The sequence below is a fragment of the Sapajus apella genome, unplaced genomic scaffold (assembly GCF_009761245.1).
Source record: "Sapajus apella isolate SASKATOON/1434 unplaced genomic scaffold, GSC_monkey_1.0 scaffold64, whole genome shotgun sequence".
Lineage (NCBI taxonomy): Eukaryota > Metazoa > Chordata > Mammalia > Primates > Cebidae > Sapajus > Sapajus apella.
The window spans coordinates 2,091,836-2,161,155 of NW_022437004.1; the positions used below are offsets into that span (position 1 = coordinate 2,091,836).

General features: G+C 38.6%; 2 protein-coding genes and 1 pseudogene across 9 annotated transcripts in view; 2 read left to right on the forward strand and 1 right to left on the reverse strand.

Annotated features, from left to right (window-relative positions):
• PKN2 (protein kinase N2) overlaps positions 1-13,660 on the forward strand; it is a 155,971-nt gene extending 142,311 nt beyond the window's left edge. For all 5 annotated transcript variants that reach the window (XM_032247792.1, XM_032247796.1, XM_032247795.1 and 2 more), the window contains 6 exons: positions 616-678; positions 2,876-2,952; positions 6,022-6,164; positions 10,608-10,715; positions 10,937-11,017; positions 11,105-13,660. In XM_032247792.1, the coding sequence (XP_032103683.1) occupies positions 616-678; positions 2,876-2,952; positions 6,022-6,164; positions 10,608-10,715; positions 10,937-11,017; positions 11,105-11,308 (676 nt within the window). In that variant the 3' untranslated portion in view covers positions 11,309-13,660. The remainder of the gene's footprint in view (positions 1-615; positions 679-2,875; positions 2,953-6,021; positions 6,165-10,607; positions 10,716-10,936; positions 11,018-11,104) is intronic.
• LOC116529891 lies at positions 6,179-9,370 on the forward strand (annotated as a pseudogene).
• Positions 13,661-25,001: 11,341 nt separating the features above from the next.
• On the reverse strand, positions 25,002-58,689 carry GTF2B (general transcription factor IIB). Of its 4 annotated transcripts, none has more exons than XM_032247797.1 (7): positions 58,546-58,689; positions 54,100-54,206; positions 34,754-34,887; positions 30,669-30,815; positions 30,411-30,540; positions 28,621-28,902; positions 25,002-25,499 (listed from the first exon to the last, which is right to left on the reverse strand). In XM_032247797.1, exons 1-7 carry the CDS (start codon positions 58,560-58,562, stop codon positions 25,366-25,368), a joined length of 951 nt encoding a protein of 316 aa, XP_032103688.1. In that variant the 5' UTR covers positions 58,563-58,689; the 3' UTR covers positions 25,002-25,365. The 4 variants fall into 4 exon arrangements, with proteins under 4 accessions (XP_032103688.1, XP_032103691.1, XP_032103690.1 ...); XM_032247800.1 differs by lacking the exon at positions 58,546-58,689 and adding an exon at positions 58,324-58,523 and having other exon boundaries at positions 25,096-25,499; XM_032247799.1 differs by lacking the exon at positions 58,546-58,689 and adding an exon at positions 58,091-58,283 and having other exon boundaries at positions 25,096-25,499.
• Positions 58,690-69,320: the final 10,631 nt, after the last annotated feature.

Genomic DNA, 69,320 nt, shown 5'->3' on the forward strand with positions numbered 1-69,320 from the left:
GGATCTCTACCTACTTCTCCAGCCTTCACATTGCTACCAGAAAACTCTAATATAAATGTCATTATTCTCCTCTGATAAAAATAGTTTGATTCTCTGTCACAAGGAGAAAAAAATTTCAGTATTCATAAAGGACATTCAAGGTCCTTCACCCAGGCTGTCTTTTCAGGCTAATCTCCAGCTTCTTCCCCATTTACACCCAACCTTCAGCCACAGCAAACTTACTTGTTATCAAACATGTTATGCCTTTGCACCTCTGTTTCTTTTTTCTCCCAGGTAAGTACCCTGTATTTCACCCACAAAACTTCTGCCTGTCACACTGTCCTTTGTCCTTATGGTACATTGTAATTCCTCCTACAAAACCAGATCAAATGTCCCCTCTGAGGTTCTCAGTGACTCCACTAGGCAAAGTTAATGGCTTGCATTGTCAAGACTGTACTTTTCTAATTTTTAAATTTTACCCCTAATGTCTAGTACAATGTGTAATTCATAGTAGGGACTAAATAAATATTTGTGAAATACATTAATGACAGGTCTGCTTTAAAGTACAAACGTGTAAGCTGGGATTCAAGAATAGTGAAATTTATTAAACTCCTGTTGATTTAATTCTTCAAACAGATTTTATGCTGCTTGTGTAGTTCTTGGGTTGCAGTATTTACATGAACACAAAATTGTTTATAGGTAAGTAAATTTTTAATTTTTTTCTAATGCCCTGCTTTGGTGTGATTTAGAATTAAAGATAGTGTTTTGTTTTTTCTTAAAAAGGACATTTTATGTTTATCCAGCTTCTTAATTTTCTACTTCATCTGATAAATCAAACACCAATTTTGAAAGTCAGCACAATGATTATGTCATGAACTTTGTTTCCTAATCCATAGCACATTTTCTAATTAAAATCGTCAAATTATGAGTTGGTCTATGATAGTGTATTTCTCAACAATATTCATCCTAGTGAATATTTTGCATTCAAACGACCCATTGCAAAAGACTTCTATAGACCAATACTACTAAAAATGTGTCCATGATAACACAAGTCGCTTGTGAGAGTGTAAAACATTATACTGCTTCCCTCATTAAGAAGCCTTGCTGTCAACTAAACTAAATAGTATGTTGGTGGCTGGGCATGGTGGCTAACGCCTGTAATCCAAGCACTTTGTAGGCCAAGGCAGGCGGATCACCTGAGGCCGGGAGTTCAAGACCAGCCTGACCAACATGGTGACACACTGTCTTTAAAAAAAATAGTATGTTGGTGACGTAGCTGATCTCTGTATTGGCAAAAGCTCCTTATCAAATTGCAGACTAGTAACAGGCAATTTGTGACCCAGCAGCTAGTCTGTGAACCACACTTTACTAGCACTCACTGCCCAAGACCAGGCAGATTATGAGAAGTCTAGTCAGAAGCAGAAGACTATAAACATTGGATTATTTAAGGTTCTTCCTTTTTTTTTTTTTTTTCTGAGGTGGAGTTTTGCTTTTGTTCGCCCAGGCTGGAGTACAGTGCGTGATCTTGGCTCTCAGCAATCTCCGCCTCTGGGTTCAAGCAATTCTCCTGCCTCAGCCTCCTGAGTACCTGGAGTTATAGGTGTCTGCCACCACACCCAGCTAATTTTGTATTTTTAGTATAGACGGGTTTTCACCATGTTGGCCAGGCTGGTCTTGAACTCCTGACCTCAGGTGATCTACCCGCCTCAGCCTCCCAAAGTGCTGGGATTATAGGTATGAGCCACCATGCCTAGTTGGTTTATTTAAGCTTCTAATGATGTTTTCATGATAAGGTCCTATTTTACCTAAAGGATAAACTATTTCCTGGGCACAGTGGCTCATGCCTGTAACCCCAGCATTTGGGGAGGCCAAGATGGGAGGATTGCTTCAGCCCAGGAGTTTGAGACTAGCCTGGGTAACATAGTGATATCCTGTTACCACAAAAAATTTAAAAATCATCCAGGAGTGGTGGCATCTGCCTATACTCTTAGCTACTCAGGCAGCTGAGGTGGGAGAATTGCTTGAGCCTGGGAGGTTGAGGCTGCAGTGAGCCATTACTATACCACTGCACTCCACTTGGACAACAGAGTGAGACCTTGTGTCACAAAAATAAAAAATAAATTTATAAAAATGGATAAAATATTGTCAATTTGCCTAATTTGTAATCTATTAGTATGGATGGACAGCTTTCTCTTATTCTTTTAGATGATTAAACCTGCCCTCTGATGTTTTATTAATACTGTCAGCCTTACAGTTCTTTCTATGGATGGTATATAAGCAGACTTTAAAATTGGATTAAGTTGGCCAGCCACAGTGGCTCATGCCTGTAGTCCAGCACTTTTGAGGTCAAGGCAGATGGATCACTTGAGGTCAAGAGTTCGAGACCAGCCTGCCAACATGGTGAAACCCATCTCTACTACAAATACAGAAAAATTAGCTGGACTTGGTGGTGGGCACCTGTAGTCCCAGCTACTTGGGAGGCTGAGGCATGAGAATTGCTTTAACCAGGAAAGTGAAGGTTGCAGTGAGCCAAGATCACAGCACTGCATTACAGCCTGAGTGACAGAACAAGACTCTCTTAAAAAAAATTTGAATTAAATTAGATAAACACAAATAACAAATTAAATACATTTTCCCTTTTTTATGTAACAGGAGAAGAATTTCTCATAAGCTATCTGATATAAAAGTAAGTTTACTTACTTTTGGTAAGTAAACTTACCAAAAGGAAGAAAACTGAATGCTTGTGATAATAGTATTTAAATCTCAAATCATAACTTGGAAAACCCATTTTTAGTAAAGAAAAAATACAGTTCCAGTTGAAATTATTTTTTTAACTCTATAACCTACTGATTTCTTTAATTTTTTTTTCCATGCTGTATCTTTTTATCCTGAACAGAGATTTGAAATTGGATAACTTATTGCTAGATACAGAGGGCTTTGTGAAAATTGCTGATTTTGGTCTTTGCAAAGAAGGTAATTGAATGTTTTAAAGTTTGTTTTCTGATAAAATACTGTTCCTTTGTACATCAGTAATTTTCAAGTTTGTCTATGGAAAACAAACTGTTTTTAATTTATTCTTCAGTTGGACATTGTAGATATAATAAAGAAATTGTTCATATAACCTATTTATCATATTAAGAATTTGTTCTGTGACTACAAATAAGGTTAGATGTATAGAAATCATAATAAGCTTCTCTGCACGATTAATAATTCTGTCACTATTTTAAGAAATTATTGATTAAGCACCAAAATCGTTTATTCTGGTGAGACTATACACAGTGAATTTCATAGGCCTGATAATTTACTTCAGCTTCTTAAAACTGGAAACATTTAAAAATAGAAAATAAATAGAGATAGATATGTCAAGTATGTTTTTTGTATATTCAAAAATAAGTTGGGGAAATTTGAATTGGAGGTAACATAAGAAAGGATAAAGATCATGGGCTTAGGCACCAAACAGTCCTAGGTTTGAATTGTGGCTTTGCCAGTATTTGCTGTTTTTTGTTGGAAAACTTAATTTCAACCTCTTTGAGTCTATTTCCTCAACTGTAAAAAACGGACATAGTTCTGTTTACTAGTACTAACATTGTCTCCCTCTACGCTGGTGGCTTCTTGTTTCTTATTTAGCTTTGTTTCCATAGTATATAACACAGTCCATAGTACATCTTAAGTATTCAATAAGCGTTTGATTAATAAGTAGTTGGATGAATAAATAAATGAACTCTGTAGAAATATGTCCATCACATATCCACTGATCTAATTGCTGAGTCAAGTAAGTCTTTTCTCTAACTGGGCTTCTTTTTATTGGACACGGTTGATCTAAATGCTTTTGTTTCTCAGCATCTCTCCTTAGCCGGCTGCTCTTCACTGCCATTTTTTGACTAGCAGCTATATCCTAATGACCCCCAAATCTATTATTTCCTTTCCTATGGATATATATTCAACTATCTACTAGACAGCTCTACCTGAATAGTCAATAGACACCTCAAACACTACCCAAACAAAAATCATTTATTTGCCCCAGGAAGTCTGGTTGCTAGTTGATAATTTACATGAATAGATTGTGTAGTGATGAAATCACGGCTTTTAAGATATACATTGTATACAGATAATATACATTGTACCCATTAAGTAATTTCTCACCATCCATCCCTTTCCCACCTCCTCACCCATCTGGGTCTTCCTTGTCTTATCATTCCATACTGGTTGATGGTATTATTAACCCTCATAATACAGATGAGGAAACCTAGGCTTTGTTGTTAGACAACTTTCCCAAGCTCTCACAGTTAACAAGTGACAGAACTGGAACTTAAACCAGGTGTTAGTCTAGAGCCTAATATTAACCACTTCCATGGACGCTTACCAGTCTATAAGAAACATAATTTCTATTTCTTTGTAATTAACTTTTTCCTAATTTTGGCCAAGTCACTAAAAGGCTGGTCAGAACTTAAATAGATATTAATACTATATCACTGTTTTTTTAAATAATATTTTATCGAAGAAAATAAAAAACATTATGATAGTGTTAAAAAAAATTTTGCCAAAAAAATTTCTTCACCCCTATATGCTACTGTATCTAATTGTGCCCTTCAAGTCTTGGTTCATAGACATACAAATTCATTTCTGTTTTACAGTCACTATATATGCATACCTAATTGTTCTTAATTTAGAATTGAGAGATTTTCTTTAAAATTCCTAATAAGATGACACTAATGACAAGTTTTTAACGCTTTGGAATACATAGAGACAGCATCTTCAGTATGTAGACTATATTTGATTAACATATTAATAAACATGAGGAACATATACCTAAAATCTAGCTAGCTAAAATATTAATAAAGGCTGAGTATCACTTATCCAAAATGCTTAGAATGAGAAGTATTTTGAATTTCAGATATATTTGGATTTTGAAATATTTGCATATATACATAATGAGATATCTTGGGGCCAAGACCCAAGTCTTCACACGAAATTTAAATGTTTCATATATACCTTATACATAGCCTGAAGGTAAATTTATATATTTTTAATAATTTTGTGCACGGAACTAAGCATCTGTTAAATACTTATGAAATTCTCTATTTATGGCATTATGTTGATACCCAAAATGTTTCCGATTTTGGAGGTAAAATCTTAGATTTTGGATTTTTGAATTAAGGATGTTCAACCCATACTATTTTGCCCTCATGCGCGTGCTCTCTCTCTCTTTCTCTCTCTCTCTCTCCCACCCCGCCCCCTCTCCCCTCTGTCCCCCACCTCTCTACATACACACACACATATTTTTTATTTTTTTTAATTACTTTATTTTTTTTGAGACAGAATTTTGCTCTTGTCACCCAGGCTGGAGTGCAATGGCAGGATCTCAGCTCACTGCAACTCTCCTGCCTCAGCCTCCTGAGGGGCTGGGATTACAGGTGTAATGGTGGGCGCCATCACATTCAGCTAATTTTTGTTCTTTTGTATCTTTTGTTTTTTGTAGACATGGCTTTCACCATGTTGGCCAGGCTGGTTTTGAATTCTTGACCTCAGGTGATCCACCCGCCTTGGCCTCCCAAACTGCTGGGATTACAGGTGTGAGCCACTGTTCACGGCCCTATCTCTCAGTATTATATGACACATTTGGTCAGCTTCTGATTATCCAAGGGCTTGCTTTTTGGTATTTTTGAAACTTATTTTTTTATAATGTTGTTTTTATAATGAAGTAAATAAGTTTATTTAAGATTCAATTAGAAAGATGATAGAACTTCACAATCAGTTCATTTTGTTGTGATTTCTTAGCTCCCTTGTAATTTCAAGAAAAAATAGTAACCGAAAAGAAACATGGATATTCTGCTTATTTTTACCCATTAATTAGTAGCATTGCTATTGCAGTTTTTGCTATACTAGATTTTACTGTTTTCTTTAAATGTATTTAATATGTCTGAATTTGTTTACCATGCACAAATGTGCAACTTTAATTTTGCCTCCCAAAGATATCTTTGATTATTTTTATGCTAGATTTGTTTCATTTGCTAACAAATGTTTAAATCGTATCTTTTCCAGGAATGGGATATGGAGACAGAACAAGCACATTTTGTGGCACTCCTGAATTTCTTGCCCCAGAAGTATTAACAGAAACTTCTTACACAAGGGCTGTAGATTGGTGGGGCCTTGGTGTGCTTATATATGAAATGCTTGTTGGTGAGGTAAGCAGTGTGAAATAGGTAAGAGAACAGGGGAAGGATGATTGAAATAATAAAGCAATGTGATTTATAAAACCACCTAATACTATCTTGAGTATGAGTGGAATGGAATTTATGTTTTATAAATATTTATAGTATACTAGTAGTCAGCTATCTTTCTTTAATACCTTCAATAAAGTTTTTATGTAGTTTGTGGAATGCATTGCCAGTGCTTTGAAAATAGTTCCTTGCATTTCAGTATTGTGCTTTGGTTATGTTTTCTGATTTTAAGACATAGTCTTTATAGGGAATAGAATAATAGAAGACTAATAAAAAGAGTGTACTCTGTACCTGTAAAGAAAAGCCCACTATAGATTGGTCAGAAATAAATGTTACCTTTGACTTCCTCCAGATGGAAGTGAGTGACACACTGTGCGTCCTTGCCTCACCAGGAAACTATTAAAGTTCCTGAGGAAGCAAAGTAGAATTTCATAAGAACAAAATGAATGGAGAGGAGAAAACCTATGGTGGCTGTGAAGGCCCTGATGATGCCATGGATTTTTGGCATGGCATTTTTCAAATTGATATCATCCAATGGCCATGAATTTATTATAAAAACAGAATGTGCATTAACATCAGGCACGATAAAAGCCATGTTGAGGGGCTCAGGTCAGTTTGCTGAGAATGAAACCAATTAGGTCAATTTTAGAGAGATACCTTCACGTGTGCTCTCAAAAGTATGCATGTATTTTACATTAACAGCCCCACCGAGATTCCTGAATATCCAATTGCACCTGAAATTGCACTAGAACTGCTTATGGCTACAAACTTCCTAGATTGTTAAATAAAATAAATTATAATTTAGAAAAAGAAAGAAATGTTGCCTTCAAAAACGGTAGAGTTAAAAAGATTAGCATTTTTCTCCTACTGTTTTCTGTAGATTAACTTAAATTTCTGAGGATAATTGAGTTGTACATAGAAATTATTACCATTAGGAAATAGTTACGTTAAATAAAGCAATAATAACAGGCTAATAATGTATTATGTTATAAATTGTTGGGAATGTTGAATTGTGGTGAAATTGGGAAAGAGTAAATCTTTTAATAATTGAAGACTACTTGAAGGGGCATCAACTGGAGATGCAAGAAAAATTACTTTAAGGGATTGGTTCATTATTCTGCAGTTTCCCCATGCCAACAATCTTTGTTACACACTTAAAAGTTTAAAGAAGTTAGAACTGAATGAACAAATCATCAAATTGAATATCAGAAATTTCTAAAGTTTGTTCTGTGTTTCATTAATTGGCACTTACCCCAAACAAATAAATCGTTTTAGTTTATCCAAATGGATAGCCCCTTTTGGTATGTCAAATTGAAGTCGATTCTTTGTAAAAGGAGAAGTATGGCTAATTAAAATAAAATTTATCATGTGCTAAGCACTGTTCTGTGTGCTTTAAATATTCATTTAATTTTGTAACAGCCTTTAGTAAGCTAAATAGTGATCTTATGCCCATTTTCCAAGATGTAAATAGAGACACAAAGAGATTAATAACTTACTTAACGTCACACAGCTCTCATGTGGTAGAGCTGGAATTTTAGCCTTGTCACTCTGGCTCCAGAATATATCTCTAAAGCATTGTGCTTTGCTGCTCCAGGATAGGATATTCAATTCATCCAGCCTTGTTTCTGTTCTTAAGACCAGTGGTTCAGATCTGAATTTTCACCTCTATTTAGAAAAGCTGTTGTGCAGTGTTTAGGTTGGAAAGATTTATTTTAGTCCCAGTCCACAGTGGCTTTTACTTTCTGAGAGTGCCAAAATTTCTCATAAAATAATCCTCTGTAAACTCTGGCATACTTGAACTCCTCCCCACCCCTTTCTTTATTTTAAAAGTAACATTATGGGGTTTTTTGTTTTGTTTTGTTTAATATTCAAGTAAGTATGATATTATGAGATTCAATTATTTGCTTGCTTAAAACTTGTTCTCCGTGTTATAGATGACATGTAAAATATATGAGTTTATTATAAAATACTGTAGAATTAATAGCCAGTTGATTCTACTCCCTCCTATTATAAAGCCACTGGAGGGTTTGGCAGAAAACAAGGAAGCTTCTGTTTCATATTTTTTAAAAGAGCTGGTTGATTGAGCTCTTAATTACCTAGAAGATAAAAGACAATGAATCTGGCTATTTCTTCACAGTTGTTTCTTGCATTTTCTTCTTAGTATCTCCACAAGCAGGTAGCTGGTAAAAGAACTAAACTTAAAATTCATCAGTCTACTTCATAATTTTATAGCATTAGTGAAACACTAGTGATAGCTTCTTTTTAACTATGATGAAAGTAAGGTTTGGCTCAAGTTTATGTCAGATTTCTCTGTTATTACAAATAATTATAAACTCACTGGATATGTTATACATCTTCAAATTTGTATACTTCTGCTAGTCTTGAGGACTGGAAAGACTCCAGGAATAAACAAACATCCCAAGTCCCTTTTTTCCTGTCTCAGATGAGAGTGAAGATGCCAGAGAGCTTGAACGTAATGCTGGACATGGTTTTAGATGCTATCAGTGTTGACATCTGAACAGACTATTGGTTTATTTTAAATGTGCTTACTACACATTTTAACAAATGTATAGATATTTCTTTGCTATTCAGATACTTGTAGTGACAGTTTTCAGGTACAAAATTGTTCAAGCAGAAGACACAAGTGCTCTCTTTGTATTATTCATTGAAATTCCCATTGATAATTGTAAAATAAAAATTTCCCCTGACTTGCTGTTTCAGTCCCCCCAAAAATTAGATTGTCCCATGTACTACATTTGATTTAAGTATTTTGAGTGTACTGCATGTCCTAGGTAGTATATTTGATTTATATATTTTGAGTGAGTAAATGAACAAACCTAAGGTTTTGGTAATTGAAATCTTTGAAATTTTTTTAGCTACGTGCAGTCAGATTAGAAGATTAGAAGGCTCAGCCTTAAGAAGTTGGATTCTGAATTTATTTTCACAGATTCCTTAAAGATTGCTCCCATTCCCTGGATATTGCTTTCTGCTTATTATTCTTTAAAACTTAATTGTAAGCAAGCAGCCAAATCAAATCTAATGAGAATAAGTAGGCCTATATTTCTTCAACAGCCAGTGATAAAATAAGGTTCAAGATACTGATTCATTTTAGTGATTTTGAGGAATTAAATGATACTTAATGATACTTAAATGACACTTGCTTTCTGATTTTAAAAATAATTGAGTAGGCTGGGCGCAGTGGCTCAAGCCTGTAATCCCAGCACTTTGGGAGGCCGAGGCGGGTGGATCACGAGGTCAAGAGATCGAGACCATCCTGGTCAACATGGTGAAACCCCGTCTCTACTAAAAATACAAAAAATCAGCTGGGCATGGTGGCGCGTGTCTGTAGTCCCAGCTACTCAGGAGGCTGAGGCAGGAGAATTGCCTGAACCCAGGAGGCGGAGGTTGCGGTGAGCCGAGATCGCGCCATTGCACTCCAGACTGGGTAACAAGAGTGAAACTCCGTCTCAAAAAAAAAAAAACAATTGAGTGATTTTTAAGCCATCTGAAATTCTGTGACAGGCAGTCACATTTGATAGACACGTTTTCAGCCTAGGTGAAAGCTTATCTCTTTGTGAATCAAATTGTCATACTGAATATAATGTAACTACTTTTTTGTGACTCAGGGCCATTATGAAAAATTATTTTAACATTCTGCTTACTGAAATGCCCTAAGACTTTTTGTATTTAGCACATTAAAAAATGCCTGGCAGTGTGTGCTTTTTGGGTTCTTTTCAGTCCAATTTTGTTAGTAGCTGCTGCTTAGTACAGTCATTATGCCTGCTAATTTCTAATTGTGTTTTACCACCGTTAATTTACTACTGACTTTAAAATCCAAAGCACATTCATATATGATGTATTTCCACAGACTGCTTTCCTTTATTACATAACACTTATTACCATATTAACCTTATCCATTTTCTTCTGTCTTTCCACAAGATTAAGGTTCTTCAGGATTGTATCTATGAACTAAATATTCCCCACTGTCTTTTAGACACTCTAAAAATTGACTATCTGGCCAAATAGGTGATTGAGTGAATAAAATAAAATGGAATGGAGTGGAATGAAATGGAATAGAATGAAATTAATTGAAAGGTCATGTCATAATAAGATAAGACAAAATTTTAATGATATGATGGACGTACATGAGATAGACAAACTTTCATAAATTTCTATAAAATTTAAAGATTTCAGAAAGAGTATATGGTATATTCCCTCTGTAATAGATACATATCTATTGTCACTTCCTATAGTGTTTTTTGTTGTTGTTGTTCTTGTTTTGGTAGGTATGGATTTTTTTTTTTTTTTTCTTTTTCACTGCCTGGATCTTGGTTGTACTTTGAATAGGCGATAAGATTTTACCGTCTTAAAACTTGCTTTAACTTAACTCAAAGGTATTTCTTCTAGTCTCCCTTTCCTGGTGATGATGAAGAGGAAGTTTTTGACAGTATTGTAAATGATGAAGTAAGGTATCCAAGGTTCTTATCTACAGAAGCCATTTCCATAATGAGAAGGGTAAGAATTAAGAATAAGAATTTTTTTTTGACTACTTATTATTTTTTTTATACTAAAGAAAATTTTCGGTAGAACTTCAGAAGTTGTTTTTCAATTCATAAGTGTTGCATGGCTTAGACAAAAACAGACAAAATACATCTGAGTTTTTAAAGTAATAATTCTTATCAGTCAATTTTAGTCTGTTGGTTTTATTTTAACTTTTTAATCTTACATTGTGCTAGTTGTTAAGAAGAAATCCTGAACGGCGCCTTGGGGCTGGTGAGAAAGATGCAGAAGATGTAAAAAAGCACCCATTTTTCCGGGTAAGTGCGACTATTTTAAATTTTTTATGAAACTAATGTGATTAAATGTAGAAAACTAAACTAGTAATTTTCTATTTTATAATCCAGCTAATTGATTGGAGTGCTCTGATGGACAAAAAAGTAAAGCCACCATTTGTACCTACCATAAGAGGACGAGAAGATGTTAGTAATTTTGATGATGAATTTACCTCAGAAGCACCTATTCTCACTCCACCTCGAGAACCAAGGATACTTTCGGATGAGGAACAGGAAATGTTCAGAGATTTTGACTACATTGCTGATTGGTGTTAAGTTACTAGATACTGCAAAACCAAGCAGACTGACTCACAAGAAGACCTCTTAAAAAATAGCAGCCCTTCATTTGCTCTCTGTGCCACCAATAGCTTCTGAGTTTTTTTTTTTTTTAACTGAAACATGAAGATTTGTTTAAAAAGTACCATTCTAATATTTCTTGAAAAGTGGCTTCTCAATGTACTTCAGCATAAATATGAGCACTGGAAACAGTTTCATGGAGTTTAAGTTGAGTAAACATCGGCCATGAAAATCCATCACAAATACTTTTGGATCAATGCTCTATTTTAAAAAAGAAAGAAAAAAAAACCACTCTTTTATAGTCCCTACCTTTGCCATATGCCTGCCTTAAGTGGGAGGAAAATTAATCACTTAACTATGTTTTACAAAAAGAAAAAAAGGGCTTGGAATGCTATTACTGTTCACACAAAGTGATTCTGTTTGAATAAGGCAAATGCTCTTTTTTTAAAAAAAAAAAAAAAAAAAAAAGAAAGAAATTACTGTAATATCAAAAAACGTAGTTTGTACACAATTTGGGGTTTGATTTTTTTTTTTAAATTGATGTCTTATTTTATAAATGTTCTATATTTATTAGGAGAAAACTTTATATTGCCTTATTTTATCAACCATGTAACAGAGGCTTATAGCTTTCCAACAGAGCTGCTTGCCAAACAATTTATTTTGTTTATTAAACAGTGCTGAAACAAACAAGATCAGCATTTACTTAAGATGTTAAGAATGAGAACTTCTAATCAGCTGAACCAAGATATTGTTACCTGTATGCATTCCCAAAGTCTAGACACTCAGTATGTTCAGTCATATCTTCTTCCAGAATCAGTGAACTGATTACTCCTTTTTTGATAGTCACTCTAATCTACCAACCTATTTGACCTTGTTTTTGTGTCTGCTGTAGAAGGGAACTATAAGTTGGTTAAACCATAGGGATTATCATTGTATACATGCTGTGAACATGTATATGTGCAAGTCGTAATGTATTCTGTGTTGTAGGCTTGTTATTTAATTTCACCACTTCATCACTTTTGTACAGTGGCCAAGCAGACACCTCAAACTCCAGCATTTACATTAAGTGCATTTGTATATTTTAGGCCACTGGATCCAGATTTTATATTGGCAGTTACCGAGGGCAAAAGCAATATATTGTAACAGAATGTATAAATATTTTTGATAAAACAGTCTATATTTTATAAAAAAAATTATAACACTAAAGCTGTACCTCAAAAGTCTCAAAAATAATTTGATCAAATATTTTATACAACTCTTCAGAGGATCCGTCTGTGGCTTTTTATACTCTTATAGGGTTGTCTTTTTGTAAACCATGACTTTCCACTTGCCTGTACTTTTTTATTTTGGTTTGGTTTGATTTTACATTTTTTTCCTCCTAGTCTATAACTTTATTGTTTTTTCTTAGTTTAGTAATGGCATCTTTGATCCTGTGCTTAGCATGTTAGGGTCATTATACCTCAGGAATAGCAAGCTATTAAGTAACCTTACTGAATTAACTATTTAATCACAGTGAGCTCATCTCTTAAAAATTGTTTAGGTGTAAATCTTATGAGGAACATGAAAAAGCACACTGATTTATGGAGAGTTGAGCTAAAAACATTTATAAATATTTCAGCTTTGCTGGGATGTTTTAGCATCTTTTCATTGTACTCTGAGAACAATTAAAATTGTCCAGAGATCATTTACATTATCTTCCAAATTGTTTATTACTCAAGATCCTTTGGGAGAAAATATTATAGAAAGAGGGAAGAATATGTGGTTTAAAGTTATTTTAAAATGCCAGTTAACTTCCTTGGCACAGGACAATAGAGGAACTTAGCTTAATTGTCTGGCTTTAATTTAAACAGTGTTAATACAACATTAAAACACTAAATACTTTTGAGGTACAGTCTGCTCACCTTTTTTGGTTCTCAAATATGCAAAGAAAGTAATGTCTAAAATAGGCTTTTAGCATTAAAAACTGACATAGCATTTTATAGCTACACAGTGTACAGAACTTTTTTTTAATTGAAGTCAATCACTAAAAAAATTAGAGGGCAGGGTCTATTTACACAATTAAGCTGAAGAAAGCACTAATTTTTTTCTGTAGTTTATATATATTTTAGATTTAAATTTTTAAGCTTTATAGAGTGTAAATATATTTTGCTATTACTGTATGTGTATGACTGCTCAAGCACTTTGTAAAGAAATTAGGATATTTTAGAATGGTACACTATGCATTCAAATGAAATGTGCCTTTCACTATGTCATTCTAGGAAAACAAGTGTTTTGCAGTCATAAATTATCACAAATGCACAAATTAAAGTCTAAATAGATTGAAATTTGTAACTTTGGTTTTAAGTATTCTTTCTTTTTAGAAATTTCCTAATGACTAAAATATTCTTTAACTTTTCTGTGTTCAAAATCTCAAAGACTAATTAACTTTAGTAAGCCTTCTTGTAAGTACTTTTTGCCCTAGGGAAGGCAAAAACCATGAACATTCAGAGCAAATTGTCTACTTCGCTGGGAATAATGGGAAAAGTTTGTATTCTGCTCCTGTAAGGTCAGTATCATCTTTTATTTGAAGCATATTTATGGACTGCTTACTGTGTATAGATACTGAGGTTAGGAAGATTTTTTTTTAAGCAACAAAATGTTGATGAATGGAAAACAGCCTGCTTTAATATTAAGATGAAAGCACCAGTATCGTATGTACTTTTCTCTTGTTTGAGGTTAACTTATTTTAATTTAGGACCTGACTTCTTAAAAAGGCAAATGAATGAAACAGAATACTAGTCATTTTATACTAATCTTATTTAGAAATTACAAATGGAATATTTTAGAAATATAAAATGAACCATGTTCCCCTGTAACACAAATTGAGGACATAATGGAAATTGCTATCATATATTGACTTGGTAAATCTGCCATATAGATTCAAATCTAACGAGATTTTTGCAGATACTGCCAGTATTCCCAAAGCAACTGAAGAAGTAAATAGGAAAAATCCAAAGAAGCAAATACTAATCCACAGATCATAATCTTAATTTAAATTTAGAATTCTTATTTACCTTCTAGCTGTCTTTTGAGGTCTAGAGTTTCTCTGAGATAACTGGCTCTATACATTAGTATGATGGGTAGAGACTTAAAAGTTATTAAAAATAATTAATATGTATACACACACATATAAAATTAGTGGAAGACCATCAATAAGATATGTAATTTGAGGTATTGCTGATTTCATTAAAGGTAAGAGTGGTCTCTGGCAACCCTTTACCCTAAAACAAGCAAACAAACTTGAGCAAAGTCTGGACAAGTTAGGGCTTCAGAACCTAAGAGTTAGAGTGGGAGTGCTCAAGCACAAAAGTAGGAATACTGAGAGAACCGGAAGCCGAGTCTACAGAGTATGGCAGAGCAGCAGAAGTTGGAGAAGATAGGCATCACGTGACAAGGAGCTGGTTTTGAAAATGCAGGCATCCAGGAGAAGTGGAGTTACCAAGGATAGATTTCTCTAGCAACATAATTGTGAGGATAAGAAACCTTGCAATAGCATCAGGACTTAACGTTCTGTGCTTAAATCCTCTAGAAGAGTTCAAATTTTAGTTTGCATGTCACTATTTTCCTGACAGTAAAAGGAAATATTCTCTGGATGGAAGCTTCTCCAGGATGGGACCATCAGATTTCCACAGATTAAGATCAAGTAATACACTGTCAGAAATCCTTAAACATATGAGAGAGACAGCAAGTTACCTCGAATAAGAACTAACAAAAATATTAAATTTAGATATCCCTGTTAGAGATTTCATACCTTAGAATTATCAGCCAGGCACAATGGCTCATGCCTATAATTCCAACATTTTGGGAAGCCAAGGCAGGAGGATTGCTTGAGGTTAGGAGTTTGAGGCTAACCTGGGTAACACAGTGAGACCCCATCTCTACCAAAAAAGCCAAAAATTAGCCAGACATGGTGGCATGCGTCTGTAGTCTCAGCTACTTTGGAGGCTGAAGTCAGAAGATTGCTTGAGCCCAGAGGTCAAGGCTACAGTGAGCTGTTACCATACTACTGCATTGTAGTTAGCCTGGGTAACAGAGCAAGACCCCATCTTTAAAAAAAAAAAAAAAAAAAAAAGATATAGAATAGCTATATATAAAGTATTTATATATCTAAAATTATCAGTATAAATACGTGAAATGAAAATGTTAACAAAATTAAACATTTGTAAAATCCAAAAATGAAAAATTGTTCAAATATGAAATTCAGTGGAAAGATTAAACAGCAGATTAGACAGCTGAAGAAAATTGGAGATTGGAAACTCTGAAAAATTATTCCCAAATAAAGGAAGATGGAAAATATAAAAGGGAGATTAAGAGATATGGAAGATGGAATGGAGACTCGAGGAAAGAATGAGATGCAATAAAGACATAATGGCTGCGAGTTTCTCAGAGATGAAAAATCACCAAGCAGTACAATATTTCCCAAACAGAATAAATGTAAATGTATGTGTAGAACCATTGTGAAATGGAAGATCACCAAAGAAAACATATTGAAACTCTCCAGAGAGAAGGGACTAAATGTCTATAAAGGCAAGACTAACAGCTGACTTCTGAATTGCAACAATGGAAGTAGTAGAATATTATCTTAAGAGTGTTGGGGAAAAAAAGGTTAACCTAGAATTACATAAAAATAAAATTATTCTTGTAAGAATTAGGGCAGTTGATATTTTTTTAAAGGGGAGTGCTTGCTGTTCTAATGGGTGTTCTAAAGAATGTGCTTCAAGAAGAAGGAAAATGATCCCAGAAGGGTGACACAGATACCAAAAAGGTTTTTGAACAAGCAAAATGGCAAACACTTGGGTATATCTAAATCAAAGAGAAAAGAAGGGATTATTGAATTTTGAGTTTTCTTGTTTTTTTCCTAAGCACACATTCTAGATAGCAGTAGCAGGAAATTCAGAATAGTGAAGACTGGAGCTATAGTATTCTGTAGTCTTTTTATTGTTGGAATGTTAAGTTATTGATTAACTTTAGATTTTAGGTTCACTGTAAAATGCCAAGGCTATTCACTGTATAGTGAGTATAAATTCTAAACCAAAGACAAGATAGTAGAAATGAATCCAAAGCATAATTAATGTAAATGGAGCAAACTCACTAGTTAAAACCAGGATTTTTAAGGTTCGATTTTAAAAAGGGAAATCTGGCTGTATAATATTTGCAAAAAGATACATCTGAAATAGAAGTATATGGAGAAGCCAAAAGTAAAAGTATGAGGAAAACTGTGTAATGCAAAATCCACTCAAGCTAAAGCTATGGGAGCGTCACCTAATATCAAAGTAGATTTTAGACACACTGTGAAAAACTAAATGTCAAGAGTAGAGAGGGTTTCCGTATCATGTCCACCTATACTCATAACCTGAAGGTACATATAAAATATTTTAAATTTCTATATGAAACAAAGTTTGTGTACATTGACCCATCAGAAGGCAAAGCTGTCATTATCACAGCCACTCATACAGACAGCCTGTGGTGTTTTACCATCATTGTCATTTCTGACTTTGAATTTATGTGCTGCTGATAAGCAATCATTGTTTTATGTTTATTTACACATAAATACTTAACAGTAAAAAATATACCATTAATACACTGAAAAAATGTGTTCAGGATAACAGCCACACGGTAGCATCACCAGAATACCTGGATCATCTGTTAAACAATAGCCGCAACAAACAGTGGCAGGTTTTTTTGTTTTGTTTTATTTTGTTTTATTGAGACAGGGTCACCCAGGCTGGAGTGCAGTGGTGCAACTACAGTTCATTGTGGCCTTTACTTCCCAGGCTCGAGTAATCCTCCCACCTCAGCCTCCTAAGTAGCTGAGACTACAGACATGTGCCACATTGCCCAAACTGGTCTCGAACTCCCAGGCTCAAGTGATCCTCCTGCCTCAGCCTTCCAAACTGCTGAGATTGCAGGTATGAGCCACTGTGCCTAGCCCTGTGTTTTCATTAAAAGGTTACTGCAGCTGGGTGTGGTGGCTCACACCTGTAATCCCAACACTTTGGGAGGCCAAGGTGGGTGGATGGCTTGAGGTCAGGAGTTGAAGACCAGCCTGACCAACATGGTGAAACCTCATCTCTACTAAAAATACAAAAATTAGCTGGCCACAGTGGCATATGCCTGTAATCCCAGTTACTGGGGAGGCTGAGGCAGAAGAATCGCTTGAACCTGGGCAGCAGAGGTTGGAAAGAGCCAAGATTGTGCCACTGCACTGTGTCCTGGGCAACAAAGCAAGACTGTCTCAGAAAAAAGGTTACTGCACACTGTATATTTTTTTTAGATGAAAAGAAACATCAAAAGCAGTTTAGAGACCAGAAAAGTTCATTTCCAGGAAATACATGAGATTTTCTTATTATTCATATATATTATCTACTTTATAAATATAAATAATGACATCTTATGCTTGCTCAAATCAGCAAGACAGTTAAAATTATAAAAATAGGCCGGGCGCGGTGGCTCAAGCCTGTAATCCCAGCACTTTGGGAGGCCGAGGCGGGTGGATCACGAGGTCAAGAGATCGAGACCATCCTGGTCAACACGGTGAAACCCCGTCTCTACTAAAGCTACAAAAAATTAGCTGGGCATGGTGGCGCGTGCCTGTAATCCCAGCTGCTCAGGAGGCTGAGGCAGGAGAATTGCCTGAACCCAGGAGGCGGAGGTTGCAGTGAGCCGAGATTGCGCCATTGCACTCCAGCCTGGGAAACAAGAGCGAAACTCCGTCTCAAAAAAAAAAAAAAAAAAAAAAAAATTATAAAAATAGTAATTAGGCCGGATGTGGTGGCTCACGCCCATAATCCCAGCACGTTGAGAGGCCAAGGCAGGTGAATCACTGAGGTCAGGAGTTAGAGACCAGCTTGGCCAACAAGGCAAAACTTCCTCTATGCTAAAAATTAGCCACACGCCTGTTATCCCAACTACTCAAGAGGCTGAGGCAGGAGAATCACCTAGGTGACAGAGTGAGACTGTCTTATAAATAAATAAATAAATAAATAAATTGGCTCTAAAATAACTCTTTGTGATGCAGTCAATACCAAAAGAGATGGCACAAAAATACACAATAACACTTCCTTAATTCAACATAATTTGGAGTAGTTCACCTTGTGTAAATTTGCATATAACTAAAATTTTAGTCTTACACAGTAAAACTCATTTAGAAATTAAGTAAAGCAAAACATTCATAGAATTGTAATTATTTAAATTCTTTAACTTACCCATAAAAATAGTCTACTTTGGCTTCTTAGAAAGTTTGAAATTTGAAAAGCTCATTCTCTCACAATGTGTTACCAACTATAGGCATGCATTTACTGTTATGTCTTCCAACCGTAAATTTAGTATGTTTTTCGTAAATTTAAGTGCTAGAATCATTTAGTACAGTGAATGTACACACTACAAAAGACATGAAGAAATTGAGAGCAGCTGAGGAACAGTAAACTCAGCTCCCTTGTCATGCTCATTCTGAAAGGTAAGATTTGTTAAGAGATCTTTAGTATGTAAGAGGCAAGACTGGTTATAACATGTAAATTGTTTTTCTTTCTCTCTCATGTGCATGCACATGGCAAGTAATTGTAGTTGCATTTGTGTAAATTAAATATCAGCTTGGTATTGTCAAGATTATATAATTTTGTGGAGTAATCTGCAAAACACCCCTCCTCCCTTCAAATAATCAGCACTGTGTCTCTCCCAGGTGTGAACACATATAACGAGAGTCAGAAAACCAGGATATTGAGATCATCAACTTGGCACCAGGCTTTCCTAGTGCAGTTTTCTTTTTTTTTTCCTTTTTTTTTTTTTTTTTTTTTTTGTGAGATGGAGTTTTGCTCTTATTGCCCAGGTTGGAGTGAAAGTGTGCGATCTCGGCTCACTGCAACCTCCGCCTTCCTGGTTCAAGCGATTTTCCTGCCTGAGCCTACCAAGTAGCTGGGATTACAGGCACCTACCACCAGGCCCGGCCAACTTTTTTTGTATTTTTATTAGAGATGGGGTTTCACCATGTTGGCCAGGCTGTTCATGAACTCCTGACCTCAGGTGATTCACTCGTCTTGGCCTCCCGAAGTGTTGAGATTACAGGCATGAGCCACCGCGCCCAGCCGTTCATTTAGTTTGTTTTGTTGTGGTTTTTGTTTTGTTTTGTTTTGTTTTTGATACAGAGTCTCACTCTGTTGCCCAGGCTGGAGTGCAGTGGCACGATCTCAGCTCACTGCAACCTCCGCCTCCCAGGTTAAAGCGATTCTCCTGCCTCAGCCTCCCAAGTAGCTGGGATTACAGGTACCCACTACCATGCCTGGCTAATTTTTGTATTTTTAGTAGAGGCGGGGTTTCGCCATGTTGGCCAGGCTGGTCTCAATCTCCTGACCTCAAGTGATCCGCCTGCCTTGGCCTCCAGAAGTGCTGGGACTGCAGGCGTGAGCCACCATGCCCAGCCTCCTAGTGCACTTTATGTGTTCCTACTCTTGCTGACTTTTTAAAATTTGCCTATTTTTGCCTTTCTACTAAGATCTACTTTACTCATTGCTTCTCATCTGCTGTTAATTGGATCACTGAACTGAAGTCATTGCCTGCTTCTAGTATTAATGAATTTTTCCCCTTTTAGAAGTAAATAGTGTCCAGGCATGGTGATGCATGCCTGTAATACCAGCACTTTGGCAGCCTGAGGCAGGAGGATGGATTGCTTCAGCTCAGGAGTTCAAGACCAGCCCGGACAACATAGCAAGACCTCGACTCTTAAAAAAAAACAAAAAACAAAAATGGCCGGGCATGGTGGCTCACACCTATAATCCCAGCACTTCGGGAAGCTGAGGCAGGCAGATCACCAGAGATCAGAAGTTCGAGGCCAGCCTGGCCAACATGGTGAAACCCCGTCTCTACTAAAAATACAAAAATTAGCCAGGTGCAGTGGCAGACGCCTGTAATCCCGGCTACTCAGAGGGCTGAGGCATAAGAATCGCCTGAAGAGGGAAGTGTGAGCCAAGATCACGCCACTGCACTCCAGCCTGGGCAACAGAGCGAGACTCCGAGACTCAAAAAAAAAGAAAAAATATTTGAGTGTAGTGATGTGCACTTGTAGTCCCAGCTACTCAGAGGCTGAGATAGGAGGATCGCTTGAGCCCAGGTCAAGGCTGCAGTGAGCAAGATTGCACCACTGCACGAGACATGTCTCAAAAAAATAAAAATTAAAAATTACTAATATCTTATAATTAAGTATTATCACATATATGATCTCATTTAATCCTCAAGTACTCCTGTGAAGTGGGTAGAGTGCAGTTGTCCTCGGTTACATAGCTGCTAAAAGCTGCTAAATGGCAAAGCCAAAACCAATCTCTTGCCTGGTGCTTTTTCTGCTACACTGCAAACCTTTTTAAAAATTGATTTTAAATTAGACCAGTCAACAGTCAACTTCCAAAAACATAAGATGAAAATAGATTAAAATTCCAATTTTTTTTCAGTAATACAACATCAGTGCTATGGCATACTTCATAAGTCAATATGCAATGTCAAATATATATTACTGAGCCAAGTTCAATCACATGGTTAAGGTGGATCCCCAGAACTCTCTTAATAAAGATGTATTTTTCCTTTGTAACTAATAAGTGATTTGAGATAATAGTTGATATTTTTATTCTATTTCCCAAAACCTTCCTTTCAGTGGTTTTATCCTTCCAATTGATTATCTTCATGTGAATTATTACATTGGGAGTTGCAAAATAATTTTCTAACTCTAGTATTCCTTCTGTATTGATTAGCAGCCATTCTTAGCTTGTTCTTTAAGTTTTTGCTTTTTGTCCCCTCGGTTTTTCTTTGCTTTTGTTGTTGGTATTGTGTATTACTGTGGCTGCATGGATTTTTAAATTTATTGTATTATAAACCATTACTTTTTCTTGGATGTTCAGATTGCCTCAAACTGACCCATTAGTCTTTGAATACCTCCTTGCTTTCTTACACTACAAGATGTGCCAAACTCACTTTATACAGTTCCAAGCAAATAAACCTTGAATTTTATGAATTCAGTGAAGACTTCTTGGAGGTCTTGGGATTTAGACCGGCACTTGGATAGGACCTTTGTAATTTCCTGAATGATCAGGGAGTCTGAAAGCTCCTAAATCCCTTGGAATTTTCTGGGTGATGGGAGTATCTTTTGTTCTAATGAGATGATTCTTGGCAGGCTGCTGAATAGCCTCAGATGAGGGCAGGTTGCCTAGGGAACCAACCGCGTAATTAGAGGGGTTAGTCCCACCCTCCTCCCCAAGATCCAGAGGTGCTGAAAGTTGATAACAATGACCAGTGATGTAATCCATCCTGCCTACATAATGAAGCCTTCATAAAATCCAAAAGGAGAGGATTCAGAGAGCTTCCAGGCAGCTGAACATGTGAAGATTCCACGAGGGAGGTGTGCCCAGAGAGGCCATCAGTGCTCTTCCCACATATTTGCTCTATGTATCTCTATCTGTTCAACTGTATCTTTTGTAATATCCTTGATAATAAGCTGTTAAATGTGTTTCTGAGTCATGAGAGATGCTCTAGCACAATAATAGAACCCAAAGGGGGCCGATGAGAGCCCCAACTTTTTGCCAAAGATTTGGTGACAACCTACTACTTGCAATTGGTATCTGAAGTGGGGGGCAGTTCTTGTGGGAATGCGCCCTTAACCTGTGGGATCTGATGCATATATGACCAGGTAAGCAGTGCCAGAATTGAATTATAGGACACCAAGCTGGTGTCTCTGTGAGAATTACTAAGTTTGTGTGGTGAAATACCCCCACATTACAGTGTCAGAAAAGTTTAGTAGTGTGTGGGTAGAGGGAAAGAGAGGTTTTTTCCTCTCGGAGTCACCTTTTCCCTCCTCCTCTTTCACCAAGTGCAAGCTTGAGTCTCCTGAAATGCCGGTTTAAATACTTCCCAAGAAATGCCAGTGAGGATTACGAGTAGAAGTTTATGCTTATGAAAGATGCTGGGGCCTCTGTGGCCTGGAGATCAGCTGAATGGTGCTCTTGTAGCAATGCCTTACAATACTGAGGTCCTTATGAAGGGTGTGTGTGTATCTGGGATGGGGAGAATGAGGAGGTGTTCAGGGGATCAGAAGATCTTACAGTAGCTCCACAATTGGCAGATGAGATCAAAACTCCAACAACAGGAAAAGTCAGGGCCACTGACAATTGGAAATATTGGCATGAGGCACAGAGGCCTCTTGGCTGGATTAGGACCATATGGGTAATAGGCTGACTCCCACAGCTGTTCATCTTGATAATTAAAGTAAATCTTGCACCTGTGAAACAAAATTAGCTCAGGAACCAAACACAACCATTGATAAAGTATATTTGTTGCTTTGAACACAAACGCTTACTATCAAAAGGCATCTAGTTTAAGCAGCATTTGAGTTTGGAGGAAAGGCTAAACAATTTCTGGCTATTAACTCTTTGTCACCTTAGCTGATTTAAAAATAATTCAAAAACTCTCAAAAGTTTTCCTCAATAAGCTAGGTGCAAGTTTTCCCTTTAAGTATTTGCTTTAGTAACTGAATGAAATTCTATTTGAAGGGTACAACTAAAGTTGGTCCTCCGGCAACTTCCTGTGAGGTGACCTTCAATGGTATGGTTCCATGGAAAGAACACTGGACTGAGTGACTGAGACCTCAGTCCATCCCGTCTCTGCTGCTTCTAAGAGAACTTGTGCAGATTTCATTTCTCTACACTGCTGTGATGTACAAAATGGGGAGATTGGACCAGAGCACTGAAGCTCAGATTCCATGAAATGTATAATCAAATCCTTGAACTCACAGAATAATAGCAGAGATTATCAATGAAAGTGGCTTCCGGCCAGGCATGGTGGCTCACACCTGTGATCCCAGCACTTTGGGAGGCCGATGCACACAGATGGAGTTCAAGACCAGCCTGGCCAACATGCTGAAACCCTGTTTCTGTTAAAGATACAAAAATTAGTGGACACAGTGGCACGCGCCTATAATCCCAGCTACCTGGGAGGCTGAGGCACAAGAATCGCTTGAACCTGGGAGGCAGAAGTTGCAGTGGGCGGAGATCGCGCCACTGCACTCCTGCCTGGGCAACAGAGTGAGACCCAATCTCAAAAACATAACAAACCCACCAAAATCATGGTTATTTCTGGGCAACTTACAGGTATCTTATGTATTTTCCTAATTTTCTATAATGTGTAGGTACTGACCTTTGATAAGTGCAAAAATAACCTTTGATAACTGCAGAGTGGTCACTGTCATCACTGAACGGGGACCTCTGGCTAGTCACTAGAATCTGGGAGCACTAGAGGGCACCACTGTTCCTCTTAGTCCATACGTGGAAATGTGTGGTGCTAGGGCTCAAAGATGGTGCCCAGAGGGAGATACAGACTGAAACTTGCTTCTTCCTAGGTCTCACGCTGGGTGGGACAGGTTCTACATGACTGGATGATAGTATCTTTTCTGGTGTTCTCCCCCAGCTGTGAGCCATACTGGGTGAGTGCCTTATGTTTTTTTCAAGGGAGAAATACCACTTGTCTTCATGGTACCAACACCCATTCCCGTTCCATGGTCAGCAGAATGGCAGTGGAGGTCTGCTCTTCTAAAGGAAAGTCCCTCTATGAGCCAGAGTCTGACCTTGCTCACCAGGCCACAACAGGAGACTGTCTTTCTAATCTGGTGCTAACCTCCTTTCAGATGTTTCAGAACCATGACATCTGTTTCCAGAGCAGTGAATAGTGGCGATGTCTAGATGGATACAAGTCCCTTGTAAAAACTACCTGATCAAAGAGCAAAATGTTGGTCTTCTCTTACAATGGGTAGAGGTCAAATGACCTTATATCATTGTTCCTCAAAGAGTGATACACAAAACTTCTAACACATCACAATCATGTAAAGGGTGCTGGTTAAAAACAGCTCCTGGAAAATCCCAGGCCCATTTAAATCTTATTTAAAATGGTCTTTAAGCTAGGTGTGGTGGCTCACGCCTGTAATCTAAGCACTGTGGGAGACTGAGGACGATGGACTTGAGGTCAGGAGTTCTAAACCAGCCTGTCCAACATGGCGAAACCATCTCTACTAAAAACAGAAAAAAAATTAGCTGGGTGTGGTAGTGGGAGCCTGTCTGTAATCCCAGGTACTCGTGAGGCTAAGGCAGGAGAATCCCTTATCCCTTGAACCCGGGAGGCAGAGGTTGAAGTGAGCTGAGATCACGCCACTGCACTTCAGCCTGGGCAAAAGAGTGAGACTATGTCTCAAAAACTAAGTAAATAAATAATAAATGTAATGCTCTTTAGCCTCTGAGCATACCAGTAAGCATAACAAAGAATAAAATAGAACCAGAGATATGCAGATTCTACAGCATTAGATTTTAACATTCAGAAATTAAAATCTGTTGATCTGCTGCTACTATTAACTTACCAGCATCATCTCTGCTCAATAAGCTGAGAAAATCACATATTTAGAACATTTTAATCTTTCTCAATCTGGTACCTTTCAAGGCCCAAGCTCATCACTTTTTGTTTAATAACATACATATTAATAAATCTCACATACACATCCTTTCAAACTGGAAACTAAATATGATGTTGATATTAACAACGGTTCTCAAAAGCTTTTGCTCTTTCCATGGATTTATCAAAAAAACTGTATATATAAGAAAAATAATGCAAATTGAGAACCTATCAGCTTTATTAGCTGCAATGATTTGCATTATTTGTAATTATGTATAAGTTACACGTAACATGTAATTATAACAAAAACTTTAGTCTGCAAAATGTTTTATTCAAGAATTACATAATTTCAAATATCTTCCAAAATACAGTTTCCTAGATTGCTACAAAAGAAATCTGATAAGAAATTTAAATCATTAAATATGTTTCACTACTATATACATACAGAATGCCAAGCAATAGTAGTCAGCCCTGGAATGCGTACCATGTCTTGTTCTTCCTCACGAAAGGCTTGACGCAGCATTTTGTATAGGCTATGTACAATAGGCAAAGTTCTGTATTCATGAATTGGACTTAGCTGCCTCAATTTATAGCTGTGGTAGTTTGTCCACTGGGGTGTCAAATTTGAAGTCTGTAGGAAACAGATCTGGGGCTCGAGGATAGATGAGTCTGTAGGACTGTCTGATTGTAACGTCAGCAACACCAGCAATATCTCCAATTTCTAAAAGACAAAAAGCAAAACATTAACTGTCACTTCCATCCTACCTCCTGTTTACTACCTGCATTATAATTTGTGAGATATGATAGTATAAAGTGCCAAACTTAAAGACAAAACCCGAAGTGCTAATTTCTAAAAACCAATAATGGAAATACATACTAAAAGGTAGAAAGTGGGAGCTAAAGTTAGTAACAATAAAAATGGTACTAGTAGTTACTACTTTACAGGGCTGTCAATGTTTTAAAGGGTTTAACTAATATAAAACGTGAATAGTCTTCAGATCTTAGCTGTAGGAGTGTTATACTATACTGGATATCATATTTAGAACTGCTCCTTTTTCTTTATAAATCTTTGAGGATTACAGAAGTACTCCACAAATACATTCTTGTAAAGAAATTCACTTTACATTTATGTGTTTGAAAGCTCCCATGTAAAATCTCCCCCAGCTAACTTCTGTTAAGAGGTCCTTATTAAAAACAAAATGTGACACTATAAATACTGTTCTACAATCTTTTTTCTATGTAATACATCAGAGATCAATAGCTATTAAAGCATACGTAAATTTTTATATTTTTTCACTGATACAAGCACATACTTAAGCAAGTATTTCGAGCTCATATGAACATTTCTAGTCTGTTACAGAATCTTAACAGACCCACTTTTACCCTTAAAGTCACTATCCCTTTTTTCCTTTCAAAGTCGTTAAAAAACAAAGGACTGCCACTACAATATTTGGTTACGTATTATGAATATTTTATTAAAATGGATTTTTAAACATCATTTATTTATTTAGAGATGGAGTCTCACTCTGTCACCCAGGCTGGAGTATGATGGCAAGATCTTGGCTCACTACAACCTCTGCCTCTGAGGTTCAAGAAATTCTCCTGCCTCAGCCTCCTGAGTAGCTGGGATTATAGGCACCTGCCACTACACCCAGCAAATTTTTATATTTTTAGTAGAGATGAAGTTTCACCAAGTTGCCCAGGCTGGTCTCAAACCCCTGACCTCAGGTGATCCACCCGCCTTGGCCTCCCAAAGTGCTGGGATTACAGGCGTGAGCCACTGTGCCCAACCTAAACGTATTTTAATACAAACTCATTTTACCACCTTTTCAGTTGATTCAAATCAGTGAGATTCTAGTGATTTTCACTGTGAATGCTTCCCATCACTGTGCAATTAGCTAATTTTAAATTTCTTTATCTCACTGCATTATTCTAGATCTAAATTCCAATAAATGCCAACAATTTGACTGTCAATTGCCTGCTGTGCAGGGAAGAAAAGGACCTTAAATTTGAAGACATTTCATATAAAGCTAAAAAGCAGAAGGCACCAAGATTAATGTTTTTGTGTTGCTCATTAGAATAAACTTTACAACTAAGAATGTGCCTCAAGAACAAGCTGCCTAGCTCCAACTTCTCAATTTTACTACAGATTCAAAATTTCCTTAAAACATGAGTGAAGGCCAAAGGGAATGGATAATGGCTCATTTAAATAACTAATGATTGGCTTCCTTTCTCTAATTATTCCTCTGTATCATTTATGACTCTTATCAACATACAGCCTAAGCTGAAGGCTGCTGTGAATACGGTATTACAAAGTTATTGAGGCCAGCAACCCACTAACTCACTTTTTTGTTTGTTTTGAGACGAGTCTCTCCATCTCCCAGGCCGAAGTATAGCGGTGGGATCTAGACTCACTGCAACCTCTGCCTCCCAGGTTCAAGAGATTCTCATGTCTCAGCCTCCTACAGGTGTGCACCACTATGCTTGGTTGATTTTTGTATTTTTAGGAGAGACAAGATTTTGCCATGTTGGCCAGGCTGGTCACTGCACCTAGCTTGTGAATTTCTTTATATGCATTTGCTCATGAATAATTTCTATAATCCTCAAAGATTTAGAAAGGAGTAGTCACTTCTAAATTTAAAAGGGAGTCATTGGGCCAGGCGTGGTGGCTTGTGTCTATAATCCTAGCACATTGGGAGGCGGAGGCGGGCAGGCAAATCACGAGGCCAGGCATTTGAAACCAGCCTGGCCAACATGGTGAAACCCCATCTCTACTAAAAATCCAAAAATTAGCTGAGCATGGTGACATGTGCCTGCAGTCCCAGTTACTCAGGAAGCTGAGGCACGAGAACCGGAAAACTGAGGCACAAGAATAGTACTTAAACCCAAGAGGTGAAGGTTGCAGTCGGCTGAGATTGTACTACTGCACTCCAGCTTGGGCAACAGAGCGAGACTGTTCAAAAAGAAAAAAAAAAGGAAAAACGAAAAGAAATCCACTTACTACTTCTGGTGAAAGTTTTCCTATAACACTAAATTCAAACATGGTTTTAGAAGGCTGAACTATTTACATCTACTTATTTCAGAATTTGTATTAAAATTTGTAAAATACTGTACAAGATGGGAAAAAAAAAAAAAACCAGGCTTCACAGAATGTTAAAGGTTGATGGCCAACACATATTTGACAGTGTGTCTATCTGTAGGATCCCATGCCAAGCAGTGAGAAACAAAGCATGCCTCCCTGACCCCTAAGATTTAAAAAGTTAAGTTCGGGGAGGAAATGAGTATTCAAAATGATCAGGAGTAATACATTTAGGGGACAAAAAAGAACTTGTAAAAATAAAAGATAAAAAAAAAACAAAAAAAAACTTTAGTTTGTGTAACAAGTTTCTCTCTCTGAACACTTTATGAGCTACTTAAAAGCAAAACATATTTTCTTAACGTTTTGAGGCTGAGGAATGATGTCTTAAATGTGGGTTGTTTTTGTCTGTTTATTTGTTTGTTTGTTTTGATACAGAGTCTTGCTGTCACCCAGGCTGGAGTGCAATGGCACCATCTCGGCTCACTGAAACCTCTGCCTCCCAAGTTCAAGCAATCCCCCTACCTCAGCCTCCTGAGTAGCAGGGCCTACAGGCTCATTTTGTAAGTTTAGTAGAGATGAGGTTTCACCATGTTGGTCAGGCTTGTCTCGAACTCCTGACCTCAGGTGACCCACCCGGATGAGCTACCCCGCCCGGCAAGACGTGGGTTATTGATATTTACCTGCTTCACACTTAAAATGGAAAAACAATCACATGTTGCAAAATTCACAGTTTACTGCCACCCTTCCTGAGGACAAACCCTACCTTTTTGGGTCCTCTTTTCAGCTGATGCCTGTGAGGCCATGTAAATAGCTGCTGCTGCCACAGAGATGGGGCTCCTCCCGGGAACCAAGTCCAGTTCCACAGCTTTACGGGCTATATGTGTAGCTGCCATCTGCACTTGTTTAGGAAGACAAAGGTTGGAACAGAACCTGGACATAAAGTCCCCAGTTGTAATCAAATCCACACTGGTTTCTAGCGCTTTCAAAATAAGTTTAAAACACCGACCAATTTCTTTCTTAGAAATTCGTGATACAGCACATATTTCTAAAAGAAAAAAAGTTTAAATATGTCAATTATTTAAGCCATATAGTTCATTTTAAAATCTACCATTTCTTATTATAAACATAATATACATTCTAATTGTAAAACATTCAATCATGCCTTAAAGATGAAACCCTAATCCTCTCAGTGATACTTCCCACAGAGGTAACTGCAAATTTCTCAGTTAACTTTAATGTTCATCACACTTTGTTTTTGAGACAGTCTGTCACCCAGGCTGGAGCACAGTGGCATGATCGCGGCTCACTGCAACCTCCACCTCCCGGGCTCAAGTGATTCTTCTGCCTCAGCCTCCTGAGTAGCTGGGACTACAGGCGTGCACCACCATACCTGGCTGATTTTTCTATTTTTAGTAGAGATGAGGTTTCACCATTTTGGCCAGACTTGCCTTGAACTCCTGACCTCAGGTGATCTACCTGCCTCAGCCTCCCAAAGTACAGGGATTACAGGTGTGAGTCACTGCACCCAGCCTAATGTTCCTCACTCTTTAAATTTAGGTCTTAATCTTTCAAAATATTAACTTCTCTAAAGATTAATCCATGCAAGTAAATTTCTTTAAAGAAAAATTCTTTGATATTTACATATTAATCTGTTGTAAGCGGTGTGTTATCAAGATGAAAGAAGCTGAAGAGTGTCTCTTAGGCAACACAATGTCATGTGTACATGAAATCCCTGCGATTATGAGCTGTGGCTCGATGAGAAAAAATATCTGATGGTGTTATTCCCAGATGCAACCATCATACACTTTCTGAAGAAATTTAACAAAAGCCCTGTTGTACTTATAACAATAAAAAAGATGATCAAGGCCATCACCTCTTCACTTTTACATAAGAAAACATAAAAAATACTGAATGGATGAATGAAGGGTAAGTATAGTCTTCAGCTAAACTGAGCTTTGGTAGTGAAAGTCAGTGTGCAACACTGTGAACAACTGGTCACGTGTTCACATGTAACTGCAAACTGGATAAAAAATACCAGTTCTTTCTAAGCCTCCAACTGAAGTGTAAAAGTGCAAACAATATATCTCAAAAGAAAAAACTTCACTGCCATTTTCTTTTTTTTTTTCCCTGAGACGGACTGTTGCTCTGTCACCCAGGCTGCAGTGCAGTGGCATGATCTCAGCTCACTGCAACCTCCGCCTCCCGGGTTCAAGCAATTCTTCTGCCTCAGCCTCCCAAGTAGCTAAAAGTAAAGGTATACACTATCACGCCTGTTAATTCCAGCACTTTGGAAGGCCAAGGTGGGCAGATCACCTGGTGTCAGGAGTTCGAGACCAGTATGGCCAACATAGCAAAACCCCATCTCTACAAAAATTAGCTGGGCTTGATGGCACGTGCCTGTAATCCCAGCTACTCAGGAGGCTGAGGCAGGAGAATTGCTTGAACCTGGGGGGCGGAGGTTGCAGTGAGCCAAGATTGCGCCACTGTACCCCAGCCTGGGTGACAGAGCAACACTCCATCTCAAAAAAAAAAGAAAAAAAGCTAAAAACTTACCTTTAAATGTCCTAGGAACCCCTTCTTGTCTACAGGCAATATAGAGACAAGCGGAAGCTATAGCATCGTTAGCTCTTCCCTTCAGGCTCTTCTGTTCATACACTTGCTTGAATAAATTATTTGTTCGATCCTTCAAAGCAGAGAAACTAAGTTTAACTCTATGCTATTTAATTAGTTGCAATATCAAAATTTCATGTGTTCGTTAAATTATGCTAAGTCAATGCCAGAATGGCTTAAAGGAGGTAGACAAGAACTTACAACTATATTTCGAGGTAGATTGATTCTGTCTGCCATGGTAGTGATTTCTTTGAATGCATTCATCATTGCCCGATCAGAACTGCTCATTGTTCTCCGATTCTGGTACTTAGAATTCCCAAATTCATCAAAACTTGCAGCTCCTGTACCCTATAAAACAGTTTTAGGACTATGAAAAAAAATTTTGCAGAGCATGAATAATGGACAATTTCTATGAAAATAAAACTTACACGATCTGATTTTATATAGATTAGAAACCTGCACTGTGCATCCTGCCCATCCCTCAAGTGAAAAATGTATCAAGTTAAGGTGTTTCAAAGAGGGTTTCTATCAAATACTTAAGGAACATGTAATTCTAAACAACTGCTAAAGAACACAGCATATGAGATGCTTAAAGCATATAAATAAAAATATGATATGAAAACTTGGCAAAACAATGGAAAAAAGTCCAATTTCACTTATATGATAAAAATATTAAATATTAGAAAATAGAATCCAATAGCATATTAAAAGGTAGTATATCATCATCAAGTGGAGACTGTTCCACAAGCTATTATTAGAAAATCAAATAATGTAAAACATTGTATTAATAGATCTAAGGAGAAAAATCATGATTGTTTCCAAGGTGCTAAAAAGGTAAGTGAACAAAATTCAAGTTCACCTTTGATAACTCATAGTACACTACAAATGAGTAATTCTTTACATTAGAAAACTCCTCTCCTCTGCCCAAAGCCAGTAATATAATTAATGGAGAAACATTACCAGCATCATCACCAAAATCACAAGACAAAGGCACCTCCTACTCCTACCATTTTGTAACACTATTGGAAAAACTAGCCAATATTATTAAGCAAGAGAAAAATCAGAAGTACCAAACTGGAAAGGAGGTGATAAACTATCTGCAGATACTATCTTTATATATCTGGAATATGCAAGAAAATCACTAAAAAACAGCTGATGCTATAAATAATTCATTAAAGCAGCAAGGTCAAGATAAGTAGAAATCAATACCCTTCATATGTATAATCAACCAGTTAAAAGACAATGAAAGCGAGTATTTCAATTACAACAACAACAACAACAACAAAAAATCTAGGAATAAACTTGAGAAACACGTGAGATGTTCATGAAGAAAACTTTCAAACATCTCCTGAAGGCTACATAAGATACGTAAGGAAATGAAAAGGCATTATGACATGAGTTTTTGGACACAAGATTTCTCATGAAGAAGTCAATTTTCCCTATGTCAATTTACAAATTAATCTGACCAAAAGCCCAGTGAAAATATTAAATATTAAAAAACAGGCCGAGTGTGATGGTGCATGCCTGTGGTCTCAGCTTCTCGGGAGGCTGAGGCAGGAGGGTCACTTAAGCCTGGGAGTTGGAGGCTGCAGTTAGCTGTACCACTGCACTATAGACGGGGTGACAGAAAGAAACACTGCACTCTAGACTGGGTGACAGAAAGAAACCCTGTCTCAAAAGAACAAAACGAATGAGCTAGGTATGGTGGCTCACGCCTGTAATCCCAACATTTTGGGAGGCTGAGATGAGTGGATCACCTGTGGTCAGGAGTTTGAGACCAGCCTGATCTACATGGCAAAATCTCATCTCTACTAAAAATACAAAAATTAGCTGGACATGGGGGCAGGCTCCTGTAATCCCAGCTACTCAGGAAACTGAGGCAGGAGGATCACTTGAACCTGGGGTGGACGCTGCAGTGAACTGAGATCACGCCACTGCACTCCAGTCTGGGTGACAGAGCAAGACTCCATCTCAAAAAACAAACAAAAAACCCCACAGAAAACAGAATCCAACAATGCATTGAAAGGTAGTATCTATCAACCAAGTGGAAACTATTTCAGAAATATATTATTAGAGAACCTAATAACATAAAACATTGTATTAATAGAGCTAAGGAAAATCAAGATAAACTCCAAAGATACAAATAACGCTGGTGAACAACATTTTGTTTTAAAAAATGAAACAAACTTAACTTTTAAATGGAAAAGACTAGTGAAGAAAATGCTGAAAAAGAAGAGCAATGAGGGAAAACTAGTTAATAAATATTAGAACAGTGTGGCATGGCATTCGGCTAACTGGACCAGGACAAGACAAGACAGAAATCCAGAAATATTCCCAAGTACACATGGAAATTTATTATATGAAAAATGTAGCAGCTTAAAAATATTTTTATCTTGGCCAGGCACGATGGCTCACGCCTGTAATCCCAGTACCTTGGGAGGCCGCGGTGGGCAGATCACTTGAGCCCAAGAATTTGGGACCAGCCTGGGCTACATGGCAAAACTCTGTCTCTCAAAAAAACAACAAAAACTTAGCCAGATGTCATGGCCCACACCTATGATCCCAGCTACTCGGGAGGCTGAGGTGGAAGGATTACCTAAGCCTGGGAGGTAGAGGTTGCAGTGAGCTGAGATCATGCTACCGCACTCCCACCTGGGCGACAGTGTTAGACCCTGTCTCAAAAACAAAATATGCAGGGTTCGGCATGGTAATTCATGCCTGTAATCCCAGTGCTTTGGGAGCCTGAGGCGGGAGGATTGCTTAAAACCAGGACCAATCTGGACGACAGAGAGAGATTCTGTCTTTACAAAAGAAAATTTTTTTTTTGAGACAGAGTCTTGCTTTGTCACCCAGGCTAGAGTAGAGTGGTGTTATTTTGGTTCACTGCAACCTCTGCCTCCTGGGTTCAAGAGATTCTCCTGTCTTAGCCACCAGAGTAGCTGGAATTACAGGCGCCCACTACCAAGCCTGGCTATTTTTTTTGTATTTTTAGTAGAGATGGGGTTTCACCATGTTGGCCAGGCTGGTCTTGAACTCCTGGCCTCAAGTGATCCGCCAGCCTTGGCCTCCCAAAGCTCTGGGATTACAATCATGAGCCACTGGGCTTGGCTAAAAAAATTTAAAAAATCAAAACTAACCAAGTGTGGTGGTATGGGCGTGTAGTGCTAAGCTACTTGGGAGGCCAGGGCGGAAGGATCACTGGAGCCCAGTTGTTTGTGCCTGCAGTGAGCTGTGACTATGCCATTGTACTTACTCCAGCCTGTTGCCCAGAAAAGTTTTCTTTTTCTTTTTTTTAGACGGAGTTTCGCTCTGGCACCCAGCATAGAGTGCAGTGGTGCGATCTCAGCTGATTGCAACCTCCACCTCTGGGGTTCAAACAATTCTCTGCCTCACCCTCCTGAATAGCCGGGATTACTGGCACCCATGACCACACCCAGCTAATTTTTGTATTTTTAGTAAAGACAGGGTTTCACCACCTTGGCCAGGCTGGTCTTGAACTCCTGACCTCGTGATCTACCAGCCTCAGCCTCCCAATGTGCTGAGATTGCAGGAATGAACCACTGTGCCTGGCCAGACAAGTTTTAAACAAAACTTGTTTGAAAAAGAAAAAAAAAGGAGACTATGCAATATACATATGAAGTCATAAAATAGAATATACATCTTTGATTAGTTCTTAGTAATACTGTCACTATTACTTCCAACTCGGATAACAGAGCAAGAGAGTCAGGCTGCCAAGGAAATTATGCTACTGCCTTACATAATAATAGCAGCTACCACTTACTGAGCGCACAGTACATATTATAGAAGTACTTTACATACATTCTCATGAAACCCTCAAAAATCTCTGTAAGTACTCATACTCATTTTACAGATAAGAAATGTAAAAGTTTAGATAAGTCATAAACTCGCTAATATTAGAAAAGAGGCTACACTGACCTCCCATTTATCTTAGGTGGTACAGAGGGAAAAGAGAAGACATTCTTGATAATCGAAGAATATATCAATATTAATTCATGAAGATCACACTATACTCATGTTTTGTGTGTATACAGAATGCGATTTATGAAAAAAAGAGCCTGATACAAAGGCTAATTTTGATTTAATGATCTTCCCCACTTTAAAATGGAAGAAATACACAAGTTAGCCATCATTCACAATGATATTACTAGCAAATCTTATTAGATAAGTCCAGATTTTCCATTGGTGCAGTGACTGATACTTATGCAAAGTCTCCAAACTCTCAGGTCACCCTGCAATTGGTAATGCCTGCGAAATGGACTTATTACCTTGCCAATCATGGTAGACAAATCACCATCACTCAGAAGAGGATTCTGAGAATCTCCAACTCGAGATGGATCTTTTGTTGCTTTGTCATTGCTGAAAGTTCTCCATTCAGATCCCACATCGATAACCCGGTCACCTAAGAATACATGTACACATCTGAATCATTTTGTCAAGATAAGGTTTACTTAACTACACTGTCCAATGCCCAACTAAGCCATTTTATTCCCAGGAAATCTCAACATGGACATCTAGGCCTCAGCTTAAATATCACATTTCAGACATTTGTCCTAAAGAATTCCTTTAACTACTGTGCCAGTCCAATAATAATCCTCTTGAAACATTATGCTATGATATTCTAATTCTTGGAAGAAAAAGAATTAGTCAAAAGTAGCAAAGTACAGCTGTTCATATGTGATGCAAAGGTAGTAATAATGATTAAGAACCAAATGCACAAAATTTGCAACAGGCATGGGAAAAAACATTTTTCAGAATGGTATTAATGCACATAATTTAATATTAAAAAGTCACTATGTTTTCATGGGAAATGCTTCACAGAAAATAAGCCTAAGCTTCTGTCCCAAAGTAACAATTTGATGAAAAATATATTTGGTCAAATAATTTATAAAGAATAAACTTCAAGCCTAGAATCACTGAAAAGAAAGCCTGGTAGGCAAACTCTTCTCTTTAAGCAAAGAGGCAGCATCTAAATATATCATGTCAGAAAAAGCAGAAACAAGTAAACCTTATTAATTACTGTTTTGGTGAGAAAGTTCAATGTCTGGCAATACCTTCAGAGTAGACAAAGGTTAACACTGAATACTTACACATGCTATTCGTTGTGCCCTTTTGTAAACGTTCTCATTTAATCTTCACAGCCTTAGGTAGGTCCCACTTTTATTGCCACTTTACAAATAAGATTAACTAGTCTAAGATCACACAGAACAGAAATGCACATCATAGTCTGTTCTACACTACAACTGTAAAACATGAGCTTTTTTAGTTCAGTGTGATGAAGCTGAACATAGGAACCAGACCATTTCATCTGTGTATACATAGCAAGCAGAAAGAAAGAAACTGCAGAAACCAGTTACTGCAGCAATTAGAAGTTACAATTAAGTCAATTAATATAATAGTCAAGAGTATAAACTCTGCCATTTGCTGCTTAGCCTTGGAATATTACTTCATTTCTATGTCTTTATTACCTCGGCTTTAAAATTCTCCTTAACCTCATATTTTAAAGATTACAAAGTTTAAATAAGTTATAATGCCCATGTATAGTGCGTGTAAAGTGCTTCAAAAGTAGCACTAAGTGCTCAATATTTGCTACTTACTGCTATGAAAATTAGAAAGATAGCAAATATTCTGAGGTCCTCCATTTTTGGTGGGGATGATAAGGGAGAGGCATCAGTTTAAAACATTAATCTCCATAGAAGACTTCAAAAGTTTCTAAATGCTCTGTTGCAAGTAATTGATCAGGACGGCAAAGAACAGAGAAAACAGAAGGAATTCCACCTAGACCATGCTAACTTTTTAATTTTCTACATGAAAATTAACTTAAACGCTCATAAACAATTAGAGTATAGTGATCATATAATCTAATCTTAGTGACAGATTTAAGAAAAGTCCAGGCATGGTGGTTCACAACTGTAATCCTAGCACTTTGAGAGGCTGAGGAAGATAACTTGAGCCCAGGAGTTCAAGACCAGCCTGGGCAACACGGTGAAACCCTGTCTCTACAAAAAATGCAAAAACAAATTAGCTGGGTGTAGTGTCATGTGCCTGTAGGGAGGCTGAGGTGGGAGGACCACCTGAGCCCAGGATGTTGAGGTTGCAAGGAGCCGTGACTGCACCACTGCACTCTAGCATGGGTGAGTGAGACCCTTTCTAAAGTAAACAAATGCTCAACAGAATGATTCATTCCTGAAGGCTCTGACAAATTTTTTTTTTTTTTTTTTTTTTTGAGACAGGGTCTCGCTCTGTCACCCAGGCTTGAGTACCGTGGCACAATTTCAGCTCACTACAGCCTCTGCCTCCTAGGCTCAAGAAAGCAGCTACAGATGTACACCACTGCCACCTGGCTAATTTTTGTATTTTTTGTAGTGATGGGGTTTTGCTATGTTGCCCAGGCTAGTCTTGAACCCCTAGGCTCAAGCGATCCATTCACCTTGACCTCCCCAAGTGCTGGGATTACAGGAGTGAGCCACCACACCCAAAAGAAAAATGTTTTTTCTTTAAGCAGCTGAATCACCAGAGGAAAAGCAGATTATCACTTGGACTACCATGTGTCCACATTACAAAGGGATTGAGATTAGAGGCAGAGTTCCCATCTGCCATTCCTGTATGCAATGAGAACAGCCAAGGAAGACAGAAGCAGGGCGGTAAGTTAGAAGACAATTTTAATGTATCTCATTGAGCAGGTGGCCTGAAATAAGGAGAAAAGTGTTAGATGGACAGAATTACATGGACTTCTGTTTCCTCCTCCTCATAATAAACATCACTAAACTTAGAAAGCAATTCTAATTATACAGATTTTAAAAAGATACTTAAAAGTATAAATTGTCATTGCGCACTGAAACCTTACCATTGTGCAGTGAATATTATTCACCAACAAGCCCATGTCCCAAAGAAATCACACTAAAGAGATCAACTTTTCTTCCTTTTTAGAAGAGAATACTTGCTCACTAAAAAAAGGTATGTTAGAAAAAAATTACCTGCATTCCCAATACCCAGTGACGACCACTATAGTTTTCATATTTGGTCTGTGTTTTTCATTTGTGTGTATACACCTATTTTGTATGTTTTCCTAAAATTTAAATTAGATAATTATGCCTGTTTCATGACAAGCTCTTTTCACTAAATTCATCATAAACACGAACATAGTATTTTTAGACAAAATTTAGTCCCTTTAATAGCATCCAACAATTAAAGTGATACAATGGTGTTTCCATGCACATGTTTTCAAGGAGAGAAAAAAGAATCTAACTTTCCTATTTGACAAAATAAAAACACAAACATGCACAGAACAAAAACCACCAAAAATCACTGTGGTCTTCAAACCCAGCTAAAAAAATCATCAAATGTCATCATTAACTTGTAATATTTTTATTAACATAGATGAGTATATTAAGAGAACGGCATAAATGAAAAGGTAGGAAGATATGCCCAGATCTTTTAAGTCTATCTAGAAATCTAAAGATAAACCATTAGTTAGTGAAGATGCTTCATTTCATAGCATTTTCTGAAATACCTTACCATGAGTTACATTTGCTGTCTGCTTTATATTATTATTAAAAACACAAGATGGATTTTTTTAAGGTAGTATAGTATAAATAGAAAACGCAGCACTGAGTGGTGATGTAATTTTTCCACATACGTAAGAATGATCTAAATGACTTATTCAAGAATCTGTGGTTTGTGCTAAGAGCTGTTCCCTTTTTTTATATTTTACTACTCAAAAGAGCATTCATAAGGAATAAAGTTTCCAAAATAACTCAATTAGCATACCATGAAACTACAACTAGTCCAGCAGATTAAGTGCATGAGTAACAAGAAATAGGGCAAGGCCATTCAGAAAAAAAATAGAATACATAAAGCATTTTCATTTGAGGAAAATCTAAATGGAGTAGTATTTTTACATGTTGCTCTGGAAGAAAGCTGCAAGACAAAAATTTTTCAAGGGCTAGGTGGTACAAGACAGCCATGCCTGGGTATAATCAACCTTTCAAAAGAAAGAAGCCAGCCAATTAGCAAACACACAAGACTTAACATATCCTTTAATGTTCTAGAAACAGAGAAACACATGAACTTCCACTAGTTTCCCTCTTTACCACACACTGATTTTTGTATAGTTAACACCAGATAGTCTATGTGAAGAAAACTTAACAAAGAAATAGTATCAAAGAAAACTTAACACTACTATAATACATATATATGCACTATTCCTTCCTCCATCTAGAGTGTGATCTTTAACATTTTTAATCAAGTTCCCCATCCAAAAAAGTAAATGCACCCAATATTTGTATTTATGTATTTCACACATGTATAGCTCTCAATCCATATATGAGTGATGTCTAAAGAATATTAACTAAAACATTTTACCATATTCTGAAGAGAATACAAATTCTATCTCTTTATTTTTCAAGAAGAAACCGAGAGTAGTTGTCAAAAATCATGCGCCAGTTTAAAGTGGTTCACTTTGGCACCTATCTTATAATCTGGCAATTCCATTCTTAAACTGAGTTGGCCTTCTGTATCTGTGTATTCTGCATCCACGATTCAACCAACTGCAGATTGAAAACATTTGGGGAAAAAATGCCCCTGCACTGAACATGTACAGACATAACAACTATTTACATAGCATTTACACTATGTAAGTAATCCAGAGATTATTTAAAGAATATAGGAGGATGTGCACAGGTGATAGGCAAATATGATGTCATTTTATATCAGAGACTACAGCATCAGCAAATTTTGGTATTTAAGGGAGGTCCTGGAACCAGTCCCCTAAGGACACTGAGGGATGGAGTGAGTGTATATTTACCCATTAGAAACAACCCATCAACAGAAAAATGTGTGCAATGGAATATTCTTCAGTAAACAAACTACTGATACATGCAATAACATAAATACTTTTCAAAACTTTTTGAAATTTTTCTGAAATTATTTCAAGCCCAAAATGTCAGTAACAAAAAAGTTCATACTGCATGATTTCATTCATATGAGGCTGAAGAAAAGGCAAAATAATCTGAGAACAGAAATCAGTTCAGTGGCTATTACTGGATGGGAGTGACTGGCAAGTGACATAAAATGACTTTTTTTTTTTGTTAGGAGACGTGGTCTCACTCTTTTGCCCAGGCTGGGGTGCAGTGGCATGAAATCAGCTCACTGCAATCTCTGCCTCCCAGGTTCAAGCAATTCTCCTGCCTCAGCCTCCTAAGTAGCTGGGATAACAGGCGCACGCCACCACATCCAGCTAATTTTTGTATTTTTAGTAGTGACAGGGTTTCACCATGTTGGCCAGGCTGGTCTTGAATTCCTGACCTTGTGATCCGGAACCACCTGGGCCTCCCAAAGTGCTGGGATTACAGGCATGAGACACTCCGCCTGGCCAAAATGACTTCTAAGGTGAAGGAAATGGTCTCTATATTAAGGTGTGGGTTACACCAGTACATGCACTGTCAAAATTCAAACTGTATACTTTATTGTATGCAATTACAGCTCAATAAATTAAAAACTCATTCCCAGCTGGGCGCGATGGCTCACGTCTGTAATCCCAGCACTTTGGAGGCCAAGGCGGGTGGATCACCTGTGGTTGGGTGTTCAAGATCAGCCTGACCTACATGGAGAAACCCTGCCTTTACTAAAAATATAAAAATTAGCTGGGTGTGGTGGTGCATGCCTGTAATCCCAGCCACTCGGGAGGCTAAGGCAGGAGAATCCCTTGAATCCAGGAGGCGGAGATTGCAGTGAGCCGAGATCATGCCACTGCACTCCAGCCTGGGCAAAAAGAGCGAAATTCCATCTCAAAAAAAAACCTCATTCCCACCAATATGCTACTGATTTTGAATTAAATGACACCAAACCTATATATTATTTTGGGAACGAGAGAACAATTCTTATCTTCTTTAACCAGGGAATACTCTTTCCTCAAGGTCTTTTTAGGTTTCAAAATAATATGTATGCCATGCTTAAAACTAGACCTACATTTTTTCTCATGTTAAAAATCTCATTTTCTAACTACTAATTGCTATATTTTATATGCTTACATTCAGCCACTTTTAATAGACTTAATTTTTTTTGACTATTCTAGATATAGAACCACATCAGTGGCAAAAAACATATTCCATTTCCAAAACTTAACTTTCATTTCTATTTTATATCCAAAGCACTAGTCAAAACTTTCAAAACAATGCTCTTGATTTTAAACTGAAACATTTCAACATTATGCATACAACTGAAAGTCTTAACAGCATTCTTCTCTTAAGTACCTTAAATAGGAGTAAGTGTTGAGTTTATTAAATGTCTGTCTTCTTACTAGACCACTGTGTTTCTTACATACTGTCTTCTTTTTGTTTTTTTTTTGAGATGGAGTCTCAGTCAGTCACCCAGGCCTCAGTCACCAAGGCTGGAATGCAATGGTGCGATCTTGGCTCACTGCAACCTCCACCTCCCAGGTTGAAGTGATTCTCCTGCCTTGGCCTCCTGAGTAGCTGGGATTACAGGCATGTGCCACCACGCCCAGCTAATTTTTGTATTTTTAGTAGAGACAGGGTTCCCCTATGTTGACCAGGCTGCTCTTCAACTTCTGGGCTTCATGTGATCTGCCTGCCTTTGCCTCTCAAAGTGCTGGGATTACAGGTATGAGCCACCACGCCCGGCCCATGCTGGCTTCTTATGTTGTAAAAAGGTAACCACAGTTGTTTGAGAGTTATTATTCTGTAATCCTTATGTGTTAGGATAAATCAAGTTATCATGGAATAACAATTTTAAAAGCTCAGTGTCTTAAAATGAAGGTTTATTTCTATTCACATTACATGTCTACAAAAGGATAACAGGAAGCTTCTTACACCATCCTTATTCAAGGTGACAGAATATCTATCACCTGAGATATCGTCACAGTTACAATGGATAGGGGAATGGAATGTGGGAAATTAGACACAGACCTAATGGCTTCTGACCAAAAGTGACATTAACATTTACACTCACATGCCACTGGCCAAAGCCAGTCAAGTGGTCATGTTTCACTTCAAAGGGGAGAAATACAATCACACTATATACCTTAAAGGAGAACCACAAATGCTAAAAGTCATTAGTGCCGTTTCAAGTGCCAATTAGCAAAGGTAATTCAGTACTGTATTTCTGGAGATTTATGTATAAATCCATATAAAAAGTTGTTCTTTTTATTTTTTTGAGTTGGAGTTTCGCTCTTGCTGCCCAGGCTGGAGTACAATGGCATAATCTCAGCTCACGGCAACCTCCACCTCTGGGTTCAAGTGATTCTCCTAACTCAGCCTCCCGAGTAGCTGTGATTACAGGCGTCTGCCACCATGTCCAGCTAATTTTTTGTATTTTTAGTAGAGACAAGGTTTCACCATATTGGCCAGGCTGGTCTCGAACTTCCGACCTCAGGTGATCTACCCGCCTCAGCCTCCCAAAGTGCTGGGATCACAGGTGTGAGGCACTGTGTCTGGCACAGAAGACTGTTCTATGACTTCCCTTTTGTACCAAATGACAAACTGAGGAATTAGAGATAACTTCATTGTATTTTGGCATTTGTCACAGAGAAGTAATCTGTCAATATGATTTTAGGTCCTTTGAAAGTAATCTTTTTAGGCCAGGCTTGGTGGTGGCTCACATCTGTAATCCCACAACTTTGAGAGGCTGAGGTGGGCAGATCACCTGTGGTCAAAAGTTCGAGACCAGCCTGACCAACACAGTGAAACCCCGTTTCTACTAAAAATACAAAATTAGCCAGGCATGGTGGTGCATGCCTGTAAACCCAGCTACTCGGGAGGCTGAGGTAGAAGAATCGCTTGAACCTGAGAGGTGGAGGTTGCAGTGAGCTAAGATCATGCCATTGTACTCCAGCCTGGACAATAAGAGCAAAGCTGTCTAAAAAAAAAAAAAAAAAAAAAGAAAGAAAGTAACCTTTTTACTGGTTGGTTACAAGTCTCTATTAATATAATTTTTAAAATATTAAAAGAATGCAATCCCCAGCAGTGTGCACAATTCTTGATTTGTAGCCCTAAGCTCTTCTGCTAGGAATGCAAAGTTTTCTTCTATTTTATCTTTAATACTTTACCTTATTCACCTGGACTTCAAGTAGTACCACAATCGGTACCTTGCCTTACTAACTTAATGGATATCTTGTCTTCTTACACTCTGCATGTCTCACATTTGTTCTCTGCTTTACTGCTTCAGTTTTTTTAGAGTGTTAAGTCTGCTTATTACTGCTTAAAAACCAGTTTTACTGTTTGTCTCCTTATGCTGTGTTACTTCTGACATTTAATAGAAATATTCCATAATATTTCCATAATGGATGCTTTAGTTCATTGATCACATAAATCAAATGGTTTCTGTAACTTTCTCTGAGTAAACTATGTTAGGGCACAAGTTTCTGTTAAGTCCATAGGATCCCTGTTTTTTTTAATTATAGTTCATATTCATAAGCCTCATGTCGATTTTTAAGCTTATTCATCCTATAATAAAGAATTGTCAATCGAAGTCCAGAAAAATCTTCCAACGTCTCTTCCACCAGTACTCTCCGTCTCTCTGGGCATCAGCACAGTCCCTAGCATACTAACAGATGACCCAAACAAGATAAATTTCCCACAGCACTCCAGAAGTTTTTAAGGATGGATATACAGGCAGGGTTGCTATAATTAAAGAAAAACTAGTAGTGACTTAAACAAGATAAAAGTTTCTCATGTTAACAGTCCACACTTAATAGTCCTAGGCTAGTACGACCCAAGCTCCTTCTATCTTTTTGATAAGCCTTCCTTATTATGGCTTGTATTTTGTAGCATGGGACATCTGTTGGTAATTCCTTTACCATGTTTGCATTCTAGTCATTGGGAAGGAGAAAAAATTAAGGATACAGTTTTTCTTAGGGCAGGATCCAGAGCTGTACACATCTCTTCTAATACAAACCCACTGGTCAGAACTCAACCACATGGCATACCTAGCTACAAGGGAAACTGGGAAATATGGTCTAGATAAGCAGCCACATGCTTACGTAAAACTCAGGGACTCTTACTAATGCAAGAATGGGAAAATGGATTTTGGCAAATAACCAGCAGTCTCAGCTATAAAGAGTAACAGTATGGGGGAGAGGAGAGGTGAGAAAGAATGTCCAGAAAAATCAAGGTACTCTGCCTTATATTCTGAAGGAAACCACAAACAAAGACAAATTAAACAGACATTTACCCTCTTTACCATGCAAGCAATTGCAAATCCAACCAAAGGTATTTCATAGTACAAAAATGTGAAAACCAGAAGGGCTTAGCATGCAGGGGAAACTGCAACACAACAAAAGCAGCCAGGAAGCAAATACCGAAGAGGGTCTCATTTTCTAGCCTGACCTAGACTCTTGAATGTTTTTGCTTCCTATTTTTTACTGTAATTTAATATAGCAATTTTAAATTCCTTTATTTAAATTTTGTTTTGTTTTTTGGAGGTGAGGTTTTGATCTGTCATCTAGGCTACAGTGCAGCGGCACAATCATAGCTCACTGCAGCCTCAAACTCCTGGGCTCAAGCCATTCTCCTAGCTACTTAGGGGAACTCGATCCAGGACTATAGGCTTGCACTACCACACACAGCTAATATATTTTTTTTTTTTTTTTTTTTTTTTTGAGACAGAGTTTCACTCTTGTTACCCAGGCTGGAGTGCAATGGCGCAATCTCCGCTCACCGCAACCTCCACCTCCTAGGTTCAGGCAATTCTCCTGCCTCAGCCTCCTGAGTAGCTGGGATTAACAGGCACGCACCACCATGCCCAGCTAATTTTTTGTGTAGTTTTAGTAGAGACGGGGTTTCACTGTGTTGACCAGGATGGTCTCGATCTCTTGACCTCGTGATCCACCCGCCTCGGCCTCCCAAAGTGCTGGGATTACAGGCATGAGCCACCGCGCCCGGCCTTTTTTTTTTTTTTTTTAGAGACAGGGTCTCACTACATCACCTAGTCTGATCTTGAACTCCTGGCCTCAAGTGATCCTCCTGCCTCAGCCTCCTAAGCTGTCAGGATTACAGCACAAGCTACCGCCCCCGGTTCCTCATAAAGGAATTTTTTAAAAAGGGAACATGAAGAGAAATTTCCCAGATTTCAATTTTTTCTGCTGTGTCCCAGAAATTAATCACTTTGGTATACAACCTGTAGTAGAGAATTCAGAAGTATAAGTATTAGAACAATATCCCCAAATTACTTGTCTTCATAGGCTAGTGCTAACACTCATTTAGTTTAAAACTATGATTGTTGTCAAATGTGCTGGTAAGTAAAAATTCAAGTAACTGAACGTATTATTAAAGATGGACTAACTCTAAGAATCAAATATTTTTACATTTAAAGTAAAAAAGAAAATCCAAGGTACTTTGGAAAACTATTTAAGTCAACATGCTGTAAACAGTAAGTCTAATTTTGACAATGAAATATAGCATTAGCTTCCACGCTTTCCTTGGTCATTTAATCCTTCCTACCATTCCTTCTCATGACATTTCAAATAATCCTAATTTTTGGTCTAGAGTCACTATACATTCTTATTGAAATCTTGCATTAGACAATTTTGAAGAGAACTCTAACCAAGAGATACTTTACAGAGAAATAATATTAATAATATAGCAAGTCTCTAAATCGCCGGTCTCTAAATCACAGTTTATGTTGCCATAAATTGAGTAGGAATTCAAAATGAATTATATCCTAGAAACAAAGCATACCAGAGTTTATTTCCCAGACCAGCCGATAATAGCCTACTTTGCCCCCGATGTTCAGATCCTAAAAAAACTGTTCACGGTGACAGTGTAATTACTATTTGGAAAATACATTATAAGTTCCATCCCTGGATATCTTATTACATCTCAATTTTCCTCAAATACACGTAGGTCAATAGCAGCAGCAGCATCTAAGTTGAAGAGCTGATGTACCTGTTGAAGGCATATCCTAAATTTGGTCACTCACATACTGCTACTGTTTAGACCTCTATCCTATGGCATAGGTTTCTTGTTCCCTCTACTTGGAATAATTTTCTCTCCATAAATCCTTACTCATTCTTAAAAACTGTGCTTCACTCTAAATTCAACAGTACTATCTTCAGGAAGTCACCATACTTGGAAGACCTGTAATACAGCTTTTACCACAGAATGCTGTATTGTTACCCTATTCTCTTTCACACTTCATCCGAAGAGTTGCTCCAGGGTTTGCTTACAGCATCTCATCTTTCTATCACTCTCGGTAACCAACCAGCACAAGGCTTAACAGAGAGGTGGGTCCCTTCATAGATACGACAAACAGAATACTGAAGTGATCAATCCTGTGCCAGTTCTAGGCATAACCCTACCCATGTCTAGCTTCCACTTTGTCAGAACACTTGCTCTTGAGGTATTTCTCTTAGAAATCAACTACCATGCAGTATAAAGTATGACTACTGTGAGACAACTATGAAGAAGCCCTGGAGGATGACAGATTCATGTGGGGAGGTCAAGAAGCACAGAGGAACCAGAAACCCAAGTGAAGAAGTTATCACAGAAGTAAATCCTACAGGTCCAGCCAAAGCCAACTGCCCAGATTAAGTCCTTCCCAAATTACTGACTCATAAAACCATGAGCAAGAGAAATTGGTTTTTGGAAGCCACTAAGTTTTGAGGTAGTTTGTAATGTAACTGTAAATGAAACAAAAATTGGTTCCTGAAGTATTATGCTGCTTTAAGAAAAATAAAAAACACATACCCCTTGTTTTGAGATTGGTGGTGGGTGGGCCACAAGAAGATTGAGGTGACTGAGTGACAATGAGATAAATGTTATTAGAGGCAGGAGAAGAGGCAAAAAGATATAAACTTGTAAGATAAATATGCTTTTGGTATTAGGAATTATTTCATTAAAAAGGGGGATAATGGCCAGGCGAGGTGGCTCACGCCTGTAATCCCAGCACTTTGGGAGGCCAAGGTGGGCAGATCACCTGAGGTTAGGAGTTTGATAGCAGCCCAGCCAACATGGTTAAACACCATGTCTAATAAAAACACAAAAAATTAGCCAGGTGTGGTGGCACATGCCTGTAATTCCAGCTACTCGAGAGGCAGAAGCAGGAGAATCACTTGACCCCAGGAGGTGGAGGCTGCAGTGAGCCAAGATCATGCCACTGCACCCCAGCCTGGGCAACAGAAGTGAGACTCTATCTCAAGAACAAAAAGCAAAAAAAAAAAAAAAAAAAAAAAAGGGTGGGGGGAACTGTCCAAAAACAATTCTGAAATGCTTATTGAATTAATATGGTTTAATCTACAAAGTTTCAGACAATGTTAAAAATTTTATGGCAAGTATAATCAAATCATGTATACCAAGATCATTTATTAGGAAACACATGTCTGGATTAAAATTCCCATGAAAAACAGTATTTTAAATTTAAAAAGTCACAAGTGTTATCCCTTAGTGGGTTGTAGAATATTTGCCCAGCTTGATTTCTTCCCGCTTTTCTTAGTGTAAGAGGTAAAGGCTGAACTGAGCTGGCAATAAAGAGCAGATGCCTTTAAACCAGTGAGATGATGCAAATTCAATTACATATACAGTCACATTTGCATAACATTTTGACTTAAAATGGACCATATACACCATGGTGGTCCCTTAAGATTATAATACCGTCTTTTTACTGTACCTCTGTATTTTACAACCCACTAAGAGACAACATTTTTGACTTTAGTTAAAATACTGTTTTTCATGAGAATTTGAACATGATGTTAAAAACAACACATACTACTGTAGCTTTTCTATGTTTAGATATTAAACACTGGATGCACTGCCTCTAGAGAGAGCTGAACACGTTCACATATATGGCAGAATCCATGCACCCTCACAGAATCTGTATGACAACTCACAGGACATGGGATGAAAGGATACTACTAGCTTTCTCACACTTTTCATAGGTAAACTGGGTAAGTTAATGCACCTGAGTATCTGTAGTAAGTGGGGCCTGGCACAGTGGCTCACATCTGTTATCCCAGTACTTTGAGAGCTGAGGTGGGGAGTATCTCTTTGAAGTTTTGAGTTTGAGACCAGCCTAGCCAACATGGGGAAACCCCGTCTTTACTAAAATAACAAAATTTAACTGGGCGTGGTGGTACACAGCTTTAATCCTAGCTACTTGAGTGGCTGAGGCATGAGAATCACTTGAACCTGGGAGGTGAAAGTTGCAGTGAGCCAAGATTGTGCATTACACTCCAGCCTGGGCAAGAGAGTAAGATATGTCTCAAAAAAAAAAAAAAAAAAAAAACAACAGTAGTAGTAAGTGAAGGTACAATTGGTCAGACATGCCCTACGAAGCCTACGTTGAACAGGATGTTAAAAACAACACATACTAGAACATAAGTTTGGCCAGAAGCTCCAAAAGCTAGAATACCAGGTATGCATATTTTTTTTAAACATACATACTAACCTCTGAGTTAAAATTGCCTACAGTATTCAGTACAATAACACCATACAGGTTTGTAGCCTAGAAGCAATGGGCCATACTATGTAGCCTAGGTGTGTTGTATACCATACCATCTAGGTTTTGTTAAGTACCATCTATGATGTTCATATGATGAAATCACCTAATCAAGTGACACATGATTATAATGCAATCTCAGTTTACTATTGATAGATGACAATAATATATACAAGTGTATATGTCATATATTAATTTATACTCATGCAGTATCATGTTCAATTAAGGTTTTTCCAACTTAATTTGCTTGATAATAGTCTCAGCAAAACAGAACTTTGCTACTAGATTCTTCTACACCTGCCCCTGTTTGGTAATGGAATGGATTCTTCACTTACAGGACATATTACACATTTAACCACAAACATCTGTGAATGAGCCTACCGTACATTTAAAAATAAGTGTTGGTTATATTTTAAGTCAGAAGAATCAGTATCAAAAAGAAATACTGTCGTTTATTACAGAAAGTTTTATTGGATATTTAAAATTTTTCAGACTTCAAAATTTAAAATGGTGTTTGATACTGGTAAGTCAATAAAAGCAAAACAAAATTAACTTCCTTTGGTTTGATACAGAAGAAAAGTATAAGCAAATATTAGAAATTCCAAGCACAAGAAGGCACACAATCCTTGTGAATTCTATCTTCCTTTTTTGATTGATTAATCTCACTTAACTGTCTTGCTGGTTAAAGTGGAAGGGAGGCTAGTGGGACTGCTGGAAATATAACAGGATATTTTTGCATTATTTAAAAATGAGGCAGGGTATGGTGGCTTATGCCTGTGATCCCAGCACTCTGGGAGGCCGAGGCAGGCAGATCACGAGGTCAGGAGATTGAGACCATCCTGGTGAGACTCCGTCTCAAAAAAAAGAAAGCAAGCAAGGTGCCATGGCTCATGCCTGTAAAGTCACAACTTTGGGAAGCTGAGGCAGGTGGATAACTAGAAGCCAGGAGTTTAAAACTAGCCTGGACAACATGGTGAAACCCTGTCTCTACTAAAAATACAAAAATTAGCTGGGCATGGTGGTGCATGCCTGTAATCCCAGCTACTCAGTAGTCTGAGGGACAAGAATTGCTTGAATAAGAGGCTGCAGTGAATCAGGATCATGCCACTGCACTCCAGCCTGGGACAGAGCAAGACTCCCAATCCAAAAAAAAAAAAAAAAAAACACGCTACAGAGGGTAGGAGAGCTAGGAAGCTGAAATTATCTTCAATCTTATGTCTGTCTCACTTGTACACATTATCAGTTATCAGTTTGATCTTAACATTGTGGAAGAATTAGAAGGCTCTCATTTAACTAAAGGGTTGGCAAACATTTTCCAGAGAGAGTGACACAGCAAATATTTTAGGCTTTGTGAGTCAAGAAGTAAAATCAAGGATATTAAGTAGGCATTTATATAAAAGAAAAAAATCCACTGTTTATTGTTAAGATGTAAAATATAATAATTAGGTTATTTACTGTAATACATGTCTAATAATGAGAAAGATAAAATTCTCTTTTTTGGGGATAACATTTCACCTAACTGGAGTTCAAAGTTAATGTTCCTTATCATCAGAATGAATGACAAATGTTCACATGTCGACGAGTTAACAAGATTTTATGTATTCCACTTTCTTTTCACATAAATAAGTACTGTCAAATACCAATATTAGTCCATGAGCATATGATTTTAATTGAGCATATTTATTGCTTGGAAGGCATTTATAGAACTGTATTACATTCTTTTCCTGATAATTGTCTTTTACCATAATATTGTTACACTGCAGATTATTGACTACCAATTCAAGGTTAGATGCAAGCCCCTTAACTGTACGGTGAAAACAAATTTTGAAATATGAAAATTTCCTTTGCATTTGCATCAGGTCTGAAAAACACTGCTGAAAATATAGCTTGAGCCTGAAAAATATATCTGCTGCAAATCTATGTGGTAATGAATAACCTATCTTAACTTACGACGGCACTGGAAGTATATAAAGTATATAAAGGCAATTTGACATTACTTACGATTCAAACGTTAACTTGTTAAATTGACTTTACTGCAGTTTACGTTTCACAGAAAAGCAGTATTTTGCCTTGTAACTCTAAGATGAATTCACTAAGAAATATCAGCAAGTTTGCAGCAAAAGCTAATTTTCAAAAACATCCAGTATTCAACAGTAGTAGCTGAAGGCAGTACTGATTCAGAAAAATCTTACTCTTGGCCCCGAAGTTTAGAAAATACCACAACAAAACTTTGCTCCTGCTAAGTCACCAAATTAGTGTTTCATAAGGCAAGTCACCTTAACAATATTTTGTTAGATATATTCAGCTTCTATTTCTTATTATTTTTGAGATGGAGTCTTGCTCTGTCACCCAGGCTGGAGTGCAATGGCGTGATCTCAGCTCATTCCGCCTCCCAGGTTCAAGCAATTCTCCTGCTTCAGCCTCCTACGTAGCTGGGATTACAAGTGCTCGTCACCACGCCCAGTTAATTTTTGTATTTTTAGTAGAGACAGGGTTTCACCATGTTGGTCAGTCTGATCTTGAACTCCTGACCTTAGGTGATCCACCTGCCTCGGCCCCTCAAAGTGCTGGGATTACAGACGTAAGCCACCGTGCCTGGCCTCAGCTTCTATTTCTATCAAAAAATGTCACAAAACTGGCCGAGCATGATAGCTCACACCTATAATCCCGGCATTTTGGAAGTCCAAGGCAAGAGGATCACTTGAGGCCAGATGAGCCTGGGCAACACTGTGAGAACCTATCTGTACCCAAAAAAAAAAAAAAAGTCGGCCAGGGTCCTGCTTGAGCACAGGAGTTGAGGCTGCAGTGAGTCATGATCACACCACTGTACTCCAGCATGAGAAACAGAATGAGACTCTGTCTCAAAAAAAAAAAAAAAAAAAAAAAAGTCACAGAACTGATATTGATAATTATGTCCCCAAAAGTGAATGAAATTAATTGTCCACAATGACTGGTTCCTTAACACAAGGTAAAATTAAAGTCTTCTCTAAAAAAGTACTGCTGATGAATAATGTAATAAATAGGATTTTTAAGCACCTTCCGTTTTCACAATCTGGGCAAATCTGTCCCACTAAGTTTTCTGCTCCACATACATTTTTATCCTTATCAATTATAACATATCTTAGTAGATTCTACTTCAGGTTATACTGAATTTGCACTTTTGCAACTGCTTTGAAACCATTTTCTCCTATAGCTGTTCCATGTAGACAACTCATTGAAGCTAGTTCTTCTGTCAAACTCAGCACTGACTTCTCGAATAAACAACTGAACCAATAACATCAGTCTAATCATCAAGAACCAAAGAAAAATACCTAAGATCATTTGCCTCGACTTTGACTATGGAAGTTGCTCCACTGTCCTCAACTCTTCGAGCAACTCTTCTTGCTGAGATGCTAACAGTCTTAAGTAAATTATTTTTCTCTGGACACATTTCTTCAACTGTTGCAAACAAATATGAATTAATCATTGGTAAATAGCTTTCCTTGCTTGACCAAGAAATAAGCCACTTAGAAACTTACTTTAGTTGTGGCATAATTTTTATTATTTTTGTGAAAAAATTCTGTTAAGATAGTCTGTTTTTACATTTTTTTCTGACCGTTGTTTTCCTGAGTTAGAAATACTGCGATGAGTGCTCAGTATGGTAATGTCCATGCTTACTGTGTACTCTTTTAACACAGCTATAGCATCACTGTGTAATAAACACAATGCTTTGCCATTTAATTCATAACAAGATAATCCACACTCCATCATGCCTTAAAAGCTGACATTCAAAGTTAATTTTTCTTGTTTTGATGTGATGGATATGTAATGGTAATAAAAACAAATAAAACAGTGCAGTATGGCAACATGTGGCGATCATCATGCTGCTGAGTTATAATTGCATCACAGCAATTAGTATGCTGAGCAGCAGAACAAAATGATGAGAGCAACACAGGTGGTTTCTGTTGCAACTACTACACTCTGTTGTAATGTGAAAAGAGCCATATACACTATGTAAACAAGTGAGTGTTGCTATATTCCAATAAAACTTTATAGATACCAGGCCAGGTGTGGTGGCTCACACCTGTAATCCCAGCACTTTGGGAGGCCGAGGTGAGTGGATCGCCTGAGGTCAGGAGTTCAAGACTAGCCTGGCCAACATGCTGAAACTACGTCTCTACTAAACATACAAAAAGTTAGCCAGGTATGGTGGTGGGCACCTGTAATCCCAGCTACTTGGGAGGCTGAGGCAGGAGAATCACTTGAACCTGGAAGGCAGAGAGGTTGCAGTGAGCCAAGACTGTGCCACTGCATTCCAGCTTGGGCAACAAGAGTGAAACTCTGAATCAAAAAATACAAAACAAAAACATCTCTATACATACTGAAATTTGTATTTTCACATTTCCCAAAATATTATTTTTTTTTCAACCATTTAAGTGTGAAAGTCATAATTAGCAGATAGGTCATCTAAAGACAGATGGTGGGTTGTACTTTGATGACCTCAGATTAAAATTTTATTATTATTACGAAAGGCAATAGAAGATAGAAATCTGCCTCCCATGCAGACAATGGAGCCAGACTTCTAGACTATCTAAACATCAGTTTCCTGATCTCTAAAATGAAGATAATGTTAGTACTCACCTGACAGGTTTGTTGTGAGGATAAACTGAGTGAATATGTAAATCATTTAGAATAATGCCTAGCATACAGTAAATGTTATTAGCTATTAATATTCCTTACTCAGCAGAATATAGTTGCAAGTGATTCTGGACTCCTATTAGCAACTCTATAATTTAAACTCCCACTGTAGGTCTGAGGCAAGTAGCCTTCTTGGATGAACATTACAGACAGCCTCCAAGTAAGACAGTATGCCACTACTAATGATTCTGTTCTACTGCCCATAATCCTTCTAGAATTTTCATTCTTAAGTAATTCAAACCACTAAATATTACCCCTATTCTCAGATGCTGCAACTCACCACAAGAATAGTTTTTGAACAGACCATCTCTATTCTAAAGTTCTGCTGCATATTTAGATTAGTGAGCAAGCAGAAACAAAGGTGAAATTTTAAGTGGTATTTTTGGCAATAATTTTATATTAGACATTCATGAATAGATGATTTCATATAAAAGTTATAATAGCCGGGCGCGGTGGCTCACGCCTGTAATCCCAGCACTTTGGGAGGCCGAGGCGGGTGGATCACAAGGTCAAGAGATCGAGACCATCCTGGTCAACATGGTGAAACCCCGTCTCTACTAAAAATACAAAAAATTAGCTGGGCATGGTGGCGCGTGCCTGTAATCCCAGCTACTCAGGAGGCTGAGGCAGGAGAATTGCCTGAACCCAGGAGACGGAGGTTGCGGTGAGCCGAGATCGCGCCATTGCACTCCAGCCTGGGTAACAAGAGCGAAACTCCGTCTCAAAAAAAAAAACACAAAAAAAACGTTATAATAAATCTGTTTTGTTGTTGACTGAAAGCCTTTGGGTGAGACTCAAAAATCATGTTTATCTACTTCCCAAAGTATAAAAAAGCCACAAAAGTTTGATTACATTTATTCATTAATATGCATGAGTGTCAGCCCATCTCCCCAGTCTTCTACCAAATATTTCAGACTAAGGACTTAGGAATTTACTGGGGCCTTTTCATTTCTTCAGGATTAGCTCCCACCCCACATTATACATTTGGATATACAATAAAATATATTTCCAAATAATTTTACTTGTTTCTGTTTCCTAATTTTTTTTTTTTAAATAAACAAATTATTTGTCAGGGAAGAAAGTCAAAATGTGTTCATCAGATGACAGTTTGGAAACTATGCAAAACTGAAGTACCCTAAACAATTTTTTTTTTTTTTTTTTTGAGATGGTGTCTCGCTCTATCACCCACGCTGTAGTGCAATGGTGTGATCTTGGCTAACTGCAACCTCCACCTCCCCAGGTTCAAGTGATTCTCCTGCCTCAGCCTCCCGAGTAGTTGGGATTATAGGCACCCACCACCACACCCAGCTAATCTTTGTATTTTTAGTAGAGACGGGGTTTCACCATGTTGGTCAGGCTGGTCTCGAACTCCTGACCTCAGGTCATTTGCCTGGCTCGGCCTCCCAAAGTGCTGGGATTACAGGCATGAGCACCACGCCCGGCCTCCTAAACAGTAATTTAAATTAAAACCATAGCAACTACTCACCTACAACCAAGCCGCATTCAGGACAGATCATATCACCAGCTCTGTAGTCCTCCACTAAAATTGCATCTGGATGGTTTGGACATGTGACTCTTGGAAGAGCATCCAAACTGAAAGAAAAAAAGTTGTATTTTCACATCTTTCCAATCAACATATATCAAATTAATCTCCTGGGACAGGCGATGGGGGAGACAAAAATTTTGAGTACTTTTCCATACATATGATTATAATACATGTAAGCTATATTTTCAAAGTAAACATCCCAGTTAGGTTACTTTAAATTCTAGCTAGTAATTGGCAAGTAGATTCCATTGGAATTTTTATTTTACAGGGGAAGGCTTTCAAAACATAAACAGAAAATAATTGTTTCTTCTCTTAATAAAAAGGCCACTAAGATTTTTAAATATGTTGATTAGTGTAGTAATGACTAGCTACCATGATAACCTGCAGAATTTACATTACCATCCAGTTTGTGCTCTTTGCCACTTATTTCTTTAGTCAAAGAACAATTTCTCTCTGTATTTTTCTACTTGTTAACTACCTTAGTAACAGATTTAAATAGTACACTGAACCCAATAAGTATATAAATGAAGGATGATAGATGTTGCTCTGGTGAACTTAAGACTTGATGATTTCCTTTAGCCCAGAATTGAGTATTTTGTCATTCAAGAAATTGTTTCAAAAGGTACTTGTTAATTTATCTGTGATATTAATAATTAGCTCAATTTATCTTATTTTGAACAAAGCAGTTTGCAGAAGACACATTCATCTTAAATGATCTGACAGAATCAGCTGTAAAAGCAACAAACATTTGATCATTATTTCAGGGGGTATGACCTCACAATCATAAATGCTTGGTATGACTGCAAATAAGGCCCTTTAAAAATCATTTGAAGGGGCCGGGCACAGTGGCTCACACCTGTAATCCCAGCACTTTGGGAGGCTGAGGTGGGCAGATCACGAGGTCAAGAGATCAAGACCATCCTGGTCAACACGGTGAAATCCTGTCTCTACTAAAAACACAAAAATTAGCTGGGCGTGGTGGTACACGCCTGTAGTCCCAGTTACTTGGGAGGCTGAGGCAGGAGAACTGCTTGAACCCGGGAGGCAGAGATTGTGGTGAGCCGAGGTCACACCATTGCACTCCAGCCTGGGCAACAAGAGTGAAACTATGTCTCAAAAAAAAAAAAAAAAAATTGAAATAGTACAATAAATGGTTAAGTTATAGACACCAGATAAATCTAAAAGACAAAATCAACTGTTCTTATAGTATGTAAATAGTATTTGTGGTTTGGGGTAAAGTTTCTCATGCTAGCAAATACAATTCAGCATGTTAACTCTCAACTTAGAACGTGGTATCCATGGGAAAACTGATAAAATGATCCATATTCTCCCCCCAAACTTATCTAGTTAGCTTAATCAGAATATGTCTTCAATCTTCTCACGGGAAAACGAGATGAGAATTACTTCGTGTTTGTGCTTATTTCATAAATTCCTGTTAGGAAGGTATTTTAATAAATTATGACAAATAAAATTAAAGTTGATATAAATTTTGGAAAAACTATGTTGAAATGAAGGAAAATGTTAGCAGAGTTAACAGTAATTACAAATTAGTAAAAGAGAAAGCCATGTGAAACACAATACCTAAGAACTGATACATCTCTGCACTATTAAAAAGTAGATAGAAAACTCTGTAGTTTGTGTTAATGATATAGAAACATCTCAAAGATAAGAATGGTAAAGTAGGAGTCCTATACAAAACTGAAAAAGTATGAACTAGCTATACACAATAACATGGATGAACCTCAAAATGCTGACAGAAACTAGAGAGCAGGATAAAATGCCATTTATGCCAACTTTAAAGCAGCCAAAACAGATTTATCGTGTTAGAAATCAGGATGTGGTTTTCTCTGAGGAGGAGGAATGACTGAGGAGAGAGACTTTGCTAGTGTCTTAGCTAGTGCTAGCAGTATCTGATTTCCTTACCTGAGTACTAGCTATATATATGTGCTCACTTTGTAACTGAGCTGCCCACTTTTAAAATCTGTGCGCTAACGTCATTAAAAAAAAAAAAAAAAAAAAAGGTAAAAGCAAGGTAGTGAAGAGAGTTTAAATTAGGACACTTGGGGAGAAGAGCAGTTAGAACTATTTGTGTATGCTTTTTAAAGTATAAGTACTAGCAAAACACCAAGAAACTAGTAACTATGATTAGGGGAGACTTAGATGGCTGGGAGCCAAGAAACGAGGGAGACTGCTTTTCATGGTTTTAGTCTTTTGTGCTTTTGCTTTTGGACCATTTGTATGTGTTACCTATCAAAATAAAAGTATGCTAAATAAGTAAACTTTTAATCCAATTACCCACAATACAAAAGAGGAGCCATACAAATCAGGTGGTGGACGTAGTAACAGAGGAAAAACAACAGGGGAGGAATAGAGAAACCACCACCACTGACATTAAAATGAGACTACTAAAGTACCAGATAATCCCCAACCCCATTTATAGCTATCATTTATTGGGGATGCACTATATGACTGGTGTTATACATTATTGTCAATCTCCACAACAATCCTGCCAGAAAGGCACTCTTTTCCATTTTAAAGATTATGCTCAGAGAATGATTTGCCGAAGTCATATTAAGTGGTGGAGCTTACATTTGAATGCACATTTGTACTCTTTGGTGAGGACACCAGCCAGTTTCATAGCCTAGTCAGATCTTCCTAGGGGAAAAACATGCAAAAGGTACAAATACTACATTTAGGCTAGGCACAGTGTCTCATGCCTGTTATTGCAGCACTTTGGTAGGCCAAAGCCAGAGGACTGCTTGAGCCCAGGAGTTCGAGACCAGCCTGGGCAACATATTGAGGCCTTGTCTCTGGAAAAATAAAAATTAATAAAATTTTAAAATAAAAAAATAAGCCAGGCACGGTGGTGTGCGCCTACAGTCCCAGCTACTCCGGAGGTTGAGGTGGGAAGATCACTTGAACTGGGGCGGTCACAGCTCCAGTGAGCCATGATTGTGCCACCTGCACTTCAGGCGAAAAAGCAAGAGACTCCTCCAAAAAATAAAAGAAAAATACATTTAACTTTCTTTGTTGTCACTGGCAGAAAAACTGGAACTGCAATGATACATAAATTGCAGATATCTAGAAAAAAATTCAGACTTTTAAAAAAAAAAAAAAAAGCCATAATAGAATTTAAGTCGTATTTGAGTGATTTGGGGAAGCTAAAGTTTTCCATTTACCTACAAGGATGCCTTACCTGACAGAACACCACCCAGACAGAATGAATACCCAATCAAAGAACCAAAATCAGCAAACAAGTGTGTCACTGGCTTTAAGGGTTCTATCCGAACAGTACATTACCTAAAGCTGCCTCCCACCCCAAACTTTTTTTCTAACCACAAAAAATTCTTGGCAGTTACCAGAAAAGGTTTAATTATTCTGTAAAAACGGCTTTCACTGTGAAATTAACAAATTCCACAGACGACGGCAGGATCAGAAAAATAGTGCCAGAGTTCCGGAAGCTGTAGAATTAATTTGATACTTTCAATACAGCATTAGTTAATCAGAGGCCAAGTGTGGATAACAGGAAACAGGTATCTTAGACTCTACACTCACCACCACCCTTGGAAAAGCCAACATTGGCATGACTCAGTTTACACTTATGCAAAAATACTAATATCTACCTCATAGTGGTAATAAGAGATATAATTAGGTCTGGAAGCATTTTTCAGGTCACAAGATTAAAGGCTGTTTCTGAGGACACTACATGCATTTCCTGTAGATATGAGTACATTGCATTCTTAAATATACACTACAGAGCGACCTCCCAGCACACATAACTAATTTTCTTAGACAAGATTTTCTTCAGAAGTACACATGCAACGATATTTGTAAACAAACCCTTTAGCAAGGAACTAATCAACTCTTTAGATGGCTCTAGCTTCCACTTCCGAGGCCTGCTGCGATGGTAACCTGGTTCCAACCGGCTTACCAATGCTGACGTTCCCAACTTCCTAGCTGTCAGATCGATAGGGAACTAGAACTGTTTCCCATCTCTTTGAAAAGGAGAAATTGTGGACCCTTGAACTGTTTGGGTCGTAGATGAAAAAACAAGCGTAGAGGGGTAAAAAGAGAAAAGGAGATCGAAATATTCGGAAAAGACACGAAAGCAAAGGCTGGGGACACAGAAACCCAGCAGGACCCACAAAGGGTGGTGCCTACAGGAGAAGACACAGGACGCCGGCGCAATAACGTCGATAGCTGGGTAACCCCTGCAACACCCCGACAGTCCTGCTGTCTGGAAGTGCCTTTGTCCCGGCCGGTCGGCCAGTCCCGCCGCTTCTCTCCCATATCCTTAGGCTCTCAGCCCGATGAGGCTGCCCGGAAACCGCCTAAAAGCCCGAGGCGCCGCCCCTTAGTTCGCTGGGCACGGACAGACACACTAACCGGCTGGTAGACGCCATCTTCACGGCCACTGCGGTGCCCGGAACAAGCAAAAAACAGAACCGCCGAAAACAGGAAGCGAGTGTGGCGGAAAGACGCGCAGAGATATGTCTTTATAGACAACCCACGCAGTCGTAACAGGGCGGGGCTACGGGTCGGGAGAAGGGCCAAGAACAGTGAGAGTCCTATACGTCACGTGCTTCACGATTTCTTACGTTCTTACTGCGTTTCTGTAGTTTGCTACGTTGCTAAGAGAATCAAGGTAAGAAAAGTCTCTTGGGAACCCTGCAAAGGGGCTACAACAGAGCTACTCTCAATCTGACAGAGTTAAAACACGAAGAAAACCCTGGCTTCATAGTGATGCCAAAGCCTGCATCCCTGAAAGTCTAACCACCTCTTTCTCTCCCACCTTCTCACCGCTACCACCCACCCCCTCAGCCACCCACCCCGCGTCAAGCGCTCCCATTTGAGCCAGTTCTTTTTTTTTTTTTTTTTTTTTTTTTCTCGGGCGCTGTTTTAGCTGGCGATTGGAGCTCTTGAGCCAGTTCGTACGTGCCCCAAGGGTGATTCTTTCTAAGGAATTTGGAATAAAAAAAGAAATTCACTTAGGTCATCCAGAACAGGTGTCTGTTCAGGCTTTGCCATCAGCTAGCATGTTGTCTTCTTATGCACGTCCTTTACATAGGTTACTTAGGTTTATATAGGTTATAGTATCTTGCCTTGCATACCCTTTTAGAATTGGGAGATGAAACTATGTGAGAGCAATGTGTGTACGAGAGGCACGAAGCTATGGGCCATGCTCTGATCATTTTGTTTTTTCATGGCCTTTGCAAATTTGGCTGATAGCTACGTATAGTAAACTTGGCAGAACATCTAGATACTGTAAAATACCCCTAGATTAATTAGCCAAACTAACGTCAAAACAGTAATAATACTGCTACTAACAACAATAACACTGTTACTGGTGGAGGGTGTCCATGTCCTTGGCGTTTTGAACAAAGAACTAGACAAAACGCACAAAGCAAGGAAAGAATGAAGCAATAAAGGCAGAAATTTATTGAAAACGAAAATACACTCCACAGGATGGGAGTGAACAGAGTATACGGGCTCAAGAGTCCCTTTAGAATGTTTCTGGGGTTTAAATACCCTGTAGAGGTTTCCCATTAAGTCACTGGTATAGTTTAAATGAAGTAGTGGTGTCACAATCAGTTTGATTGGTTGTGGAAAGCAGCCAATGAGAGGCTAAAGTGAAGTTACAAAGTTACACTCCTATGCAAACTGCTTGAGCCCTGGAGTTGTGGCAGACAGAAAATTGAAAGTATCTCTAGTTGCAGAAAGGAAGGAAGGAAGTATCTCTGATTGGCTGCAGAAGGGAGAAATTGAAACCCTAGAAAACGGAGGCAGCACTGCTGGTTAAATTAACTCCTGCTCCACCTGAAGAGTCTCTTTCAATTTTCCATCTGTCACACAGAAAAAGTGTGCGTCTGGTTGGGGGAGTTGTAAAGGAAGTAGCCGCTGGTTCTTTTGTTACTCAGGTGTCGAAAGTTAGGGTTTTCCTTTGATTTAGTTCTAGGAAATCGGTGTGAATCAGCCTTAGTCTCCTGCCTCCAGACCCTATTCTGCCTCAACACTTTGCTGAAAACTATTCTTGAAAACATGGGGATTGGTAGAGGGAGAGTGCTTGGTGGTTTTCATGGGGACGAGAACTTAGAAGATAGTGACTGCTTCCTTCATTTGAGGATAAGATTTAAATGTCATCGAGCGCTCATTGTTTTCTTGAGAAGGTAGGAGATACTAGCTTCCTTAGAAAGAAAAAGGGGTGCTAGAGGCAGGATTTTAGGAACTGAAATGTAGGTGGGAACCAGGGAGCTTGATTTTTTTCTCTCCCCAACCCCGTCTTCTATTTTGTAATTCTGTAATTTAAAAAACTTGACTATATTCTTGTGGGTTTCTTTTTCCTCCCTCAATATTTGGGAAAGTTTGAAAAATGCCAACCCCTTTCAGCTGTGTCAAGTTGCAACCAGGAAAGGGCTTGGGAGTGCTGCACCTAATCCAGTATTGGTTTCATGCTAAAGCATCTTAGCCTGATAGAAGAGGAGGAATAAAACAACTGCGCATCTCTTGATGACCCAAACTATGGAACCTGCACCTAATGGATTCATGTATTCAGTAATGTTTGTTGAAGGGAGAGACTGAAACCCTGGAACAGGGAGGCAGCACTACGGAGTAAATTAACTCCTGCCTCACCTGAAGGTCTCTTATCTGTCGTAAACTTGTAAGGATTTTTTTTTGTATTAAAATAGAGTTTTGAGACTTGTATTGGCTCTCCTTGCTCCTCAAGCTTGCAGACAGCCTGTTGTAGGAACTTCTGATCATGTAAGTGAATACTTAATAAACTCACATATATACACACACATATACATATATGTATACACATATATATACATATATATGTTTATATATATACACATATATATGTGTATATATATTTAGTTCTGTTTTTAGGCAACCCTGACTAATACAGATTTTGGTACAGGAGTGGCTCTAGAGGGACAGAATATTTAGGATGGAGTTCTTTTGTTGGTTTGGGATTTCTGGAGTTGGATGCTTAGTATGATTACACCGAAAAATGCTAAGGACTCTACTTCTAATAGTGTGGAGAACACTTACTGTCCTTGGTGTGAACTGTTCAGAGAGTTACACAAAATAAATGCATTTGACACTCTTGATTCACTGCTTGTGAGAGGCAAGGAGTTTAGTGACTCTGTACATAATATCTTTGACCATATGTGGAGAACCAAGGAACATTATGAAACTGATTGCTTGTTTCTAAGTTCAGTGGACAACATGAAAAGAAAATGATGAACTCAGGAATTCTGTCTCCTGGCTTCAGAAGCAGATACTGCACCTCAAATCTGCTAAGATTATCCTGAGTGAGAGTCTTTTGTTCCGTAGAGAAAGAGCTGAAATTGTGGAAAAACAGACACAAGCTCTTATCATGTGAGTGGCTGCCCTGCAATGAAAGGTGCATGCACAGCCTTGCCAGGTGTCTACTGCTAAAGTGAGGGCATTGACTGGAAAAGAATGGGACCCTGAAAGTTAGAATGGGGACATGTGGGAGGACTCTGATAAAGCTGGGGACGCTGAGTTTGTAAACACTAATGAACCTTGTTAGCCAGAGGAACCAGCTTTTCCATCCCCAATAGTGACAACAACCCCTCCCCAACCCATGCTGCCATCAGCCTTTCTACCTTTGTCTGAGGAGATAAACCCTGCACTGCCTGAGGCCACAGTGATGGCCTCCCCTGAGGAAGTTGCCAGGCAAAATAATGTTGATTCTCCTCAACAGCCGCCCCCAACACCCCTGTTTGCTTCTAGAACTATAACTAAAGTCCTGGCAGGCCCCTAGAGGTGAGGTTCAGAGTGTGACCCCCGAGGAGTGTGACTGCTTGAGTTTTCTAATTTATATAAACAGAAATCTGAAGAACAGGCATGGAAATGGACATTAAGTGTATAAGATAATGATGGAAGGAACAGAGTTGGATCAGGCTGAATTTACTGATTTGGGCCCACTAAGTAGGGACTCTACATTTAATGTTGTAGCTCAGGGAGTTTAAAAAGGTTCTAATAGTTTATTTGCTTGGTTAACTGAAATATGAATTAAAAGATGGCCCACTGTGAGTGAGCTGGGAATGCCTGATCTCCCTTGGTTTAATGTAGAGAAAGGGATCCCAAGGCTTAGGGAGATTAGGATGGTGAAGTGGAATAGTCACTTTATACCTACTCATCCCTCTGGGAGGGTCCAGAATTTGTACCCTTGGCCTGTGCTTTGCAAAATAGATTTGTGAGGGCAGCACCTGCATCTTTGAAGAGCCTTGTAATTGCTCTTCTCTGTATGTCAGCTCTAACCTTGGGAACCACAGTTACACAACTACAAAATTTAAATACGATGGAATAATTGGATCCCACAGTGGCAGGGACCAAGTGGTGGCACTCAACTGTCAAAGGCAAGGTGGGCATAGTTACCATAATGATAGTGGAGGCAAAGCAGCAATCAGAATAGTCTGACTTGTGTAGAGCTCTGGCATTGGCTAATTAATCACAGTATCCTTAGAAGTGAAATTGTTAGGAAGCCTACTGCATTCCTACTTAATTTACATAAGCAGAAAACTTCCAGGTCGAATGGACTAAAGACTAATTTGAATTGTAAAAACAGAGAATCATAGCCCCTCAATCAATTTCCAGACATGAGGCAGTTTACAGACCCAGAACCCCCTGAATGAAGGGGAGTCTGGGTCCTCTTGAGGAAGGACCTCACTACATTACTGACAATTCATACAGCGAATCTTTTTCTCACCCTTCCCCAAGGAGACCTCCAGCCTTTTACCAGTGTAACTGTGTACTGGGGAAAGGGAAATGATCAGACATTTCAAGGACTACCGGCCACTGGCACTGAGCTGACGTTGATTCCATAGGGCCCAAAACGTCATATGTGGTCCTCAGGTTAAAGTAGGGGCTTATAGAGGTCAGTTAATTATGGAGTTTTAGCGCATGTCCGACTTATAGTGGGTCGCCAGACTCATCCCATGGTCATTTCCCCAGTGCCAGAATGCATAACTGTCATAGTTATACTTAGCAGCTTGCAGAACCTTTGCGTTGGCTCCCTGACTGGTAGGGTGAGGGCTATTATGGTGGGAAAGGCCAAATGGAGGCCATTAGAGTTGCCTCTACATAGAAAAATAATAAATCAAAAACAATACCACATCCCTGGAGGGATTGCGGAGATTAGTGCCACCATTAAGAACTTGAAAGATGCAGGAGTGGTGATTCCCACCACATCCCCATTCATTCTCCCATTTAGCCTGTACAGAAGACAGATGGATCTTGGAGAATGATAGTGGATTATCTTAAGCTTAACCAAGTGATGACTCCAATTGCAGCTGCTGTACCAGATGTGGTTTCATTGCTTGAGCAAATTAACGTATCTTATGGTATCTGGTATGCAGCCATTGACTTGGCAAATGCGTTTTTCTCCATTCCTGTCCAAAAGGTTCACCAGAAACAATTTGCCTTCAGCTGGCAAGGTCAGGAATATACCTTTACTGTTCTGCCTCAGGGGTGTATCAGCTCTCAGGCTTTGTGTCATAATCTTATTCGGAGAGAACTGTATCACTTTTTGCTTCTGTGATATATCACACTAGTCCATTACATTGATGACATTATGCTGATTGGATCCAATGAGCAAGAAGTAGCAAACACACTGGACTTATTGGTGAAAGATTTCGTGCCAGAAGATGGGAAATAAATCTGACTACAATTCAGGGGCCTTTTACCTCAGTAAAATTTCTGGGAGTCCAGTGGTGTGGGGCCTGTCGAAATATTCCTTCTAAGTTGAGGGATAAGTTGATGCATTTGGCCCCTCCTGCAACCAAGAAAGAGGCACAATGCTTAGGGAGCCTATTTGGATTTTGGAGGCAACACATTCCTTAATTGGGTGTGTTACTCTAGCCCATTTATTGAGTGACCTGAAAGGCTGCCAGTTTTGAGTGGGGTCCAGAACAGGAGAAGGTTCTGCAACAGGTCCAGGCTGCTGTGCAGGCTGCTCTGCCATTTGGGCCATATGACCCAGCAAATCCAGTGGTACTTGAGGTGTCAGTGGCAGATAGGGATCCTGTTTGGAGCCTTTGGGAGGCCCCCATAGGTGAATCACAGCAGAGACCTCTAGGATTTTGGAGCAAGGTCCTGCCATCTTCTGCAGATGACTACTCTCCTTTTTAGACACAGCTCTTGGCCTGTTAGTGGAAACTGAATGTTTGACTTTGGGTCATCAAGTGACATGCATCCTGAACTGCCTATCATGAATTGGGTGCTTTCTGATCCATCCAGTTATAAAGTGGGTCATGCATAGCAACATTCCATCATCAAATGGAAGTGATATATATGCTATGGGGCTCGAGCAGGTCCTGAAAGCACAAGTAAGTTACATGAGGGAGTGGCCCAAATCCCCATGGTCTCCACTCTTGCCATCCGGCCTTCTCTTCCCCAGCCTGCAGCAATGGTCTCATGGGCAGTTCCCTATGATCAGTTGACAGAGGAAGGGGAGACTATGGCCTGGTTCACAGATGGTTCTGCATGATATACAGGTACCACCTGAAAGTGGACAGCTGTAGCACTGCAGCCCCTTTCTAGGACATCCCTGAAGGACGTCAGTGAAGGGAACTCTTCCCAGTGGGCAGAATTTCGAGCAGTGCACCTGGTTGTGCACTTTGCATGGAAGGAGAAATGGCCAGATGTGTGATTATATACTGATTCATGGGCTGTAGCCAATGGTTTGGCTGGATGTCAGGGACTTGAAAAAGCATGATTGGAAAATTGGTGACAAAGAAATTTGGGGAAGAGGTATGCAGATGGACTTCTCTAAGAGGCCAAAAACTGTAAAGATATTTGTATCCCATGTAAGTGCTCACCATTGGGTGACCTCAGCAGAGAAGTATTTTAATAATCAGGTGGATAGGATGACCCATTCTGTGGATACCACTCAGCCTCTTTCCAAAGCCACCCCTGTCATTGCCCAATGGGCCCATTAACAAAGTGGCCATGGTGGCAGGGATGGAGGTTACGCATGGACTCAGCAACATGGACGTCCACTTACCAAGGCTGACCTGGCTACAGACACTGCTGAGTGCCCAATTTGCCATCAGCAGAGACCAACACTGAGCCCTTAATATGGCACCATTCCTTGGGGTGATCAGCCAACTACTTGGTGGCAGGTTGATTATATTAGACATCTTCCATCATGGAAAGGGCAGAGGTTTGTCCTCACTGGAACAGATACTCCTGATGTGGGTTTGCCTATCCTGCATGCAATACTGTGCCAAGACTACCATTCGTGAACTCACAGAATATCCACCATTGTGATATTCATGACAGCATTGCCACTGACCAGGACACTCACTTTATGGCTAAAGAAGTTTGGCAGTGGCCTGGCATGGTGGCTCAAGCCTGTAATCCCAGCACTTTGGGAGGCCGAGGCGGGTGGATCATGAGGTCAAGAGATCGAGACCATCCTGGTCAACATGGTGAAACTCCGTCTCTACTAAAAATACAAAACATTAGCTGGGCATGGTGGCGTGTGCCTGTAATCCCAGCTACTGAGGAGGTTGAGGCAGGAGAATTGCCTGAACCCAGGAGGCAGAGATTGCGGTGAGCCGAGATCGCGCCATTGCACTCCAGCCTGGGTAACAAGAGTGAAACTCCGTCTCAAAAAAAAAAAAAAAAAAAAAAAGAAGTGTGGCAGTGAGCTTATATTCATGGAATTCACTGGCCTTACCTTTTTCCCCATCATCCTGAAGCAGCTGGATTGATAGAATGGTGGAATGGCCTTTTGTAGTCACAATTACAATGCCAACTAGGTTACAAAACTTTGCAGGGCTGGAGCAAAGTTCTCAAGAAGGCCTTTTATGCTCTGAATCAGTGTCCAATATATGGTATTATTTCTCCCATAGCCACTATTCATGCATCCATGAATTAAGGGGTGGAAGTGAAAGTGGCACCACTCACCAACACCCCTAGTGATCCACAAGCAAAATTTTTGCTTCCTGTTCCCACGACATTGCGTTCTGCCTGCCTAGAGGTCTTAGTTCCAGAGGGAGGAATGCTGCCAGCAGGAGACGCAACAATTTCATTAAACTGGAAGTTAAGATTGCCACCTGGACACTCTGGGCTCCTCCTACCTTTAAGTCAACAGGCTAAAAAGAAAGTTACGGTGTTGGCTGCGGTGACTGACCTGGACTATCAAGATTAAATCAATCTACTACTCCAAAATGAAGGTAAGGAAGAGTATGCATGGAATACAGGATATCCTTTAGGGCGTCTCTTAGTATTAACATGCCCTGTGATTAAGGTCAATGGGAAACTACAACAGCCCAGTCTAGGCAGGACTACAAATAGTCTAGAACCCTCAGGAATGAAGGTTTGGGTCACTCCACCAGGAAAGAAACCATAACCTGCTGAAGAGCTTGCTGAAGGCAAAGGAAATACTGAATGGGTAGTAGAAGGTAGTTAGTTATCAAGACCAGCTACCACCACGTGCAGCGATGAGGACTATAACTGTCCTGAGTATCTCCCCCTTCTTTTGTTAAACAAGTTTGTGCATGTATACACTTGTACTAACAAAATATCCTCATTTTATTTCCTTTTCCTTTATCATGTGACATAAAATTTATTGACTTCAGATAAGTATTTAAGTAGTGTTAACTTTATGTAATAGTATTTGGGTTGGGGATTGGTGCATTTCTGGTTGTACAAAGGATAGCTGGATTATGTTAGGGATAATTATGACCTTAGTATTGCCTTTATTTGAAGATTATGTGTGATCTCAGGAGATGCGTATGGGTTCAGGTTGATAAGGGGTGAACTTGGGATGGTTAATACTGTCAACTTGATTGGATTGAAGGATGCAAAGTACTGATCCTGAGTGTGTCTGTGAGAGTGTTGCCAAAGGAGATTAACATTTGAGTCAGTGGGCTGGGAAAGGCAGACCCACCCTTAATCTGGTAGGCATAATCTAATCAGATGCCAGTGAATATAAAGCAGGCAGAAAAACCTGAAAAGGTGAGACTGGCCTAGACTTCCAGCTTACATCTTTCTCCCGTGCTGGATGCTTCCTGTCCTAAACATGGGACTCAAAGTTCTTCAGTTTTGAGACTTGGATTGGCTTTCCTTGCTCCTCAAGCTTGCAGATAGCCTGTTGTGGGGCCTTGTGATTGTGTAAGTTAATACTTAATAAGCTCCCCTTCGTGTGTGTGTGTGTGTGTGTGTGTGTGTGTATTTCCATCTCCTATCTCCTATTAGTTCTGTCCCTCCAGGGAACCCTGACTAATACATCTGGTTTCCCAATGTTAGTGGATTGTCTTCCAGATGAGAATAAATCCAGCTTTTCATTGGGAAAAGCCAGCAGTTTCTTCAAGTGCTGGGAGGTAGAATATACTCTTAAAACATTAATAACCTATAAATAGAAAATGTTAACTGTTAGTTGTCTCTTTACAGATTTGGGGAAAAACACTGCTAGAAATTAATTCACCTCTTAATTCAATTTTCATCGAGCAGTGGTTTTCTTTTAGACCTAAACTACTCTGATAAAAACAGCAAAACTCGTAAGTGGAGAGGGAGGCCAGAAGGTGGGGATGACAAAAAACAAAGAAAAAAAAAAACAAAAAAACCCTAAAGAGTTCACATTAATAGCTTGTGACTTTTAAAATTAATAGCTTTTCCCAAAAAGATATCATTTTGCATTAAATATGAGACTTCAAAAGTTTTGCCACACTATTTAGTGTTGTTTTATCGTATGTCCTGAAGTTAATATTTTCCACAAAATAACAACTCTCTCATTTTATAATAAAACATGGAAAAATTGAGTGATAGATGAAAATATAATTTTCTGAAAATGTTTTCAAGTACACTTATTTTTTAATTTTTAATTTTAATTTTGTTTTTTAGACAGTCCTGCTGTTGCACAGCCTAGAGTGCAATGGTCAGCTCATTGCAACCCCTGCCTATTGGGTTCAGGCGATTCTCCTGCCTCAGCCTCTCTGGTAGCTGGAATTACAGGCACCCACCACCATGCCCAGCTAATTTTTGTTTTTGTAGTAGAGGCAGGGTTTCACAATGTTGGCCAGGCTTGTCTGGAACTCCTGACTTCAAGTGATTCAGCTGCTGTGGTCTCCCAAAGTGCTGGGATTATAGGCGTGAGCCACTGCACCCGGCCTCAAGTATACTTATTTTAGCCTAGATTAAGGTTTGCCTTTAAAGTCTTATTAGTCAAGTGCCCTGATGGGCTACTGGGGGAATATGAGAAGGCAGAATATGTTCATATTATTGTGACTTGTTACTTTCTTAAAGACTGAATTTTAGCATTATGTTTTTCTTGCTTCCATGAAAATTGCATACTAAAAGCCTTACTGTGTAAAATGAGTACCTCTTTGCAGATTATCTCATATTATCTGAATCTTAAAATTCTGAAAGTATTATAAAGTGTGGTCATGTGATGAGAACTTGCTTCTCTTATTACTGTCTTGCATTGCTCACAACATTATAAATTGATACAATCCTTTTAAGAAAGCAAGTTGGCACTACTCCAAAAATGATTCAGCTATTAAAGCTTCATGAACCAGTAATTCCACTTCTGAGTACTGAAATAAGGAAATAATCTAAAATATGGAATGCTATATTCATGAAAATGTCCATTGCAATGTTATTTATAATAGTATAAAATTGGAAGCAAGAAAAAAAAAGGAAAGTAAATGCTAAAAATAGAAAACTTAAAACTTTAGTTATAAAATAGGAAGCAACCTTTATATTTGAAAGGGGAATGATATACAGAAGGTTCCTAACATCTCAGTTCAATTTAGATGTTAAAACCAATCCATGTAGCAAGGACATTTTTTTTTTTTTTTTTTTGAGATGGAGTGTTACTCTGTCACCCAGGCTGGAATGCAGTGGCGTAATCTCTACTCACTGTAATCTCCGCTTCTCAGGTTCAAGCGATTCTCCTGCCTCAGCCTCCCGAGTAGCTGGGACTACAGGCGTGCATCACCACACCTGGCTAATTTTTGTATTTTTAGTAGAGATGGGGTTTCACCATATTAGCCAGGGTGGTCTCCTGACCTTGTGATCTGCCTACCTAGGCCCCCCAAAGTGCTGAGATTACAGGGCATAAGCCACTGCACCCAGACACACACACACACACACACACACACACACACACACACACACACACA

Excerpts from the sequence above, each read along its gene's own strand:
- GTF2B (XM_032247797.1), bottom strand. Across the intron at positions 30,816-34,753 it reads TGTCTACCATGATTGGCAAG|GGTACAGGAGCTGCAAGTTT; the intron begins GTAATAAGTCCA and ends ACTGTTTTATAG. Across the intron at positions 28,903-30,410 it reads GGTTCCTAGGACATTTAAAG|AAATATGTGCTGTATCACGA; the intron begins GTAAGTTTTTAG and ends TTTTTCTTTTAG.